Here is a 71,510-nt window from a genome sequence, read left to right as displayed (position 1 = left end):
AGGAGCGGGGTGGCTCGTGTCGGTAGCTGGAGAAGGATCGTGCGATGCTTGTCTGGAGTTACGCTGCACCAAAGATCATTTCCAATGTCTTGTTAGCATGATGACACTCAAATGTTAAGACTAGCAAGTAATGTCCATTCAATAAAACTCACCGTGGCCCCAGGAGCAATCACTGGCATCGGCGGAGCGGTCTGACCTGTCTTCTCGCACACAGACTGCACATTTGGTTTTGACGACTCAGTCATACTAGTTAGTAATGAGACAAACACTACATGAATGTTTTGGCTAATCTGCAGAAGAAACTTACCACAAGGAGCTCGTACATGGCCCTTGCCTGCATGTCATTCCGTGCCCTCTCCTCCTCCATCATCTTTGTCGTCCTCTCCTCCAACTCCCGCTGCCTCTCCGCCGCCTCCGCCAGAAGTTTCTCCATTCTATCTCTCTCACTCTGTATAGCAGCCTGCAACACCACTCACATGACCATTTGTAATCATTGATGGAAGCGCACACAATGTAATGGAGAAAGATAACTGAGTATGTATCACTAACCTTGATGGCGAGTTGCACTGGCCGTTCACGAGGCCTTATCTCAGGAGCGGAGCTCGACTGGCGCGCCTTGATCTCCGGGAGAGTGCTAGGACAACGGATAAGTCCATCTCCAATGGCTATGGAGCCATGGGACCTCCTGCCACCAGATATCATCAACAGCTCTGGATCAATGGGACCCTGGCTTGGGTTAAAGTCCTCCCCTTTCCTCGCCTTCCCCTCATCTCTATATCTCACGAGCTTGTTGTGGGAGGAGATGTTGGTGAAGTTGTTTGCATCATCGAGGTCAGACTGAGAGAAAGCCTTGACTTTCTTGAAAGAGGCAGTGTGGGCCATGGCATACAGGTCATACACCTCTGGCACCTTATCCGCCTTATTGTAGCATGCCTGAAAGAGAGAAACAATGAAAATTAGTAATTAAAGGGCTCAAGCTAGCATGATGAATGAATTGCATGAATCATGAAGCAAACCACATACCCAGTTGCGCCCGAACTGATATAAGTTGGAGCTGCCTTGATGGTGTGGCACACCTTCCATTTGGGCACGTTTGTCCTTGGCCTCGTTGTGGAGGGCTAGCCATCGTTGTGAGCACCACTCATCGACCAACACCTCCCAACAATCCATCCGATCCGCACACCATCTCGGAGGCGCCTAAGTTAGCAAATAGAAACTTGAGCGCTACGGCTAAGAATTACTAAATGAAGGAACTTAAGTAGAGAAGGCCTTAAGAATTACCTTCATGTACTGCTCCTTACTCAGGAACTTATCGCGGCACGCCGGCTTGGTCTTCTTGATACCACGCAAGGCGTAGTAGTCTCGAACAGCCTGCACCCGAGCCTCGTGCCGTAAGTTCTGGAGTAGGCGCTTGCAGACGTTCTTGATAACATGTGCCGCGTCCTCCTCGTATCCCTCCTCACACCTGTAGAATGTCTGCAATCAAATGAGACAATATTGATTAGTACAATTAATAACTAGCTAGTTGAAGATTTTTAAATGTGTAAAGGAGAAATTACCCAGAACTTTCTGATCACCATGTCTGCCCTCGTGTTGCACACGACACCGTCGATAATCTCATCCGGCGGGGCCGGGGCAGCCACGTAGTGCTCCCAGCTCAATCCAAGCTCTGGAAGCCGACCCTCACCAGGCAACGTGACAAACCTCGGGAAGTTTTGCCGGCAAAGAACTCCAAGGACGGAGTTGGGCCGGCGGACACTATGATGGTGGTCCCAACCCCTGCAGCATGACAAGGCCAACGCATTAGTTATTTGAAAAAACGTGAATGCACAAGGTACAAAAATATTAAATGCACTTGCGTACCTCTCCCCATCAGGGAAAATCAACCACCTCTGCTCGCGGGTCACCGGCACGGACGGGATCCGTGTAGCACCACGCTGGTAGACGGTGCCCCCCTCCTCCTCAAGATCAGTCGGCTCCCCGCCATCATCAGCATGGCCACTCGGCTCCTCGGGCTGATCCGGCCAGGTACCCCATCCGGACATGTGCTCCTCCGGGGTCACGTGGGCCAAACTCTCGTGGGCTAAAGGCCAGTCGACCCGAGGCTCGTGGGCCCAAGACCCGTGGACCGGAGTCCGTGTAGCCTCCTCCTCGGGCGAGTCCACCCTAGCAGTCACGTGCTTGGGTGAAACGGCTGGGGGTGGCGGCGAGGAAGGCGCCGTAGCAGTCACCCTACCTCCTCTCCCACGACTGCGTGCCCCACCTCCTCTCTTCCTACCTCGTCCCCTGCTGGGCACCGCGGTCGACGAAGAAGGGCCCGGCGGTGTGGCCATACTGTCCAGCAACGCTCGGCGGAGAGGTGCGTCTGGAATGGAAGACCTCAGACCACGCTCCCGACCAGCGCCCACCATCTTTCTTTGCATAATCTGTCCGGGGGGGATATTGAGTGGAAAGACAAATACGGGCCAACAACTGTATTGGGCTGCCGTCATACCAAACACACTGAACCCATCCGTGCTGATGCCGACTCGAGGATGCCTCGGATCTGCCGCTTTGTCAGCATGTAATTCATCAAACTTTTTCCATGCAACACCATCCGATGTGTGTACCATCATCAGATTCCCATCTGCATCTAGTTCGGTTCTTTTGCCTGTTTTGTGCCATGTCATCTGTCTGGCCGTCTCTTCGACCATGAAAAGACGTTGAAGTCTTGGTACGATTGGTATATACCGAAGAACACTAACGGGGATTTTGGTCTGTGTCTTCTCACCCATACCGTTGTCTACCACAATATACCTAGAAGACTTGCAAATGGCACAATAGTTCAAGTCCGCATAGTCAAGCCTAAATAAGGCACATCCTTTCTCACAGGCATGTATCTTCTCATAGGGCATCTTCAGTGCACGGAGGATTTTGTCCGACTGGTACAGGTTTGCAGGCATTACATGGACTTTGGGTAGAAAGCGTCCAAATACTGTCATAATTGTGTCATAACATTCTCTGCCCAAGTTGAACTGAGCCTTCAGAGCCATTACTTGTGAGATGGCATCCAACTGACAAAGCTCAGTGTGCTCGTGGAGCGGACGTTTCGAAGACTCCAACATTTCATTGAAGGCCTTTGCAGATTCCTCCATCTCCTCGTCCGAATCCCGAGCATCATCATAGCCTTGCACCATGTTTTCCATCCCGGTACCATGCTCGTCGGTGCGACGACGATCCACCTCAGCTCGGTCACGTTGGGCAGACTCACCATGAAATGTCCACACCGTATAATCGGGCGTAAAACCACTCTTCTGCAGGTGTTTGCCCATTTCAGCCTCTGTCTTCTTTTCCCAATTGCCGCACCGGAAACAGGGGCACCAGGTTTTCTTTTGGCCATTTGCAAATGCGGCTTGCACAAACCCCTTAGTTTTTGTGAACCATTCAGCGCTCCATTTGTTCTGACCAGTGTGACCGGTATACATCCAAGCACGATCACTCATCTTGACTTTCAGAGCTACTGGACACACAACAATTATATATGTAATTCACCATGTATATATTCATTAGTTGATCTACTTTGTCAATTTTATTACGTCCATGCAACCTACACTCTAATAGGTAATGATAGGTCCTAATCCCACCCGTGTATGTGTAGATTGGGTTTATTTTCCCATGCTATGCTCCGGATCCGACGCAAAATTTCGGCAGCACCTCCCCGCTGTTCTCCTGATACACGTCTCTGCAATAAACAGAGAGGATGTGTACCCGGAGAACAACAGGGGAGGAACTGACGAAATATATGCGTCGGATCCGGAGCAAAGCATATGGAAAAACGAACCCAATCTACACATACTCGGGCTGTCCATGGATAGCGTTGGACAATTCGAAAGAATCAAGGTTATAAATATGCAAATGCATGCACATGCATATTTATAACTATGACGCTTTCGAACGGGAGACACATATTGGTTACGCATACTGATGATTCAAGACACATATATAGCTAGCTATCAAGTTTCATCGGAATAGATCAAATAATTAATGGGGGAGGAGGACTTGTCATTTGTGCTCACCCACGAACGAAGGGGCAGAGCTCGTCAAACGCACGGCGAGGTCGTCGAACACCAAACCTCGCAGCGATGAAACAACTGCACATTTAAAACTACACGATCAACACAATTATATATGATGTTTTTCATAACAAAATCGAAAAATATATGACCTAACTAATAATTCACAAATATATGACCCCGCCGGCCTCTAGAAGGCCAAAGAACACCTTTTCGGGAGGTGTCGGTGGTCGGGGTGTCCTGTCGGTGTCGGGGTGCCGTGTCGGGGTCTCGGGGTCGGGGTCGGGGTGCCGGGTCGGGGTCGGGGTGCCGTGTCGGGTCGGGGTTTTTTTCCTCTTTTTTCCTTTTCTTCTTCTTCCTATTCTTCCTTTTCTTCCTTTTCTTCCTTCTTCTTCTTCTTCTTCTTCTTCTTTCCTTTTTCCTTTTCTTCTTCTCCTCCTCTCCTCTTTTTTCTTCTTCTTCTTCCTCTTCTTCTTTTTTCTTCTCCTCCTCCTCTTCTTCTTCTTCCTTTCCTTTTTCCTCTTCTTCTTCTCCTCCTCTCCTCTTTTTCTCTTCTTCTTCTTCTTTCCTCAAACTAAACTAAACCTAAAACTAAAACTAAAACTAAATCTAAACTAAACATAAACCTAAAAGTAATAAAACAGAAAAAAAAGGAAAAAACTAAATCTAAACCTAAAACTAAACTAAAACTAAACCTAAAACAAAAACTAAAACTAAATCTAAACTAGAACTAAAACTAAAAAAGAAAAAAACAGAAAAAAAACAGAAAAAAGGAGGGGGGCTCACCTGGGGCAGGGCCGGTGGAGGGAGGGGGGCGGGGCGGTGGAGGAGCTGGCCGGGGCGCCGGGGCGGCCTGGGGCGGCGGGGGGCCGGGCCCGGGGCGGTGGGGCGGGGGCGGCGGGGCGCCGGGGCGGGGCCGGGGCGGCGGGGGGGGCCGGGGCGGCGTGGGGCCGGGGCGGGGGGGCGACGCGGCGGGGGGCGGGCGCGGGGCGGCGGGGCGCCGGCGGCGGCGGCGGCGGGGGCGAGAGGCGGCGGCGGCGGCGGTGGGGTGGGAAGTGGTGGCGGGGCGAGGAGAGAACAGAGAGGGGCGGGGGGTACGGGCCGTTAGATACTGCCCTCTTTGTCGTCCGTCCCTCTTTGCCGTCCGCCCCTTTGCCTCTTTGCCGTCTGCTGGCAGACGGCAAAGAGGTGGGCCGTTAAGTTTTTCCCAAACGGGCGGGGGGTGGGGGCCACCTCTCTCTTTGTCGTCCGCCAGCAGACGGCAAAGAATCTTCTTTGCCGTCAGCCTGATCTTTGCCGTCTGCTTTTTGGTAGCTGATGGCAAAGAGCTTCTTTGCCGTCAGCTAGCAGACGGCAAAGAGCTGGCAGATGGCAAATTGGCTGATTCCAGTAGTGGAAGTAGCTCCCAGGCAGGGCCTCTCCAGGCCACGGCCGAACTATGAAGCCCTTCAGGGCTTGTTCGGCCGCCTTGTGGAGCTCGACCAGCTGCTTCAGCTGGTCGCTCAAGGGCACAGGGTGTCCGGCCTCAGCGTACTGAGACCAAAACACCTTCTCCGTCGAGCTGCCTTCCTCGGCTCGGTAGAATGCGGTGGCATCGGATACGCTGCGGGGAAGATCTGTGAATGCCCCTGGAGAGCTCCGGATTCGGGTAAGTAACAAGTAGTTTACTTTTATATGTCTGCTTTGCATAGAGAATGCCTTACCCGCCGCTATCTTTTTCACCGCATCCAATTCCTGGAGGGCCTTCTGGGCTTCGGCCTTGGCAGATTTGGCAGTTTTAAGGGCCACAGCAAGCTCGGACGCTCGCATCTTCGAGTCGAGCTCCAAACTCTCATGTTTTTTCATGAGAGCCTGAAGCTCTTGCTGCACCTCGCCGACCTGCGCCTCAAATTTCTCCCGCTCGGTGCGCTCCGTGGCCGCTTTCTTCTCGGCCTCGGAAAGCGCCTGCTTGAGGGTCGCCACCTCAGTTGTGGCCCCTACAATAAGCAGTGTACTCCTGTCATTTTTTGCAATTGCGTCTTCTTATAGGCATTTTTTCTATAAGGTATCTCTTACCTTCTTTCTCCTCGAGCTGCTGTTTGGCAAGGCCGAGCTCTTGCTCAGTCCGCTCGAGGCCCTGCTTCAGGGCACCCACCTCCGCAGTCAGTGCGGCGGTGGCCAGCAGCGAAGCCTGCATACGTATATTGACTCCTTTTTAGTTAGACTCCTGCGATATTTAATAGATCCTCTATTCGGTTTTTCTTTCCGAACGCCAAACAGAGCATCAGGGGCTACTGTCTATGCGGTAATATTTTTACATATTTTTTACTTACCTTGAAGCCTGTTAGAAGGCTAGCACAAGCTTCAGTCAGTCCGCTTTTGGCGGATCGAACCTTCTGGACTACCATACTCATGATGGTACGGTGCTCCTCGTTGATGGAGGCGCCCTTAAGCACCTCCAGCAGATTGTCCGGCGCCTCCGGTTGGACGGAGGACGCCGGCTCAATAGGCTTGCTCCTCTTGGCAGGAGTTCGCTTGCCGCGATCCGGAACCGTTGATGATTCCGGCGCGGTGTCCGGCTTAAAGCCGGACTTGGAGCCCTGGGGGGGGGGGGGTCTTGTCCCTTTTACTCCTGGAGTCCGGGAGGTCGCCTCGCGGCTCCTCCTGGACCACCTCCTCTTGCCCCGGAGCTTGTCGCGACGCCACTTCGGCGTCATCCGCAGCACAGGGGGAGGCAGCGGGCGGAACTGAATTCACGTCCGATGAATCCAGGGAGCCGCTCGACGACTCGTCGAGCCCGTCCTTGGGCGGGCTGCATGATTATATTCGACATTAAGGAAAGCTGCGCAACAAAAGTAATATCATGAGTTACTCTTGTATCCGAACACTTACGATTTCGCCGGACGCTTGGCCCTGTCCGGCCACTCCTCTTCGTCCTCGTCGGCGTCGGGGGCGTAGTCCGGCGGAGGGGTTTTCCTCTTCTTGGACCCTTCGGCCTCTCCTACTGGGACGACCTTCCTCTTCTTTCCTTCCCCCGCTGGAGGGGGAGAGGTCTCTTCTTCCTCCTCCTCGTATTCATGGGAGGAGTGCGTCTCGGACTCATCGGACGACGAGTCCGACACCACCATATGCCGGGAACTCTTTTGAGTCCCCGTGGCCTTCTTCTTCTTGGCCTTCTTCTCCGGCACCACATAAGGTGCCGGAACCAGCAGCTTCACTAGGAGAGCAGGGGCTGGGTCTTCGGGCAAGGGAGCCGGACAGTTAATCAGTCCGGACTTCGCCTGCCAATCCTGTCAAAGGTGAGGGAGTTTAGATCCCGCATAGAGTCAAACTATGAAGAAAACTTAACATCCTGTAAAAGATTAAAATATCTTACCTCGCCAGCAGGACGCTGCGAGCTGAACCCGCGGTCTTCGGAGGCGGATGTGGGAGCCTCGGCGCCTTTGGTTAGCCCCTTCTAGACATCTTCGTACGTCGTGTCGAAGAGCCTTCTCAGAGTTCGGTGCTGCGCCGGGTTAAACTCCCACAAATTGAAGTCCCGTTCTTGACACGGAAGGATCCGGCGGACGAGCATGACCTGGACTACGTTGACAAGCTTGAGCTGCTTATTCACCAGGGACTGGATGCATTTTTGCAGTCCGATCACCTCTTCTTCGTCGCCCCATGACAAGCCCGTCTCCTTCCAGGACGTGAGCCGCGTAGGGGGTCCGGATCGGAACTCAGGGGCTGCGATCCACTTCGGATCGTGTGGCTCGGTGATGTAAAACCACCCTGACTGCCACCCCTTCAAGGTCTCCACAAAGGAGCCCTCGAGCCATAGGACGTTGGCTATTTTGCCCGCCATGGCACCTCCGCACTCCGCCTGGTTGCCGCGCACCACCTTTGGCTTGAGTTGAAGGTCTTGAGCCAGAGGCCGAAATGGGGGCGGATGCAGAGGAAAGCCTCGCACACGATGATAAACGCCGAGATATTGAGGATGAAGTTCGGGGCCAGATCGTGGAAATCTAGGCCATAGTAGAACATGAGCCCGCGGACAAATGGGTGGAGAGGAAAACCCAGTCCGCGGAGGAAGTGGGGAAGAAATACTACCCTCTCATGGGGCCTTGGGGTGGGGAGAAGCTGCCCCTCCTCAGGAAGCCGGTGCGCGATGTCTTTGGACAGGTATCCGGCCTTCCTTAGCTTTTTGACATGGCCCTCTGTGACAGAGGAGACCATCCACTTGCCTCCCGCTCTGGACATTGTTGGAGAAGGTTGAGGTAGGAAGTGCGGGCTTGGGCGCTGGAGCTCGGGTGCGCAGAAGATGGATAGGCGAAGGAGGAAGAAGGCGTAGGTAAAAAGGTGGGTCCTTATCCCCTTATATGGGCGGATGCGACTATGCATCCCCACCAGCCTAGTAAAACTCGCTTGCCTCCCAAGTGCCGTGATAAATGGCGCGGTTGGGTTACCCACGTCCGTATTGATGAGAATCCCGTAAATGGGGGACACGATCTCTGCTTTGACAAGACGTGCCAAGGAAACCGCCTCGCAAAACACGCTGAGGTGGAAAAGTGAAAACGATTCGAATAAAGGCTTGGCCATAGTGTGATGTCACGCTGTGGAATACGTCAGCAGATTAGATTTGTGTTAATATTATTCTCTCTGTGGCAATACGTGGAAACTTATTTTGCAGAGCCGGACACTACTCTTGGTGTTTACAAACTTTTATGAAGAATTTGGAGGAGGAACCCGCCTTGCAATGCCGAAGACAATCTATGCGCCGGACTCGTCGTCATTGAAGCCTGGTTCAGGGGCTACTGAGGGAGTCCTGTGTTAGGGGGTGTTCGGGTAGCCGGACTATACCTTCAGCCGGACTCCAGGACTATGAAGATACAAGATTGAAGACTTCGTCCCGTGTCCGGATGGGACTTTCCTTGGCGTGGAAGGCAAGCTTGGCGATGCGGATATTCAAGATCTCCTACCATTGTAACCGACTTTGTGTAACCCTAACCCTCTCCGGTGTCTATATAAACCGGAGGGTTTTAGTCCGTAGGACGACTTCATCATACAACAATCATACCATAGGCTAGCTTCTAAGGTTTAGCCTCCTTGATCTTGTGGTAGATCTACTCTTGTACTACCCATATCATCAATATTAATCAAGCAGGACATAGAGTTTTACCTCCATCAAGAGGGCCCGAACCTGGGTAAAACATCGTGTTCCTTGCCTCCTGTTACCATCCGGCCTAGACGCACAGTTCGGGACCCCCTACCCGAGATCCGTCAGTTTTGACACCGACAACGAGTCTTTAGGATTTGCAGATCGTCAGCAAGGCAAGTAACACTTTGATCATACCCCTTTATCACCCAGTTTTTATGCATTCTTTTCAACCTTCACACATTGCATGAGTAGGATCTCTTAACATGTGGGTCTGGGAAGTAGTTAATGAGGTAGAACCTATTACCTGTTTTATTATCAAACCCTTGGGAGTTACTTCTACGTTATGCTTATATTGCCATACTATGCTCGTAGATGTGGTTTGGGTTTGAGTGTATCCATGCCCAATGTGAGTTGTTAATTAATGGTTCAACTTAAGGTGGCAACTTTAATACACATCTGGGTGGATTGCTTGTGGGCACCTGGAGAATCCAGTGTTGTCCTAGGATATCCCGGAGTACCCGTGTGATCATCCTACGGTCTGCCAGCCAGGCTCAAAGGGATCATAAGACTATTCATGCTAGAAACTTCCGTGTGCATCCACAAGCCATTATGGGCTCTGGCATAATTGAGTAAGTTGCGTGAGTTCTTGAAGAGGTGGACTAGCAGATGTAGGGGATTGTAGGTGTACCAGTCCGCCCGGAGTAAAGAGCAAATGCTTCTGAAAGATTGTGTCTCGGTCATCCGTTTCTCAAACACCCTGTAGTGCGAGAAATCCAACGGAGGAGATCGAGTCTTGTGGGAAAAAGTGCGCAAACCTCTGCAGAGTGTACATACTAATCATGGTTAGCCGTGTCCCCGGTTATGTACATCTTGAGTATCTGGTTCTTGGATTATCATATGGATCTCATCACTCCAAATTAATTTGTTGGGTTGATAATTACTTTCAATTGGGATTGAGTTGGAGGAACCTTCTCAATATTGTTCAACTACCATGATAGTTAAATAAAATATATTCCTTTGTTGTAGGTAAAAATTGGCTTTTCTCAAAACATATTAACCATACAGCCTCCACCAGCCATATATGCATATAGTGATAATTTTTATATGTTCATTACTCTCCTGTGTTACATTGCCAGCATATTCCATGTGATGACCCGTTTTCGGGCTGCAACGTATCATGTTGCAGACTTTTCAGACGAGGAGTAAGGTACGATAGGTCGTTTGTCATGCACTCAGCCATGCCGTTGGAGTTGATTGACTCACTTTATCTTCCAAGCCTTCCGCTGTTATCGTATAGATGGCCTTAAGCCATATTTATTGTAATAAGTTCTCTCTTGAGACATCCGATGTAATAAGTGTGTGACTGCCACTCTGTTATAAATCCTTCGAGTACTGTGTGTGTCAGCATTACCGATCCAGGGATGACACTGAAGCAAAGAGACTTGACAGTTTGAGGTCGGGTCGCTACAAGCGTAGTTTCCAGCAGGGCTTCGCCAAGCACTACGAAGGATGAGGATGTGGAGAGGTAGGGCTGCGCCGAGGGAGAGAGAGACTCGTGTCCTTGGCAGCCCCAAAACCCCCACTATATATAGGAGGAGGGGAGGTGGCTGTGCCCCCTCTCGGGTTCCCACCCTAGGGGGTGCGGCAGTCCTAGATGGGATTGGAGGGGGCGACCAAGAGGGGGAGAGGGGGTGCACCCTAGGGTGGGCCTTTAGGCCCATCTGCGCCTAGGGTTTCCCCCTTCTCCTCCTAGTTGTGCCTTGGGCCTTGGTGGGAGGCACACCAGCCCACTCAGGGGCTGGTCCCTTCTCACTCTTGGCCCATGCAAGCCTCCAGGGCTAGTGGACCCCCGGAACCCTTCTGGTGGTCCCGGTACATTACTGGTGACACTCGAAATACTTCCGGTGGCCAAAACCTCACTTCCTACATATTATTCTTTACCTCTGGACCATTCCGGAACTCCTCGTGACGTCCAGGATCTTATCCGGGACTCCGAATAACATTCGGTGACCACGTACAAACTTTCCCTATGACCCTAGCATTATCGAACCTTAAGTGTGTAGACCCTATGGGTTCGGGAGGCATGTAGACATGACCGAGACATCTCTCCGATCAATAACCAACAGCGGGATCTGGATACCCATGTTGGCTCCCACATGTTCCACGATGATCTCATCGGATGAACCACGATGTCGGGGATTCAATCAATCCCGTATATAATTCCCTTTGTCCATCGGTATGTTACTTGCCCGAGATTCGATCGTCGGTATCCCAATACCTCGTTCAATCTCGTTACCGGCAAGTCACTTTACTCGTTCCGTAATGCATAATCCCGTGACCAACTCCTTAGTCACATTGAGCTCATTATGATGATGCATTACCGAGTGGGCCCAGACATACCTCTCCGTCATACGGAGTGACAAATCCCAGTCTTGATTCGTGCCAACCCAACAGACACTTTCGGAGATACCTGTAGTGCACCTTTATAGCCACCCATTTACGTTGTGACAGTTGGCACACCCAAAGCATTCCTACTGTATCCGGGAGTTGCACAATCTCATGGTCTAAGGAAAAGATACTTGACATTAGAAAAGTTTTAGCAGACGAACTACACGATCTTGTGCTATGCTTAGGATTGGGTTTTGTCCATCACATCATTCTCCTAATGATGTGATCCCGTTATCAATGACATCCAATATCCATGGTCAGGAAACCACAACCATCTATTGATTAATGAGCTAGTCAACTAGAGGCTCACTAGGGACATATTGTGGTCTATGTATTCACACATGTATTATGATTTCCGCATAACAAAATTATAGCATGAACAATAGACAATTATCATGAACAAGGAAATATAATAATAACCATTTTATTATTGCCTCTAGGGCATATTTCCAACAGGACGCGCGCCCCCTCCCTCTCTAGTCCGAATTTGACTAGGGAAGGGGGGCCCTTTCCTTCTCCCTCTCCTCCTTCCTTTCCTCCTCCTAGTAGGACTAGGAAAAGGAGAGTCCTACTCCTACTAGGAGGAGGACTCCTCCTCTCCTGGCGCGCCCCAAGGGCCGGCCGGCCTCCCCCTTGCTCCTTTATGTACGGGGGCAGGGGGCACCCTAGTACACATAAGTTGATCATTGATCTTTTAGCCGTGTGCAGTGCCCCCTCCATCATAATTCACCTCTGTCATATTGTCGTAGTTCTTAGGCGAAGCCCTGCGTCGGTAGCTTCATCATCATCGTCATCACGCCGTCGTGCTGACGAAGCTCTCCCTCGACACTCAGCTGGATCGAGAGTTCGTGGGACGTCACCGAACCGAACGTGTGCAGATCGCGGAGGTGCCGTACTTTCGGTACTAGGATCGGTCAGATCGTGAAGACGTACGACTACATCAACCACGTTGTCATAACGCTTTCGCTTACGGTCTACGAGGGTACGCGGACAACACTCTTCCCCTCTCGTTGCTATGCATCACCATGATAGATCTTGCGTATGCGTAGAATTCTTTTTGAAATTATTGCGTTCCCCAACACATGCGTGAAAGAATTTTGCACCCTATGACATGCATGTCATCCATGAACGCAAGTGAAGTCGATATCACATAGACGGCCCATCATCTGCAACTCCGTCATGAAGTTTTGCAGTGGAGGCAATGTGGCCATCAGGCTAGTCAGCCATGGAGATCGTAAATTTTGCTTTATGCACATATTGGTCAATTTGTTGCTGGATTTCTATTTGAAAAAGTACACTGTTAGGTTTTTATTTGAAAGAGTTTCCCGAGGTATAATTCTTGTGACATACAGTTTATATTTTATTAGTTAAATTTATTGGTCAAACATTAGCCCAGAATGAGAGGGGGCCTAATAAATCCGGACAGAGGTAGTAGTTCGTCATGTTCGGCGTGGATTAAGGCCGATCCTAAAACAGACACGGTATCTGCTCAACCACTCCATAGAGAATGATATGGATCGAGGCACCACCAAGTTTCATTGCCAATTCCTTGGCAGACGATGTATCTGTTATTTAGTTTAATAAAGCTAGCCATGAAGGCCTTCCCGTCAAAAAAAAAGAGAATGATATGGAAGCGGGCCATCTAGTTTTTTAAATGTCCATCTCAATATTCTATATTTCATTAATCTTATGAATGATCAAAGTTTGGCTCAAAATATTAGGAGCCTTAATAAATCTGGACGGAGGTAGTAACAGTTTAACTCTGCCTTGTCTTATGTCCCGATGCATTGGAATCGCTACGGGTTCCTACGGGTCAATAGTTCAATTAATTCCATCGATATCTGTACCCATGCTGGATAAAATCGCTAGGCAATGCCATCGTCGGTGTCTCCTGCACACCGCAGCTCCTGCTCGGCGTTGACCGCTTTGGCGGCCGCGAGCTCCTTGCTTTTGCCCCACAGAAACGCATAGAGGCCGCCGACGACGAGCGCCGCTCCCATCACGCCGCCGAGGTAGACGTCGGTTCCGAGCACGACGGCGTCGACGGCGGTGGTGGCGACGAGCGACAGGGAGTTGAACATGGGAGGGTACACCGGGCCGCGGCGCTCCACCGCCCACGACACGAGCACGAACGTGACGCCCGTGTTGAACACCCCGGAGTAGACCACCGTGGCCAGCTGCAGGTCCCAGCGCAGCGTCCACGTGCGCGCCCATCCATGTCCGTCGCCGGCGGGGGCGAGGACGACCGCCACGGCCGCGGCCACGGCAGACTGCAGGCTGCCCGCGGCGCACGTGAGCGCCGTGGCCCAGTACCGGGACGGGAACACCTTGGCGACCTTGGCCTGCACGACGAACCAGAGCGCGTAGCTGACGCAGCTCCCGTACAGGAACAGCGTGCCGACGTCCATGTCGCGGCCGCCGTGGGGCGAGGCGACGTTGGGGTTGGCGTGGGAGGACTGCCGGAGGTGCGGCAGCAGGAGATGGGTGCCCACGACAGCTCCGAGGAGCTTCATCCTACTGGCCCAAGCGACGAGGGAGAGGCGCTCGGCTCGGAGCGCAACGGCGATGATGAAGGTAGCGATGGGGATGAGGTTGAGGAAGTTGACGGCGTAGGCGGCGCTGGTGGCCCGCAGGCCGCAGTAGTACAGCCCCATCGCCAGCAGCACTCTACAAGACGTATACATATATAAGCTTGCGAGAGGAATATTAATATAAATTAAAAATAATTAAGAATGAGTTTATGCACAATATGTACGCCTCTGTACATCTCAATTCCAGTTATACATACCCTCCGTCCGAAAATACTTGTCATCAAAATAGATAAAAAAGGGTGTATCTGAAACTAAAATACGTTTAGATAAATCTTCTTTTATGCATTTGAATGACAAGTATTTCCGAACGAAGGTAATGCTAATTAGCCTACAAAAATGTCTTACATTTCGAGACGGAGGTATTACTTTTCTTCTACTCAGAACAAGATTATGCTTTTTCCCTTGAAAACATGATGTATTTTTTTTCAGATTTGCTGTTTAATTATAACGAAGGTGACTTGTGTCTTTGCAGAAGTTTGCAACAAACGGACAAATCACAAATGCATTTCTAAATATAGAACTGCTGGCTGCGCAAAATACAAGCTAGCTACTACTAGTTGTAAGAATAGATTTTTTGTTAGGGGTAGTTGTAAGAATAGATTGGGAGTGGTTGTAGTGCGAACCCGAGCGTTGCGTTGAGGGAAATCCAGCCCAGCACTCGCAGGTTCACCTTCTTCCACATCTCCCTGCAACAATTTATTTAATTAATTACCATCAAAAAACAATTAGGCAGGAACTTATTAATCAGTGCAAGAAGAACAAGCTAGCTAGGCAGCTAAAGAAATGACCAGGACACATCAGAAAAATGGATGCATGGGAGATACTGTTCGTTCCATATACTGCATGCATGCATCGACGGGAAGAGACGTTATCTCAGCTACTATTAATTACCATCTCTGTTAGATTGCTTACAGTGGGGAGTAACATAGAGTAGTAACTTGTCAATGTTACTAGTCTATGTTACTACCTTCATAGTGGGTAGTAACATATTAGTGATATCATGAAAGCATTTATTTATTAGGCTATAGACTCATTATGCCTTGAAATGTGTGGTGTTACAGTAACTAGCTAAGGTGCTGCTTGGATACGTTTTAGTCTCATGACTAAAAATAGTGAGACTAAAACTTGCTAGCCTCATCCATGCTTGGATCCAAATACTAAAGAGACTAAAATCAAGTTAATGAGCATTTATTATCCTCCAAACCACCAATCCAGAACTCGTCTGTGTTAAAGGAGAGGAGTTAAATGAGGAGAGAGAGAGGACTAATTCATATTTTAGTAGGGATACCCCTGACTAAAACATTTTAGTCTCATGACTAGGTTTAGCCCCTCTTTAGTCAGGGGTGCTTGGAACTTTAGCCTCTTAAAAAAACTATTTTTAGTCAGACTAAAATAAGTCCCTTAGATCCAAGCACCCTCTAAATTACCACAAACCCCTCTCTCCTCATTAATTAGCTGCCACATAAACAATTTTGTATTGAAATGTGTGATGTTACTAGTTAAGTTACTCCCATTATGACTAGTCTTATTCGCAGCAATAAAATTTACTAGCATCGCAGTCAGTAGAAGTACGTAGTGCTACTAATTTCATGTGTTCTCACTTGAAGAGGTTAATACGTATTCACAAGAGTAGGTGTGACTTTCCAAATTGACACACAGAAAGAGTAGTACATTAATTAGTGCTGATCTCGTTCGATTAACAGTTCAGTTGGCGTGTTTAGCGCTAGCTAGCTGTCAGGACACTCACTCAACTAATCAAAACACAGACTAACTGATCCTTGTCCGAACTTTTCAATTCTGTCAAGTGTTTGTCTGGTACTCCCTCTGTAAACTAATATAAGAACGCTAAATTAGTAAAGTAGTGATCTAAACGCTCTTATAGTAGTTTACGGAGGAAGTACATTTCGCCAAAAAAAAAGGTGTTTGTCTTGTACACACACTATTAAGCAGTAGGGCAGGAGTATACATCATTTTCCAAATCGGGGAAGAGTGGTACAATTAATTAGCAATAATGATACACCTACAAAGATCTACAAAGGTTTGCATAACCTTCCAAACTTATTTTCTCTTTCTCCCCTGATTTTAAGTGGGATGAACCCCCTCATCCCCCTATTAACAATTATAATCCTTCACATAAGTTTGTACGTAAAATCTTCAAGTGAACCTTTGTACTTCCAGTGCGTGCGGCCAGCAGTTACCGGTCATGTTCCTACTACTATGTGCATGCATGCATGATCACGGCCGTCCATCCATTGATCAGCACAAATGGAGAGGGTTTCATGCGTGAGTGTAGTGTATGTCTAGCGCTGTCACGAAAACTACCTAATTTGTACATAATGGCCCCAAAGTTAACAAAAGTTGTCGAATTTGTTAGTTGTGGCCAAATGTGTATCAGTGTCAAAAGTTGTATTCTCTCCGTCTCATAATGTAAGAGCGTTGGGACAGAGGGAGTACTAGTTGTATAATACAACCTCTGTAACATTTACAGAGGGAGTACATGAACACACGCAATATTTCCGGTGCGTGCGGCTACGTGTTTGCTAATTAAATAGATTGGGTGAATAATATCTATATATGACCCAGACCGTCTTATTAACACGGCAACTAATTAATCGGCCGGCGCGGGTCAAATATATGTCGATCCGAACGTTCGTCACTCGAGCTAGCTACATGGTCGGCGTCGCATGCATAGCATAGCATAGCGAATTAATTAGCTAATAAATCACCAGTATACTGAAACAAAATACGTACAAAAGACGGTTCATGCATGAATGATTGGATGACGCATGGAAATATACAGTTTGGGGCGGACGCGGCGAACACGCATCGCACGCCGTACAGCAAAAGAATAGTGCGAATCTACGTACTTTCTCTAGAACTAATCGATGGATGTGGCACCGTACTACCTATACCATCGATCGACGGGTCAGGCGTGCGTGCGTACCTCTCGAAGACGACGGCGAGGGGGGCGACAAAGGCGGCGGCGAAGAGGTTCCGGTAGACGAGCAGGACGAGCGGGTGCATGCCGCTGTTGAGAGCCACCTTGGAGAGCAGCATGGTCACCACCGTGAGCACCTGCACCAGCACCATGCCGGCCGGCAGCGCCACCCGCTCCGCCTGCCTCCTCCTCCTCCTCCTCCTTGCCTCATCCTCCGCCACCGCCATCACGGCCACGTCGCCGTCGTGCCCCGCCATGTCCCGAGCCAATGAGGGGCTGATCGAGATCGAGGGCTTAATTTTCTGGGACAAGAGCAAGGAGCAACGCACCGCCGAGAGGCAAGACGCAGGAGATATATAGCCAGGACGAACAAGCAAGGCGCTATGATGGTGGGATGCAGCTGGCCAGTGGCTTTGCACTGCGTACCGTACGTGTCGTTAGTTGGTTACATCTACTCCATTGGATACACACAATGTTTCAATAATCGGTCCGTGGACCTCCCTCCCCGAGAAAAAACGACATCCCCCAATCAATTGTAATATTTTGTCATACAAATGCAAAAGATTTTGCAAACAAATTAATAATAGCTGGTGATTAAATTGCTTGAAGATGAATAGGTCGAAATTTTCCTTTTTTTTTCTTGACTCTGTCCTGGCTCAAACGGGTCCAAAACTCCGAATTATTGTGCTGGACCAATAAGAGACCGCCATGTGTCCTTGCTTGCCAACATCTCACATTAAATTTGTTTTTTGAAGTTTTGGCGACTTTAGGAGAGAGTCATTGAGCGCCGCTTAAAAAGAATGACAATCGTGACCAAAACTCAGTTTGGTTTCATGCCTGAGAGGTTGATCATGAAAGTCATTTTCTTGGTACGACAACTTATGAAGAGAGACAAGAAGCAAAAGAAGAACTTGCATATGGTGTTCATTGACTTGGAGAAGGCTTATAATAAGATACCGCAGAATGTCATGTGGTGGGCCTTAGAGAAACACAAAGTCCCAGCAAAGTACATTACCCTCATCAAGGATATGTACGAAAATGTTGTGACAAGTGTTCGAACAAATGATATTGACACTGGTGACTTTCCGATTAAGATAGGACTACATCAGGGGCCGGCTTTGAGCCCTTATCTTTTTGCCTTGGTGATGGATGAGGTCTCAAGTGATATAGAAGGAGATATCCTATGGTGTATGCTTTTTGCGGACGATGTGGTGCTGGTTGACGACAGTCAGACGGGGGTAAATAGAAAGTTAGAGTTATGGAGACAAACCTTGGAATCGAAAGTGTTTAGGCTTAGTAGAACTAAAACTGAATACATGATGTGCGGTTTCAGTACTACTAGGTATGAGGAGGAGGAGGTTAGCCTTGATGGGCAGGTGATGCCTCAGAAGGACACCATTTTATATTTGGGGTCAATACTGCAGCAGGATGAGGGTATTGATGAAGATGTGAACCACCGAATCAAAGCCGGATGGCTGAAGTGGCGCCAAGCTTCTGATATTCTTTGTGACAAGAGAGTGCCACAGAAGCTAAAAGGTAATTTCTACCGGACAGCGGTTCGACCCGCAATGTTGTATGACGCTGAGCGATGGCCGACTAAAAGGCGACATGTTCAACAGTTAGGTGCGGCGGAGATGCGTATGTTGAGATGGATGTGTGGCCACACGAGGAAGCAGGATCGAATCCGAAATGATGATATACGAGATAGAGTTGAGATAGTATCAATTGAAGAGAAGCTTGTCCAACATGGTCTGAGATGGTTTGAACATATTCAGCACGGGCTTCTAGAAGCTCCAGTGCATAGCGGGCGGCTAAAGCGTGTAGAGAATGTCAAGAGAGGTCAGGGTAGACGGAATTTGACATAGGAGGAGTCTGTTAAGAGAGACCTGAAGGATTGAAGTATTACCAAAAAACTAGTTATGGAGAGAAGTGCGTGGAAGTTTGCTATCCATGTGCCAGAGCCATGAATTGGTCGCAAAATTTTATGGGTTTTACCTCTAGCCTACCTTAATTTGTTTAAAACTAAAGGCTTTGTTGTTGTTGTTATTGTTGTCTGATGACTTTATTCTAATAACAATCAAATCGTTTACATGAGTTGGGACTAGAAAGTTAGGAGGCCGATCCTGCCACGAAAATCCGGTCCTCTCATGAGCAGCAAGGTTAGCCTCTCGAATTCCTCCATCAGCTTTTGGCAATCATTTATAACAACTGGTTCCGAAGCATGCTACTCTGATGGATTTAATATGGCTTGTACGATCTTGTTGCGATCTTACTGCCTCGGTTCTTCCTCAGCTGGTCTACCGAAAGGAATACCAAATAGCTTCTCCACACCATATCTACATAAAAAGAAACACAATAATTGTTGCTAGCATGGACGGTTTCTTAGTACGGTCGGCAGCCGCTGGGTCGTCTACCACCAGTCGAGAATGGCGTGGATGCCGGTGGCAACTGAGAAGAGGAGAAGGAGCAATGATGCCGTCAAGACTCAAGAGCATGTCGCTGCAGTTTTTCCATTTGTTGGCTTCGAAGTAATAGGAGTCTCAATCTAGAGTGGCGAGGTGCGAGACGTGCATCGATGAACTCGGGTATATGTGAACCCATTTAAAAAACACATTTCTAAATTCTAAAAAATCTAAAGAAAAGTTGCATGGCTACTTTTTCATGTTTTACGTGCGTGCATAAAGTTTCACGAAAAAATAACTATTTTCGTGGCCTGTGCAAAAAGACAAAAAATTGTGTCGTAAAACGCTATTTAGAAACATTAAAATTTGTCTTTTTTACGGAGACAGAATGAAAAGACATTTTTTCTCATAAAACTTTGTGCCACGCATGCACATTTACAAACATGTATGTGTGGATTTTTCTTTTAAATTTTTCATCATGTTAAAAATGTTTAAAATGCATTTTTTTAAAAGTGGGTGCATATGTCCATGAATTCAGGACGTGCCGACTCAGCGAGGTGCGTGTCTATATAGAGTGACTTCAGGATGTTATGGAACCCCAAGAGGACGGCAGAATCTCACCAGAGCCAGAGATCAACACGGCGGCGCTCCTCCATATATACTCGAATAATACGGCGTCCAATCTCCACATTTAGAGTACTTCGACACAATTCCTTTGGCAGGAGGGTTAATTGATCTGGCAACCTGACATGAAGGTCTTGAGGTGAGACGAGGTGGCTGGGCACGACAGTGTAGAAAATATATGTGGTCGTGCTATGAAAAAGGGGCAGACATAAGCGAGATGTGCTCCGTAGCAACAATGAAGCGGAGTGGGAGCAGGGACTAGAATAGGAGATGTTAGAAGCGACAGGCGCTTCGTATTGCCGAGGAGAAGAAAAACACGTAGAAAAGCCCAACAAGATGAATAGGGCAGTAACAAAATATATCTAACTTAAGGCTAGTCATAGTAGGAGTAACTTAGTAGTAACATAGCGCACTTCAAGAATTTTTTGCTTATGTGGCATATATTTAATGAGGAGAGAGATGTTTAGGGTAACATAATATGTTACTGTAACATAGCATTTTTCGAGAAAGAATGAGTCTATAAGCTAATAAATGAAGTCATCTATGACACTACTACTATATTACTTTGCACTACAAAGATAGTAACTTACACTAGTGTCATATGCATGACATTAGTATAAGTTACTCCCCACTATGACCAGCCTAATTAGACATGTTGCCCCCTCCCAGGGACATGTGGCGTTCTCCTATTGGTGTAGAGCATAATTCCCGCTGGGAGCCCAGCAGGTGAGCGGGACACAGCTCAAATAAGTAGGAAAATATTTGGAATATCTTGAGACAATTCATTTAGTTTGTATCCCTGAGAAAGGATATTACACAATTAATACCAGTGGCACGGTTACAATCACATCCATCCACTAGTTGTTGGGGACGGTCAAGTCGACATTACTTTGCTTGCCATATCTCTCTCTTTTTGTATAGAGTGAGTTCCGAAGTGATTGTCACATTTGGGAATAGACCTTCTCGTGACGACTACCTTCCTTTAAAACTAATTTGATTGTCTCATTTGAGAATAGATCTTCATCGTGACGACTACCTTCCTTTAAAACTAATTACAGGTACTATTTTGGCTTTTCTTTAGCCAGATTTGTATGGTTGATGGAACTTGGTGTTTTTTTCTTGCTCGGCTAACCTAATAGAAATAATGACATGGCTTTGTATTGCATCTGTGTGGTTTACTGGTTAGTGGTACCCTGTGTTTGATGCATGCATACATAATAATTCAAAATTCGATCCATGCACCTCCTGCCCCACAAAAACATCAACATCCCAGTGAATTATAACATACTGTAATATAAATACAAAATATTTTGCAAAACATAATAGCTAATGATTAATGGGTCGGTCCTGGTTCAAACAAGCAAGAAATATTTGGAATATCTTGAGAGATTAATTTTTTTTTGTCCCCAAGGGACGATATTGTACAATTAATACAGATGATTAATATTGATAAAATTACTACCGGCCATTCTATGGTTGTTCGAGGCGCTCCACTTACCATCTTGGTCGCCTCTATCTTACTTTGCTCGTTCTATCTCCCTCTTTTGTATAAAGTGAGTTCCAAATTAATCGCCTCATTAGGGACTAGTCGAGTAGACCTTTGTCGTCCTGACTTTCTATTCTCAGAAAATCAAACATATGTGCTAGATTTTGGCTCTTCTTTAGCCAAATTTGTAAGGTTGATGATATTTGGTGCTTTTAGTCTTGCTCGGCCAACCTTATAGGGCTAGTAACATGTTTGCCAGCTGGGTATATATCTTTTTTTTCATCGGATCCACATGAGACGGTGCTCTGTATTGGACAATTTTAAAAGGGAAACATTTATATTCATCTGACTGATTTTTGGGGACGAGTAAGCCGCCCGCTAGGCCGTCCGATTATCAGATCAGCTCGTTCACGATGTGCGTCTTTGCATGTGGTTGGTCCCCACAACTGGCTATCGTGATTCCTTGGGCTTTCTTTCTTTTTCCACACGATTTGCTATGATTTCTTAGGCTTTCTTTCTTTTTCCACACGATTTGCTAGTGTTTTTGCTAGCTTGCTACTCTCTCCGTCTCATAATATAAGAGCGTTTTTAACACTACGCTAGTGTCAAAAATGTTCTTATATTATAGGACGGAGGGAGTACTTAAACTGCTGCTCACATAAGGCGCAATCGGCTCGGGCAAAGATGGTTAATGCTGCGACCTGCTACTCGTTCCATCGTCCGTGCGGCACTGGAGTGTTGGGAGCTGGCCGCCGGGTGCTGTGAGACCAGACGCCGCCACGAGCCGGTGCTCCGAGGTGACCGGCGATGCTGGGACAACGGGGCGTCAGTTGGCTGCAAGTCACGACTTCTAATGCATGCGTCGTTGGCTGCTGAAATGGAGCATCGTCGATGCTGTAATGGAGCTCACATGTCGCGAGCTTGGTCAGTGCTGCAAAGGAGCTAGCTGGTTCGTCGGAATATTTTCTATGCTGTAACGGAGCATCGTCGGGCCATCAGAACCTCGAGGGTGCTGCAATGGAGCATCGTCGGGCGACAGAGCATCACCGAGCCGCCGGAGCATCGTCGGTGCTGTAACAGAGCTCGCCGTGTCGCGCAGAGCATTGTCGGTGCTGCAAGGGAGCTTGCCGGTCCGTCGGAATATTGTCTATGTTGTAACGGAGCATCGTCGTGCCATCAGAACCTCAATGGAGCGCCGTCGGGCGACGGGGCATCGCAAGGGAGCGTCACCGGCGTTACAATGGGGCATTGTTGGGTCGTCGAAGCATCGTCGGTGCTGCATCGGAGCATCGTTGGGCCACGAAGCATCGCCGATGCTGCAACGGGGTATCACCGGTGTTGCAATGGGGCATTATCGGGCCGTCGGAGCATCGTCCATGCTGCAACGAAGCATTGTTGGGCCGCCGGAGCATCACCAGTGTTGAAATGGGTCATTGTCGAGCCGTTGGAGCATCGTCGGTGCTGCAACGGAGCATCGTCGGTGCTGCAACGGAGCATCATTGGGCCACCGGAGCGGAGCATCACCGGTGTTGAAATGGGTCATTGTCAGGCCGTCGAAGCATCCTCGATGCTGCAACGGAGCTTCGTCGGGCCACCGGAGCATCACCGGTGTTGAAATGGGTCATTGTCAGGCCATCAGAGCATCGTCGGTGCTGAAGTGGAGCTCGCCGGGCCGTCAGAGCATTCTCAGTGTGTCAACGGAGCATCGTCGATGCAGCACTAGAGCTCGCCGGGCCGTCGGGGCATTCTCAGTGTGTCAACGGAGCATCATCGGGCTGCTGAATCATTGTCGTTGTTGCAACGGAGCTTAGCGGGCTGTCGAAGCATCATTGGTGCTGCAACGAAGCTCGCTTGGCCGCCGGAGCATCATCGGGCCGCCGAAACCTCATGGGTGCTACAATGGAGCGTCACCGGGCAGCTGGAGGATCATCGGTGCTACAACGGAGCACCACCAGTATTGCAGTGGGGCCATTGTCGAGCAACCGGAGCATCACTGATGCTTGAAGGGATGGTCGTAGGAGTCTTGTTGCTGGTGCTGCAATCCCGGAGCTTGCCGGTGTTGTAGTTGTGGCTGGTGCATGACAAGATCGCCGACGTTGCCGTGAGACAACTGGCGACATGGCTCTGCAACCTGAGCATTGCTGGTGGTGCAAGCAAAAGTTGGTGCTGCAAGTCACGGCCAGCTGTGATTTTTCGTCGGAGGTATGCATGCCACACAGGAAGGAAGAATTTGGGTTGCACGTACAAGTGGTTAGAGTGGGGTGTATTGTGCTGACGTGGTTGAGGGAATCAAGCACGTGGGTGTTTTGTGGAGGACATAGGCGGGATCACGCGGCCAAAATCAACGGCTGGCCAGCCGGCTAATCTTTTTCTAAGATAAGTCGGCTGACGCCTAGCAGCCACCATTTTTAAAAACAAAAGATGTACTTTCTTTGTAAACATATTATGCTTGCTTCCAGGGGTTATGTTGATGGGTGATGCAATGTTTTGAGCTTTTTTATCCTTATGTTCTTTTCGCCAATGATTGATGTACATACTAGTGGTTGGGGCCGCCATTGCGAGCCGCTTAAGAGGAAGTTGTGCGCATCTTATCTTTGTCCCAAAATTAAAAAAAACATTCTCGCATCACGTGGACATCATATCATCTCAAAAAGAAAAAAAATCCTAAAAAACTTTTCTTGAAAAGAAAAAAAATCTCACTACCATTTAAAAAACTCTAATAAATAAAAAAACTTTCTCACGGTGACCAACCAACGTGCGCCATGTGGCGTAGCTGGTTGGCCACCATTCTACCGCACCTTAATGGGGTTAATTATACTACTTCCGGGAGTAATGTAGAAGTACACTCATCGTGAGAGCTCTGATTTTCCTTTTTATGGAACTCTTTCTGAAGTCATCTGTTTTTTTTTGCGGGAAAAACTTCCGATCTATTCATCAACTCGGCACAACTTTTTGCAAGCTCCTAGAAAATTCCATCATCTTTAGTGTAAAAAAAATTCAGATTAAGATTCAGTAAAGTAGATAAGCTACACCCAAAAATTCAAAAGATTTGGTATGTGCACTTCATGGTTTCCCCTCTTTGGTATATGGGACCTGGAAGGATGATCAATCCATTCGAAAAAATTAGCACACATATCGCAACTTTGTCCTGACGCAAGAGGAGCCCAATCTCTTGAACATACCGGAGTACATTGCAACCTGGGAAAAGGAAGTTGCATCCTCAGAATGCCGTCAAAAGAAGTTGCACCCTCAGAATTATGTAAAACTCAAGGAATTCAGGAACTGCTTCGTGCCACCTGGGCCTGGCCACCTCGGGTTTATATACACTCCCCCACAAATGGAGGTGAAAAGCACCTACAACCCTATCAAGGCTGCTGCCGAGGGCGGGACCCAGGGATCGCAGTGAAACTTCCGGTGTCAGACATGTAATAGTGGTTGTAGTTGATCCTCGTGACCAAATCCGCAAGATGAGGAAAGTGGCCCACGTTGAGCTTGAAAGATAGGATCTGCAAAGGGATCTCAACAGTAAATCATCTACTGAAACACACGTTCCAGACCACATAGGAGATCATCAAATTTTGATAAAGTAGGTAGAAACGTACCCTCAAGAGGAACACAACGCACTCGTCGAATTGCTTCTCGATCCGATCCAACTCCATCTCGCATCTTGCCCTAACAGATGCGGCGGTCCCTCCGGTGCCAAGAGTTTGCTCCACATTGTGGAAGTCTAGCGCCAATCCTAGTATAGTCTTGACTCGACTGGCGATCAGAGCCCACTGAAAACACATGGGAAATGAACACTCTTAGCAATAGTTCAGAACTTCGAGACTGACTTTGGTTTTTGTAAGAATAACATGTTCTCACCAACTTATCCGAGGCCACAAAGCATTGTCTCTGAATAGAAGAAAGATATGCCTCATGAACTTCCATGACCTCGTCCAATGTAGTAGCAGATGCCATGCCATCACAAAGCTCAGTCCACGCACTATGATACACCTGCTCAAAAAGAAACGAGTTCAAGTCGAGACAGTCATAGTTTCTTATAATGAAGTGAGTCAAACCCGTCTCAACTCACTCTGTCCATGACATATTGATGAAATGCATCGACGAAATGCAGGAGCTTCTGCCCTACTATTAAGTGCTGTTTAAAATTATGTGCTGTGCTGCCTCTGCCCTGCCAAAGGAAAAGGGTTGATACATCAGAGTGAAGCTTGGAAGATAGAGCAGATCCAACTATCCAACACTAAACACTATAAGAGTTACAAAAAATAAGTAGCACAAGATGATTTGATGCCACCGTACCTTCCACATCCACTTTCGGGTTTCGTCCAAAACAAACTTTGCACGCTTGACTTTCAGTAAGAATCCCATGACCTGGTCCAGCAAAATGACCAAAGCCATCATATACACGCCGCCCTGTTATATACTTCAGTGTTAAAGCAATTACCTTATTATACTTCTTCAGAGCCTCTGTATTGGCAATTAGATCAAGAGGCCAAGACACCTGCCACCACCAAAATACATGAAAACTATCACACACAGCAAATAACACAGATCATCCTTGTGGTTACTTGGAAAATACCTTATACGTGAAGTTAAGGGCATCAAGTGCATCGATGCCGAAACCCTGTGCACGGCCTTTTCTGGAACTTGGTGCACTTTCCTCATCATATCGTGTGTCATGCTTTGCTAATGAAACAACCAACGAATCTGGAGCAGTTAGGAGCATTTTATCAGCTGAATATCTTATGGATTCCTGCAAGTCAAGGATTAACGTAAGAGTAATGATGGACATAGATATAAATCACAAAGTAGATTTGAAAAGTACTCACCTGCAACAAAGTATTCAACTCAAAATCATCATCCCAGGAATTTCCTTTATCAAGCTTATCAAAAATTGTTATCAGAAACTGCTGCAGCATGTCACCTGAAAACTCAAGTTGGATTATTAACATATTTATATCTTTACTCATTGTCAAAAGAATATTTATTTCTCAAGTGAAAGCTACTCTTCTGTGCAATGGAAATTTTGCGTCGGGGAAAACACAGAAGGTTAAATCCACTGGATGGCACACCTGATCCTAGCAAATAGATAGCTCGTAATACAAGCAGTTCATCCATTAATCTCCATTCACCCATTAGCTTGCACAGGATTCGTTTGCCAATGTGATCCACCTAACGAAGAGGAAGAAAGCACAAAATAATTATACAGATGGACTAACAAGAAATGGCATGTGAGTATAACTATTGATCAGACCTGTTTCTTTATACATTTAGAAAGGCATTCTTGGATAATACCCACTGGATGCAGAGGGTCTTTCAAACTCATGCTCTGAATAAACTTCAGAACTCTTGATGCAAGTGTACTATCTTTCTGCAAAGGTAAAATCTCCGACAATGGGGCATTTTCCTGAAGGGCAATGAGGTTATAGGCTTATAGCTAATGAGAAAACATGAAGAACACAAAGAATACTTCAGAAGCAACTCTTACATTTGCACAAGGAAGAAGAGTAGGAAATGCATAAAGTTCCTCGAGGGTCCTTCTATCATCCTCTTGACGAACATATTCCAAATCATCAAACCGAAATCCAAATTTAAAATCAGTTCCATCTAGTCTGGGAAAAGATGATGTAGGTTGTATATCGCCACAGGTGCTAGTTCCAGCAGATTGGAGATCGCCAAATATAGCTCTCCGCATGTTATCATCATTCAACGGAGGAAGGTCAAAACTTGTAGAGATATTCAAATCACTCCAAGAATTTGGACTCCTCGACAGTACATCTCCGCAAGCAGTGATGGATGGATTTTCATAGCAACATGGACTGAAAGGCATTTCTACTGCATTGGAAGATACATCTTGCAGGTATCCATGAGCAAATATTGGATCCCTCGTAACAGCATCTTTGGACAAGGTTTTCTCCATATCATCATATTTTCTTCCTGAGATAGCATCTCTTAGGAGCTTTAACCAAGTCTTTTCGGAGCTATTTTCTGCACATGCCTCCTTACTCTTACATTCCGAAAAAGCTTGGATATCTGGAGCACTACCAGCACGCAGCTTTCTTAAGTATTCATAAACATGGTCACCATTTTCCAACAGACCAGATAAGCATATCAAGAAAATCTCAGACAAAGTTAACACCCCCATTTCGCGAGCATCATGTCCAAACTGACCTGTAGAATTTGTAAGAGCACCTTCACATCTTAGATGCCCATTTTGGATTTCAGAACTTAATATGTCTGGCCAATTCTGTCGAGTAATGTGATTGGAACGCTGATCAATGTCAAAACCACTTGTGACACTAGTTCGAGTATGGTGTGTGCTTTGGGCATGCTGAACAAGCTGAAATGATTTTCCAGCAGATACAATGGCCCTTGCGATATCCTTCAAGAACACCGGGCACAGAATATCCACGTAACCTTGATTGGTGGCTTTCAAGCAAGCTCCTGTGTTACTTGGTTCCTGTTTGCTTGATTCCTTTGTCCTGATAGACTCACTATCAGTTAGAGTTGATGAATTGTCAGATCGTGATCCTCTTACTCTTAGCATATAGCTCATTTCCCAGAAGGCCGGTTGATCTATCGTAACTGCATTATTTGCATAAAAGAACATCTACATCACAAATGAAAACAGAAAATGCTTAAAGTTCAACCAGCAACGCAGAAATGGAAAATCCTTTTATCAAATTCCTACAGCATTATAATAAGCTGGTACAATCAATGTAATGTTTAACTTTGTAATATCACAAAGTAAGTTAGCAACCTTCCAGCGGTCATTTTAAAAAGCACTACAAGACTTACAGAACTTAAGTATCGGACCAAGAAAAAGTAACATTTAAGACAACAAAGACTAATAACCTCATATTATACTAGAGACATTGGCTTAGAATGTGCGTAAGTAAGCGTGTTAAAAAATGGTTTGAGTTGAAACTGTGAAAACTGTACTAGCTCAGTTTACAATCAAACAAGGAAACTGAGCTAGGCTAATTCCTACCAGTTTAGACAGTTTCACCTAAAACCATTTTTGAACAGGCTTATATGCTTAAGGATATATAAAGGTAAACCCTACAGTATGGGGTCAGGAACCTAGACAGTCGACCAAAATATATGAGGAAACAAATAATTACGTATGTCTTTGCAGAAGTCTACAAGGTTCACACAATATAACAAATTAAGAATGATACTCTCCAGTTTAAGCTCTAGATTTAGGAATGCAAGTACCTTATGGTAGTGTTTCAGTGTTTGGCAAATAGACATATTTGAGAAATTTTTACTGTTATAAATCATCTATCAAAATCAGTTACAAAAGATGTCCCTTCAATACCTCTTCATAAGGGTCATCAAGAATACCATCATAAAGCCAGGAATCAAGGCACTGAAGATAAGGTAACAAGCTTCCAGCAAATATCACTAGCAGCATATGATATGGCTCACCCTGCAATTTAGATTTGAAATGAAGGTTAGTGGACATTGTGAGACAAGAAGCATAAACAGATAGATTTCGCACAGTTAGGCCCTGTTGTAACCTCGCCATCTTCCACAAGACAAACTTCGTTTAACTTTTTATAAAGATGGTTCACAACATGGACTGCCACTTCACTAGATGCCATGTTTGCTCCAGAATCCCAAAAGCCATCTGGCACAGCTCCATGCACAACTTGATGCAGATGTTCTGCTCCCGAACATAAACTGCAAGTTTACAGCGTTGGTGAATAATGTGCTTAGAATGTAAAATGCTAAACTAACATGAAAACATGAGCGCAGCTACCCAAAATAAGAGTTGTCATTTATATTCCTTTTTGCCCTTGAAGTTGAAGAATTAACCAAAAAGGAAATAAAGAAAAGGTAGGAAGCTCCTTGCCATCACATTTTAGACACGGTCGCTATTTTCCCTAAAATATATTAACCTTCAGTACCAATGCTGTAGGAATTTTACAGCATTGGTGAGTAATGGCTACATATTTAGTTTAAAATGTAAAATGCTAAATTAACATGAAAACACGAGCACTGCTACTCAAAATATGAGTTGTCATTTCTGCTCATTTTTGCCCTTGAAGAACTAACCAAATAAGAAACAGAGAAAAGGTAGGAAGCTCCTTGCCATCACATTTTAGACACGGTCGCTAATTTCCCTAAAATATACCACCTCTGTAACTACCAAAGGTGAAGATATACATTAGTAGAACACAAAGCATCGAGGTCCTTGACAAGACATAATAAGCACAAGCCTGCAGCGCACATATACAAATGAACTGCAAATTGGAGGAAGAAAACATCATTGTATCATACTGAAGTAGACCTTGACATAGAATCAGTTAAAGCCAGAAGAGTCACAGTCCGATCAACTGAAACAAACGACATCTCTTCCTCCTTCAGAGCTGCTTCCCGGAGCCTCTGGCGTCAAAATAACGACAGACATTAGAATATGAAAACCGGCAAAAAAAAAAATCATCTGCTCACACTAGATGAGAAATACACACAAGGCCTGAACTGCAATCTCACCATAAGCCATGAATCGACCGCACTAGCAAACGCACTCAATGTGGGAGTCCGGTGATCGCACGACCTGACCTTCCCAACAAAGAGCTCCACTCGCTTCAAGCATGTCGCGGCGAACAGAAACGGCTTGAGCACGGAGCCGAGGCTCGCCCGCGACAGATGCGACACATACGTCCCCGGTTTCTCACAGAACGCCGGCACATTCTTGTCCCAGTAGAGCAAGGGCGTGTCGAAACCCTGGAGCACTTGGAACACACTTTTGACCTGCGAAATGATAGACGGCAGTACAGTCATCAGATTCCAGTACAGTACACGAGCGTGAATCTGAAGAAACAGGGCACCAACCCGCACGAGGGAACCCTTACCAGCTCATGCTCGTCCGTCCTCGAGGCCGGAGCCGGCGCCGCGTGAGGAAGGCCCTTGGAGACGCTAAGCTGAAGCTTGTGTATGAAGCTTTCGGCGACGGGGGTCTCCAGGTACCCTGCGGGTTGATGAGGAAGAACCATGGATGCAGGGGGCATGGGGGTTCAGTCCAACCCAGTTAAGCCCCCCAATTCTTTTGGAGAAAAAGAACTGCTTTGGGCCACAAACCGGCGGGCGCGGCCTCGGTGCCGGATGCCCGTGGGCGTATGAGGCGGCTCCAGCGGAAGGTTGGCGAGGCCGGCGGGGCAAGGCGATGGCCGGAGCGGATCTGCCCCGGGGCGGCGTGGCTGGTGGGTACTGAGACCTAGGTCTTTGGGCGGGGTTGTGAAGTGGGAGCCCGGCAGCCGATGTTTTCCGGCTCGAATGACCCCACCGGCGGGGAGGAGAGCGCGTGGCGGGAGGAGCACGGGCGCGTGGTTGGCGGGAGAACCTCGCTCGCTGGCTTGCTCGGCGGCGGGACGAGCAGGTTTCAGACCTCAACCCTATCTGACCAAGTGTCTAAATGTTCAGTTAGCGTTTGGCTTCAGTTAGATCCTACAGCCCGTCTCGTTCATGGCTACAATTAACACTTTAGAAGAGTTCCCAGCTACAGTTTGGCTTCAGTTCGAGCATCTCTAGCAGATCCTGTATAAGCTCGCTCGCCCCGTTAAATTTCGACAAATTGAAAAACCGACTCGATTAGATGCCCTACAAACAGCCCGGCCCGTAAAAAATTACGGGCGGCCCGTAAACCACCCGCGATTCCGATATATACTAGAGCAGCTGCACTTTAGGGTTCGCATCCTTCATTTTCCCTTTCCCTCTCTGCAGCAAATCGTTCCCTCCGGCGAGAAATCATCCTTCCTCCGGCCGTAGTTTGTCGCGCGCGCAGGCACCCAAAGCTCGTGGGAGGGGTGGTCGAAGGGGCCACGGCGGCTCGCCGTCGCGCAAGCACCGCAATGACGACGAGGCTAGGAGCTCCTCCCTCCGCCCACCGGTGAAGGAGTAACGAAAGGTGGAGGCGCGAGAGCGCGGCGGCCGGCGGGCATGGCACAACTTCGACTGGCTCGACAAGATCTTCTGGCCCATGCTCAAGCGCCTTCGGGAGGCGGAGCGTGTGTGGTACAAGGCGAAGGAGGCGCCTACCGCCGAAGAAGAAGGCGTCATGGCGCCGGTGGAGGCGGCGAAGGAGTACGACCTCTCCAACTCCTTGATGGAGTACCATCTCCACATCAAGAAGGACAGTGATGATGATGAGTAGATTTAGGTTCTTAAGCTAGTATGTTTTAAGTTTGTCATATGAACTCTGTTGAATTCTAGCAATGTATGTGCCGTGAACTAATAGTTTAAATTATGCAGTAATATGTTTACCGGATCTGATCTTTTGTGCTGTCCGCGGTACCGCAAATTCTGTTTACAATATCCGTAAACGAAATATACGGTACCGCGGTTTGCGGCATCTGCTAGAGATGCTCTTAACGTTTCAGAAGAAATCTCTGAGAATAACATACAGCGGTGACCCGCAAAGGGAAAAAGCATACAGGGGCATCAGCTTTCGACAAAATTTCTACATACATAGTACATATTCTACATTCTGCAGGCTACAGCACACGAATCCCTTGCGAGAAAACAATCTGCTCATCATTTACAATGCTACAGCAATGATCAGTGCAGGATCAGGCAAAGACAGTTCATATGCTCGGTGCCAGCTGAGGTTCAGCTACCTGTGGCTTCTGGGGGTCCAAACCTGGGAACTGCCCGATGTCATGACCTTCTACTCGGTTTAGGCTGTCATCCAGACCAATCGCAAACTCCTCAGGCCGTTCCCCACCGCTCGCAAAGTAGTCAGCGACCTGCATTAACAATTTGGTGTTAAACCAACCGGACTCGTATAGCTTAGAGCTAGTTTGTTAAATGCGAAAAATATGAGATATGATGTGGAGTGAAGATAGAGCTAAGGATGGCAGAACTTACATGATCTCCAAGAGACATTCCGCTCAATACTGCTGCTTCTATACTTGAACCCGTGAGCCAGTCACCACAAATGCCTGCTCGGCCCTGGGGATCAAATATGCATGGTACTCCTGGAGTGTTCATCGGTAAAGCTGCACCCCTGTGTTTGCCGGAATGAATATCACCATCATGTATTAATGAAATAGTAACAGGTATGAAAGTCCAATGTGTGCATTCTCATACCACAACTGTACTCTCGTGTAAAATGGCCGCTGAAGAGATCCAGTCGAGAGCCCCAAAGCAACTTCAACTCCCCCAAGCATGTCTCGTTTCACTTTTTCTGCAGTGGCATTCGGGATATTTTCCTATAATTCCATGGTTAAATACATTAGAGAATTCCACTAAAAATGATGGATTTTTTTGGAAATTCCACCTTGGCTTAATTCATCATAACAGGGAGTAGTGCAACCAAATAATATACAACCAAAAAGTATCAAATTTCATTAAGAAAAAGCCACCTGTGGAACTTTGTTTTTCTTTCCATAAGAAGCAGTGCTGAAAAATGTCCAGCACTCGGGTCTGTTTGTCTCCAAAGGGAAAAGTTTCTGAGTATTGTTGGCCATCCAAGAGAGAGAATCAATATCTCTCACAAATGCTCCTTCAAATGTGCCATAAGAGTTATCTTGTGGGATTGGAAGAGGATCATCAAATGCCGCAAGTAGTGCCCAGACAGAACTCAACTCTAGTCTCTGAATATAGAAGGCATAAAATTTAGTAAGCACTTGGAAGAGAGGATAGATCTCATCGTCTCATGACTTCAAATTTTGGTTCAATTTAAACCTTCATTTGCCTTGTCAGTTGGGGTAGACCTGACGTAGAAAGCAGACGGTTCGCACATTTGCCTGATCAATGAGTTAAAAAGGATCAACCAGGGGACACATATACATGGTTGTCTTGGAGAAAAGCCAGAACATGATGTGCTTCTTGTACGAAGAAACTAAATGAGATCCATGAACTGTAATGAGGGTATTGCATAAAAGAATCTGTCTATGGTCTATGGTTCATAACCATGGCCTACTTCCACAAATTATGTCATCCATTCAGTGCTCATGGTAATTTATCTTATCGCATGTTTATATTTCTGTTTTGGTTCATACACCAATGGAACGCCAAAATTTGCCAAAACCATCCAGCTCGATACCAGAAGGAAATCTGTAAATTAATTTCTCAACGGAATTCCATTGAACCACAATTTGGTTTCAGAATTGCCATTTCCAATGTAAAAAATGGTACCTCAAGTTATCTAGGCAGTAATTTTTGGACTTTCGTGTAACTTTACTTCATAATGTGGGACATTTGGGAAATTAGTAGGGTGCACCGAGGTACATGTGCCCCTGGCTGAGTTTTCTCATTTTCAGGTTTGAAAAATTCTGAAATGATTTGTCAATGTGAATTATCCAATGACTTGTGAACCAGCAAAATTTCGAACAATAATATTTTTAATTGTGTGCTCCATGAAAAAAAAATGGTACACTTACGCAGTCTGTTTTAGAAAATCTTCCATTCTTTTATTCTTACAGTACACAAACATATATATTTTTGCCTCAAATTTTGCATGCTCGCACTGCATCCAACAATATGTATCCACAATTTTTTGCAGCAATTTTAAGAACTTACGCATGTATGGTTTGATTATTCCAAGAAACAGGGTGCATGTGTAACCAGGTGGACAAAATCCTCTCTTGGGACACTTGGGTTTAATTTATTTATTTTAGAGCTGGCAGCCTGTCACATATGGAGCAGATTGGAAAACAATGAAGTTTGAACTCCTAAAGTTATAAACTTAAAGAAACTGGCAATAAAGAGAAAACAATATTGAAACGAAATTTGCACTGACCATTGTGTGCTATCACAACGGCATCATATTGACCCTGGGGCTTCTCATTCTCAAACAAGCGCCACAGGCCGTTGAATGGTTCAAGCTTGCTTATCCAGGAAGGCCTTACAACTTTAATCAGGTCATTCTGCACGGGTTGATATGCAACTCAGCAATGAAATGGACAGGCATGAAAGTGGTAGAAATCAGAAGTTCAGTAAGTGACTGATGGACTAAACTCTAACAACCAAATCACAGTAAAATTCAGTCACTGCACTCTACAGTAGGATATGATACTGTGATGCTGTAGTGAAGGAAGCTGTAGCTACTTGGTACTACGCGGAGCATGCATCCACAAAATGTCGACCTGATATACCTCCGGCAGCATTGCATCGGCAAGCGGGCGCATTCCTCTCACGCCGATGTACCTCGGCGTTGAGGAAGGTATGGCTGTGAAATGGCCACCAGCCTCGAGCTCACCGATCGAACCCCTCCACTCGCGAGCCAGCCCTTTCTCGACCCACTCATCGACCAGCTTCTGGAACCTCTGGTCGCTCGCGGTGAAGAACTGCGCCGCGTGGTCGAACACCAGCCGCCGCCCGTCGTCGACCATCCTGGTCGCCATCCTGCCACCTAAGCCGTGCATACCCTGCACCGACGGCGGCGAAAAGGGTAGTGAGTCAGCCTCGCGCGCGTGGTATACGGGCGCGGAGCGAGGGAGGGGGTGAGCGTGAGGGTGAAGGGGCGAACCGTGTCGAATACGACGGCGCGGACGCCACGGGCGGCAAGGGCGGACGCGCAGGAGAGGCCGGAGGCTCCGCCTCCGATGATGGCGACGGTGGGGTCAGCGGGCACCGGGGTGGAGAAGACCACCTGCTCCTGCTGGAAGCTCTTCTTGATGGCCGACTGCCGCGAGAACCGGGGCTTACCGCGCGGGCGCCGCGGGGGCGCCTTCGGAGGACGCGCTCCTCCGGCGCCGCTGGCTGCGACCACCGCCCCGGAAAAGCGGGACGCGGCGCGCGCGGCGGCGGGGCGAGCACATGGGGCGGGGTGGAAGAGCGGCATCGCGGCCTTGCAGGTGCTCGACAAAATGCGGGAGCGGGGGAAGCAGACCGTTATCTGTTTTACGAGTGTTTTATCTTTGCATTGGAGAGAGAAGAGAGAGAGAAAACTGACGTTCTCACGGTTGCTCGGTGGTATTGTATTTTTCAGGGAAATTGTTTGTTCTGTATTAGCTGCAAACTTAGATGTGGGAGTATATTTGTGCTTCTACTCTCTCATATTGTTTTACGGAGGGAGTACTTAAGGCATATACAACGCAGGCGCTAGAAATTGAATCCCGACTGTTATGGCGGTTTCCAATTTATTCCTGCTTTTTCTGGTATCGATGCTCACCTAAAAGTCGAGCGCTAAGACTAGCCACAGTGAGAGTAACTTCAGCAGTAACATCGAATCCAACTCAGCAAATTTGCTTATGTGGCAATGAGTTAATGAGGAGAGAGGTAGTAGTAGTAACTTAGCTAGTTACTGTAACATCACATGTCCCAATGCAATATGAGTCTATAACCTAATAAATGAAGCTATGCATGTTACCACACTTATGTTACTACCGTTGGGTTTCGTAGTAATTTCAAAAAAATTCCTACGCACACGCAAGATCATGGTGATGCATAGCAACGAGAGGGGGAGAGTGTGATCTACGTACCCTTGTAGATCGACAACGGAAGCATTTGGTTGATGTAGTCGTACGTCTCCACGGCCTGACCAATCAAGCACCGAAACTACGGCACCTCCGAGTTCTAGCACACGTTCAGCTCGATGACGATCCCCGGACTCCGATCCAGCAAAGTGTCGGGGAAGAGTTCCGTCAGCACGACGGCGTGGTGACGATCTTGATGTTCTACTGTCGCAGGGCTTCGCCTAAGCACCGCTACAATATTATCGAAGACTTAGGTGGAAGGAGGCACCGCACACGGCTAAGAATATGATCACGTGGATCAACTTGTGTCCATGGGGTGCCTCTTGCCTCCGTATATAAAGGATCCAAGGGGGGTGCGGCCGGCCCCAGTAGGAGGCGCGCAGGAGGAGTCCTCCTCCTACCGGGAGTAGGACTCCCCTCCCTTTCCTTGTCTAATCAGGAGAGGGGAAGGAAGGGAGAGAGGAGAGGGGGGCGCCGCCCCTCCCTCCTTGTCCAATTCGGACTAGGGGGAGAGGGGGCGCGCGGCCTGCCCTGGCAGCCCCTCCTCTTCTCCACTTTAGGCCCATGAGGCCCATTAACCCCCCGGGGGGTTCCGGTAACCCCACGGTGCTCCGGTTTTATCCGAAACTTCCCCGAAACACTTCCGGTGTCCGAATATAGCCGTCCAATATATCAATCTTTATGTCACGACCATTTCGAGACTCCTCGTCATGTCCGTGATCACATCCGGGACTCCGAACTAACTTCGGTACATCAAAACTCATAAACTCATAATATAACTGTCATAGAAACCTTAAGCGTGCGGACCCTACGGGTTCGAGAATAATGTAGACATGACCGAGACACGTCTCCGGTCAATAACCAATAGCGGAACCTGGATGCTCATATTGGCTCCTACATATTCTACGAAGATCTTTATCGGTCAGACCGCATAACAACATACGTTGTTCCCTTTGTCATCGGTATGTTACTTGCCCGAGATTCGATCGTCGGTATCTCAATACCTAGTTCAATCTCGTTACCGGCAAGTCTCTTTACTCGTTCTGTAATACATCATCTTGCAACTAACTCATTAGTTGCAATGCTTGCAAGGCTTATGTGATGTGCATTACCGAGAGGGCCCAGAGATACCTCTCCGACAATCGGAGTGACAAATCCTAATCTCGAAATACGCCAACCCAACATGTACCTTTGGAGACACCTGTAGAGTACCTTTATAATCACCCATTTACGTTGTGACGTTTGGTAGCACACAAAGTGTTCCTCCGACAAACGGGAGTTGCATAATCTCATAGTCATAGGAACATGTATAAGTCATGAAGAAAGCAATAGCAACATACTAAACGATCGGGTGCTAAGCTAATGGAATGGGTCATGTTAATCAGATCATTCAATTAATGATGTGATCCCGTTAATCAAATGACAACTCTTTGTCCATGGTTAGGAAACATAACCATCTTTGATTAATGAGCTAGTCAAGTAGAGGCATACTAGTGACACTCTGTTTGTCTATGTATTCACACATGTATTATGTTTCCGGTTAATACAATTCTAGCATGAATAATAAACATTTATCATGATATAAGGAAATAAATAATAACTTTATTATTGCCTCTAGGGCATATTTCCTTCAGTCTCCCACTTGCACTAGAGTCAATAATCTAGATTACACAGTAATGATTCTAACACCCATGGAGCCTTGGTGCTGATCATGTTTTGCTTGTGGAAGAGGCTTAGTCAACGGGTCTGCAACATTCAGATCCGTATGTATCTTGCAAATCTCTATGTCTCCCACCTGGACTAGACCCCGGATGGAATTGAAGCGTCTCTTGATGTGCTTGGTTCTCTTGTGAAATCTGGATTCCTTTGCCAAGGCAATTGCATCAGTATTGTCACAAAAGATTTTCATTGGACCCGATGCACTAGGTATGACACCTAGATTGGATATGAACTCCTTCATCCAGACTCCTTCATTTGCTGCTTCTGAAGCAGCTATGTACTCCGCTTCACATGTAGATCCCGCCACAACGCTTTGTTTAGAACTGCACCAACTGACAGCTCCACCATTTAATGTAAACACGTATCCGGTTTGCGATTTAGAATCGTCCGGATCAGTGTCAAAGCTTGCATCAACGTAACCTTTTACGATGAGCTCTTTGTCACCTCCATATATGAGAAACATATCCTTAGTCCTTTTCAGGTATTTCAGGATGTTCTTGACCGCTGTCCAGTGATCCACTCCTGGATCACTTTGGTACCTCCCTGCTAGACTTATAGCAAGGCACACATCAGGTCTGGTACACAACATTGCATACATGATAGAGCCTATGGCTGAAGCATAGGGAACATCTTTCATTTTCTCTCTATCTTCTGTAGTGGTCGGGCATTGAGTCTTACTCAACTTCACACCTTGTAACACAGGCAAGAACCCTTTCTTTGCTTGATCCATTTTGAACTTCTTCAAAACTTTGTCAAGGTATGTGCTTTGTGAAAGTCCAATTAAGCGTCTTGATCTATCTCTATAGATCTTAATGCCTAATATGTAAGCAGCTTCACCGAGATCTTTCATCAAAAAACTCTTATTCAAGTATCCCTTTATGCTATCCAGAAATTCTATATCATTTCCAATTAGTAATATGTCATCCACATATAATATCAGAAATGCTACAGAGCTCCCACTCACTTTCTTGTAAATACAGGCTTCTTCAAAAGTCTGTATAAAACCAAGTGCTTTGATCACACTATCAAAGCGTTTATTCCAACTCCGAGAGGCTTGCACCAGTCCATAAATGAATCGCTGGAGCTTGCACACTTTGTTAGCTCCCTTTGGATCGACAAAACCTTCTGGTTGCATCATATACGACTCTTCTTCCAGAAATCCATTCAGGAATGCAGTTTTGACATCCATCTGCCAAATTTCATAATCATAAAATGCGGCAATTGCTAACATGATTCGGACAGACTTAAGCATCGCTACGGGTGAGAAGGTCTCATCGTAGTCAATCCCTTGAACTTGCCGAAAACCTTTTGCGACAAGTCAAGCTTTGTAGACAGTAATATTACCGTCAGCGTCAGTCTTCTTCTTGAAGATCCATTTATTCTCAATTGCTTGCTGATCATCGGGCAAGTCAACCAAAGTCCATACTTTGTTCTCATACATGGATCCCATCTCAGATTTCATGGCTTCAAGCCATTTTGCGGAATCTGGGCTCACCATCGCTTCTTCATAGTTCGTAGGTTCATCATGATCTAGTAGCATGACTTCCAGAACAGGATTACCGTACCACTCTGGCGCGGATCTCACTCTGGTTGATCTACGAGGTTCAGTAGTATCTTGTTCTGAAGTTTCATGATCATCATCATTAGCTTCCTCACTAACTGGTGTAGGTGTCACAGAAACAGTTTTCTGTGATGCACTACTTTCCAATAAGGGAGCAGGTACAATTACCTCATCAAGTTCTACTTTCCTCCCACTCACTTCTTTCGAGAGAAACTCCTTCTCCAGAAAGTTTTCGAACTTAGCAACAAAAGTCTTGCCTTCGGATCTGTGATAGAAGGTGTATCCAATAGTCTCCTTTGGATATCCTATGAAGACACATTTCTCCGATTTGGGTTCGAGCTTATCAGGTTGAAGCTTTTTCACATGAGCATCGCAGCCCCAAACTTTCAGAAACAACAACTTTGATTTCTTGCCAAACCATAGTTTATAAGGAGTCGTCTCAACGGATTTTGATGGTGCCCTATTTAACGTGAATGCAGCCGTCTCCAAAGCATAACCCCAAAACGATAGCGGTAAATCAGTAAGAGACATCATAGATCGCACCATATCTAGTAAAGTACGATTACGACGTTCGGACACACCATTACGCTGTGGTGTTCCGGGTGGCGTGAGTTGCGAAACTATTCCGTATTGTTTCAAATGTACACCAAACTCGTAACTCAAATATTCTCCTCCACGATCAGATCGTAGAAACTTTATTTTCTTGTTACGATGATTTTCAACTTCACTCTGAAATTATTTGAACTTTTCAAACGTTTCAGACTTATGTTTCATTAAGTAGATATACCCATATCTGCTTAAGTCATCTGTGAAGGTGAGAAAATAATGATATCCGCCACGAGTCTCAATATTCATCGGACCACATACATCTGTATGTATGATTTCCAATAAATCTGTTGCTCTCTCCATAGTACCGGAGAACGGTGTTTTAGTCATCTTGCCCATGAGGCACGGTTCACAAGTACCAAGTGATTCATAATCAAGTGGTTCCAAAAGTCCATCAGTATGGAGTTTCTTCATGCGCTTTACACCGATATGACCTAAACGGCAGTGCCACAAATAAGTTGCACTATCATTATCAACTCTGCATCTTTTGGCTTCAACACTATGAATATGTGTGTCACTACTATCGAGATTTAATAAAAATAGACCACTCTTTAAGGATGCATGACCATAAAAGATATTACTCATATAAATAGAACAACCATTATTCTCAGATTTAAATGAATAACCGTCTCGCATCAAACAAGATCCAGATATAATGTTCATGCTTAACGCTGGCACCAAATAACAATTATTTAGGTCTAATATTAATCCCGAAGGTAGATGTAGAGGTAGCGTGCCGACTGCGATCACATCGACTTTGGAACCGTTTCCCACGCGCATCGTCACCTCGTCCTTAGCCAATTTTCGCTTAATCCGTAGTCCCTGTTTCGAGTTGCAAATATTAGCAACAGAACCAGTATCAAATACCCAGGTGCTACTGCGAGCATTAGTAAGGTACACATCAATAACATGTATATCACATATACCTTTGTTCACCTTGCCATCCTTCTTATCCGCCAAATACTTGGGGCAGTTCCGCTTCCAGTGACCAGTCTGCTTGCAGTAGAAGCACTCAGTTTCAGGCTTAGGTCCAGGTTTGGATTTCTTCTCTTGAGTAGAAACTTGCTTGCTGTTCTTTTTGAAGTTCCCCTTCTTCTTCCCTTTGCCCTTTTTCTTGAAACTAGTGGTCTTGTTGACCATCAACACTTGATGCTCCTTCTTGATTTCTACCTCCGCAGCTTTCAGCATTGCGAAGAGCTCGAGAATAGTCTTATTCATCCCTTGCATATTATAGTTCATCACGAAGCTCTTGTAGCTTGGTGGCAGTGATTGGAGAATTATGTCAATGACGCAATCATCTGGAAGATTAACTCCCAATTGAATCAAATGATTATTATACCCAGACATTTTGAGTATATGCTCACTGACAGAACTGTTCTCCTCCATCTTGCAGCTATAGAACTTATTGGAGACTTCATATCTCTCAATCCGGGCATTTGCTTGAAATATTAATTTCAACTCCTGGAACATCTCATATGCTCCATGACGTTCAAAACGTCGTTGAAGTCCCGATTCTAAGCCGTACAGCATGGCACACTGAACTATTGAGTAGTCATCAGCTTTGCTCTGCCAGACGTTCATAACATCTGGTGTTGCTCCAGCAGCAGGCCTGGCACCCAGCGGTGCTTCCAGGACGTAATTCTTCTGTGCAGCAATGAGGATAATCCTCAAGTTACGGACCCAGTCCGTGTAATTGCTACCATCATCTTTCAACTTTGCTTTCTCAAGGAACGCATTAAAATTCAATGGAACAACAGCACGGGCCATCTATCTACAATCAAGCATAAACAAGCAAGATACTATCAGGTACTAAGTTTCATGATAAATTTAGGTTCAAATAATTTACTTAAAGAACTCCCACTTAGATAGACATCCCTCTAATCCTCTAAGTGATTACGTGATCCAAATCAACTAAACCATGTCCGATCATCACGTGAGATGGAGTAGTTTCATTGGTGAACATCACTATGTTGATCATATCTACTATATGATTCACGCTCGACCTTTCGGTCTCCGTGTTCCAAGGCCATATCTGTATATGCTTGGCTCGTCAAGTATAACCTGAGTATTTCGCGTGTGCAACTGTTTTGCACCCGTTGTATTTGAACATAGAGCCTATCACACCCGATCATCACGTGGTGTCTCAGCACGAAGAACTTTTGCAACGGTGCATACTCAGGGAGAACACTTCTTGATAATTAGTGAGAGATTATCTTATAATGCTACCGTCAATCAAAACAAGATAAGATGCATAAAAGATAAACATCGCATGCAATCAATATAAGTGATATGATATGGCCATCATCATCTTGTGCTTGTGATCTCCATCTTCGAAGCACCGTCGTGATCACCATCGTCACCGGCGCGACACCTTGATCTCCATCGTAGCATCGTTGTTGTCTCGCCAATCTTATGCTTCCACGACTATCGCTACCGCTTAGTGATAAAGTAAAGCATTACAGCGCGATTGCATTGTATACAATAAAGCGACAACCATATGGCTCCTGCCAGTTGCCGATAACTCGGTTACAAAACATGATCATCTCATACAATAAAATTTAGCATCATGTCTTGACCATATCACATCACAACATGCCCTGCAAAAACAAGTTAGACGTCCTCTACTTTGTTGTTGCAAGTTTTACGTGGCTGCTACGGGCTTAAGCAAGAACCAATCTTACCTACGCATCAAAACCACAACGATAGTTTGTCAAGTTGGTGCTGTTTTAACCTTCGCAAGGACCGGGCGTAGCCACACTCGGTTCAACTAAAGTTGGAGAAACTGTCACCCGCAAGCCACCTATGTGCAAAGCACGTCGAGATAACCGGTCTCGCGTAAGCGTACGCGTAATGTCGGTCTGGGCCGCTTCGTCCAACAATACCGCCGAACCAAAGTATGACATGCTGGTAAGTAGTATGACTTATATCGCCCACAACTCATTTGTGTTCTACTCGTGCATATAACATCAACATATAAAACCTAGGCTCTGATACCACTGTTGGGGAACGTAGTAATTTCAAAAAAATTCCTACGCACACGCAAGATCATGGTGATGCATAGCAACGAGAGGGGGAGAGTGTGATCTACGTACCCTTGTAGATCGACAACGGAAGCGTTTGGTTGATGTAGTCGTACGTCTCCACGGCCCGACCGATCAAGCACCGAAACTACGACACCTCCGAGTTCTAGCACACGTTCAGCTCGATGACGATCCCCGGACTCCGATCCAGCAAAGTGCCGGGGAAGAGTTCCGTCAGCACGACGGCGTGGTGACGATCTTGATGTTCTACTGTCGCAGGGCTTCGCCTAAGCACCGCTACAATATTATCGAGGACTTAGGTGGAAGGGGGCACTGCACATGACTAAGAATATGATCACGTGGATCAACTTGTGTCCATGGGGTGCCTCTTGCCTCCGTATATAAAGGATCCAAGGGGGGAGGGGTGCGGCCGGCCCTAGTAGGAGGCGCGCAGGAGGAGTCCTACTCCTACCGGGAGTAGGACTCCCCTCCCTTTCCTTGTCTAATTAGGAGAGGGGGGAGGAAGGGAGAGAGGAGAGGGGGGCGCCGCCCCTCCCTCCTTGTCCAATTCGGACTAGGGGGAGAGGGGGCGCGCGGCCTGCCCTGGCAGCCCCTCCTCTTCTCCACTTTAGGCCCATGAGGCCCATTAACCCCCCGGGGGGTTCCGGTAACCCCCCGGTGCTCTGGTTTTATCCGAAACTTCCCCGGAACACTTCCGGTGTCCGAATATAGCTGTCCAATATATCAATCTTTATGTCTCGACCATTTCGAGACTCCTCGTCATGTCCGTGATCACATCCGGGACTCCAAACTAACTTCGGTACATCAAAACTCATAAACTCATAATATAACTGTCATAGAAACCTTAAGCGTGCGGACCCTACGGGTTCGAGAATAATGTAGACATGACTGAGACACGTCTCCGGTCAATAACCAATAGCGGAACCTGGATGCTCATATTGGCTCCTACATATTCTACGAAGATCTTTATCGGTCAGACCACATAACAACATACGTTGTTACCTTTGTCATCGGTATGTTACTTGCTCGAGATTCGATCGTCGGTATCTCAATACATAGTTCAATCTCGTTACCGGCAAGTCTCTTTACTCGTTCCGTAATACATCATCTTGCAACTAACTCATTAGTTGCAATGCTTGCAAGGCTTATGTGATGTGCATTACCGAGAGGGCCCAGAGATACCTCTCCGATAATCGGAGTGACAAATCCTAATCTCGAAATACGCCAACCCAACATGTATCTTTGGAGACACCTGTAGAGTACCTTTATAATCACCCATTTACGTTGTGATGTTTGGTAGCACACAAAGTGTTCCTCCGGCAAACGGGAGTTGCATAATTTCATAGTCATAGGAACATGTATAAGTCATGAAGAAAGCAATAGCAACATACTAAACGATCGGGTGCTAAGCTAATGGAATGGGTCATGTCAATCAGATCATTCAATTAATGATGTGATCCCGTTAATCAAATGACAACTCTGTGTCCATGGTTAGGAAACATAACCATCTTTGATTAATGAGCTAGTCAAGTAGAGGCATACTAGTGACACTCTGTTTGTCTATGTATTCACATATGTATTATGTTTCCGGTTAATACAATTCTAGCATGAATAATAAACATTTATCATGATATAAGGAAATAAATAATAACTTTATTATTGCCTCTAGGGTATATTTCCTTCAACTACCCACTATGAAGGTAGTAACATAGTCTAGGAATACGCGTATGTTACTAGTGTATGTTACTCTCCATTATGGCTAGTCTAAGTAATCATGCACAAAATCCAGTTTCTAGCGCCTGCCCCAAGTGCCTATGCTTGTGATTTTTTTTTCAGGATCCTAAGCGCCTAAATAAGTGCCGCCGCATTGAAGATGCCCTTAGAGCATCTCTAGCAGACCCCTTATAAGACGACTCCTTATAAGGAGTTTACATTTCGCGTTTTTCCTTTTATAAGGGACGAATTTGGCTGTGGCAGAACAGAAACCGCAATTGAAATTGTAAATTTTTAAAAAAGAAAGTTTGGCGCGAAAGATGAACAATAAAACATTAGTACATAGAAGTTCATCATCGATACATATACGAGGTCATCGATTTACATAGTATAGATTCCGTGCCGCGTCGGCCTAACCTAACCTACGACCCAAAATGGGGCTCGCCAGAGCCCTCCGGGTGCGGCGGCGACATTGTGGCGTGGCGGCGATCACTCATTGTTGGAGGAGGTGAGGTCGATGTACATGGAGTCTTGCGTCTCGGCTTCGCGCACCCCGCCTCCATCTTCTCGTCGGACTCCCGCGCCTTGGCGAGGCCCTGCTCGTATAGGAGCTGGTTGATCTTCTCGTCCTAGCGGCGGCGTTGCACCATGTCCTTCTCCTCACGCGCACTGCGCTCGAGAATCGCCGCCTCGGAGCTAGGGGGTAGTCCTCCGGCCCTACGACGTCGGCGCATGGCCCCTCCGCCTCGGGGTCCATCTTGATCGTGCGAAGCGGCAAGAGCTCCTCCGCCTCCCTCTTGACTGCGTGGATCCGCGGGAGCTCCTCCGCCTCCCTCTTGACCGGCGGCAGCGTCGGAGAGCCGAGCCTGTCGTCGGCCGTACTCCTCTGTCCCGCGGCGGAGGAGGGACGCCGGCGGCTCAAGGTCGCGGTTGGTGTATCGGCGGTCGAAGTGCTTCCACGCCACGTCAGCATCGATGCACTGCTTGCGCTCCTCGTCGTCGTGACTGTCGGCGGAGTGGCCGACGCTCCACATCCCGCGCCACATGAGGCGGATCTGTCGGTGGGGCGGCGGATTTAGGTCACCGACGGTGAGAAATCAAAAGGGGAAATGGGGAATCGTGGCGGCGGGGGGATAGGCCGGGTTTCGACCCGTATCGTGGCTGCGGACCCGAATATATACTGCAGCGGGGTGTTCCCGGCCACTGTAAACTTTTTACGAGCTGGGGCGGCTATATGGGGTCTGGTCTGGCCCAAACAAGGGGCAAAACCCGTATAGTCGCCGAAATTAAGGGTCGAGCGCTTATAAGGGGTCTGCTAGATATGCTCTTATCCAATACATCGATGATACATTGTTTACACCAATAATGCTAAACATACAAAGAGTTACACGCAATTACACGTTAACTAAGATTTTTTCCATCTACTAACCAATCATAAACTTGCCACCCCCTGATTTTCAGAGAGGGTGGGCCGCTTCCCCACCTATTGACCAATCAAATTAACCTTTTTTGTAAAAGCTTGTAACTTGTTTGTACATGTATCATTACTCTTGTTTACACCGATGATACATTGTTTATCTTAGAGCATATGTCCAACGCGGGCGCTAGGCTAAGGCGCTGGGATTGATTTCCCTGTTGACGGGCGGTTGGAGCAACAAATCCTGATGTCAGGGATAAAAAATAGGTAGCGACCGTGGCCTTTTCTTTCCCTCTGAACGAGCTGAAATCTCAAGTACCGAATGGATGGTTTAACGTCTGTAGTTACCGCTCCGCGTTGGAATAACAGAGGCTTTGATTCTTTTTGTTTTTATTATATTTATTTTTTGGTCTGCAAGCGTCCGTATAAGCGCCCAACAATGGAGGTACCCTTGTTGGATATGGATTCTTAGCTTTTGGACCTCGAGTAAATGCCAGAGGTTATTCCCGGTCATTTTTTTACTGTGGCTTCTTGGTGAATCGCATATTCTACGATTTTCGTTTGGGCCTCCTTTGGTTCATAGGATAGCAAAATTATAGGAATAGAGAAGTCATAGGAAATGAGATATATGCATCTCAAATCCTATGAGTAGGAATAGGAAAGGAGATGTCCTTTGATTCACTTCATAGGATTTTTCCATTGAGTCTAGGCTAATGTTTATTTTTCTATGAATGTGGAGGATAGAAAGAATTTCTCCATAGGAATAGGATTCCATTCCTCCAAACCAAAGGGCTCTAAAGGAATTTTTTCTATAAAAATCCAATCCTATGAAATTCCTACAAAAATCCTCCAAACCAAAGGAGACCTTGATGTTGTTGATGATGAAGCGGTCTGGTTCGCTCGATTTTTTTATTGTCAAATGTCAATTGGAGATATTGTTGTTCCTTTTTGCCCCCAACGAGGTATAGTTCATGATCTCGTGCATTTGGTGTCTCGAAAGGAGAGAAGGCTAAGGGCATGTACAATGGTGCTATCTTAGGAGTGCCACGTAGGATAAATGATGAGGTGGAGGAGAGAAAACTCATAAGAGAAGGCTTGTCTTCTCTTATTTAAGATAAGACAAGAGATGATCTCTTAGCACAATATGTCTCACCACATTTTTAGGAATTGCTAGTTATTGAAGATAAGGCTAAGAGATGATCCATTGTAGACATTTCTTTGTCATCTCTAAATTACATGCAAAACTTAAGATAAGACTATCTTATCAACCATTGTACATGCCCTAACCATAAGCTCTTCTTTGACTCAAGGAGGTCGTTTGTGGATGTTCAATTTTGTATTATCATCAGTGTTGATCTATTTCTCATGTGGTGTTAAGATCCCTCCTACCATCTTCAAGTAGAAAGAAAGAACTGAAAAATTATGATCCTCTCATGGTAATTTAGATATCCCAAAATAGTCTTGGGCAATGTGCAACAGGATGCGAAAACCTAAATGTCGAGGTGGGATAGGCATACTGAACTTGCGCATTCAAAATGAGGCGCTCATGTCAAAACATGTGCACACATTTCATAATAAAAGGGATATTCCATGGGTGAACTTGATTTGGAACTCTTATTATCACCAGATGGTCCCCATGCAACTATCTTGTGTGGTTCATTTTGATGGAAGGATGTGATCATTTTCAATGGCAGATATAGTGCTCATGCTAAGGTTGGAGTTAGAATTGGTGATTCAGTCTTATTTTGGGCAGATGAATGGACTTTTGGGGATTCTTCTAAGGCTATCCAATTTCTCAACCCACGCCTTTTTCATATCTCACTTCTGACAAAGGTGTTGGCAAGGAGATTCTTCAAATACATGATTGGTCAGTATCTCCATCTACCACTCTCGGTCCAAACCCACCAGGACTTTGTTGCACTTGAGAATATGTTGACAAATTTCAGTTTGGATCCCTTGGGTTTGATGTCTAAAAAAGGCACAATAAGTCTAGGGATTATAGTTCTACCAACTTCTACTCCATTATGCATCATCATATCATGGCGAGTCTTTGCTTACAAGGTGATTTGGAGGAGGTCTACAATGAAAATTATAGTCTTTACTTGGCTCCTCGTAGGTGATCACCTAAACACTACGTGATATGATGCTTCGTCGCCATTGGAATGTTGTTGAGGTGGTCATCATTATGTGCTTTGTTCAACTCGGGTGTTGTGACGCCCCCGATTTAATCGTACACTAATCATACACGCAAACGTGTACGATCAAGATCAGGGACTCACGGGAAGATATCACAACACAACTCTACAAATAAAATAAGTCATACAAGCATCATATTACAAGCCAGGGGCCTCGAGGGCTCGAATACAAGAGCTCGATCATAGACGAGTCAGCGGAAGCAACAATATCTGAGTACAGACATAAGTTAAACAAGTTTGCCTTAAGAAGGCTAGCACAAACTGGGATACAGATCAAAAGAGGCGCAGGCCTCCTGCCTGGGATCCTCCTAACTACTCCTGGTCGTCGTCAGCGGGCACCACGTAGTAGTAGGCGCCTCCGGTGTAGTAGGAGTCGTCGTCGACGGTGGCGTCTGGCTCCTGGACTCCAGCATCTGGTTGCGACAACCAGAATGAAAGGAAAGGGGGAAAAGGGGGAGAAAGCAACCGTGAGTACTCATCCAAAGTACTCGCAAGCAAGGAGCTACACTACATATGCATGGGTATCAAATGGAGTAAGGGTATCATATGTGGACTGAACTGCAGAATGCCGGAATAAGAGGGGGGTAGCTAGTCCTATCGAAGACTACGCTTCTGGCCACCTCCATCTTGCAGCATGCAGAAGAGAGCAAAAGGTAAGTTCACCAAGTAACCTCGCATAGCATAATCCTAACCGATGATCCTCCCCTCGTCGCCCTGTGAGAGAGCGACCACCGGTTGTATCTGGCACTTGGAAGGGTGTGTTTTATTAAGTATCCGGTTCTAGTTGTCATAAGGTCAAGGTACAACTCCAAGTCGTCCTGTTACCGAAGATCACGGCTATTCGAATAGATTAACTTCCCTGCAGGGGTGCACCACATACCCCAACACGCTCGATCCCATTTGGCCGGACACACTTTCTTGGGTCATGCCCGGCCTCGGAAGATCAACACGTCGCAGCCCCACCTAGACCAACAGAGAGGTCAGCACGCCGGTCTAAACCTAAGCGCCCAGGGGTCTGGGCCCATCGCCCTTAGCACACCTGCACGTTGCGTGGGCGGCCGGAAGCAGACCTAGCCTAGTGGCGTTCCAGTCCAATCCAGCGCGCGCCGCTCCGTCGCTGACGTCAAGAAGGCTTCGGCTGATACCACGACGCCGGGATACCCATAACTACTCCCGCGTAGATGGTTAGTGCGTATAGACCAAATGGCCAGACTCAGATCAAATACCCAGATCTCGTTAAGCGTGTTAAGTATCCGCGAACGCCGACCAGGGCCAGGCCCACCTCTCTCCTAGGTGGTCGGAACCTGCCCTGTCGCTCCGCCTCAAAGATCCACACAGAGGGCCGTTGGGACAAAGGTCCTTTCAGCCCCCAATCCGTGAATCACTCGCGGGTGCTCCACAAGCCGACCCGTCTTTAGTCACCACATGTATCATGTATAAAGTATATAGTATATACCCGTGATCAACTCCCGAGTGATCACGGCCCGATAGTATAGCATGGCAGACGGACAAGGATGTAGAGCCACTGATGATAAACTAGCATCCTATAATAAGCAGTAGGATAGCAGGTAATGATAACAACAGTAGTAGCAAGGACAGGCTATGCATCAGGATAGGAATAACGGAAAGCAGTAACATGCTACACTACTCTAATGCAAGCAGTATAGAGGAGAGTAGGCAATATCTGGTGATCAAGGGGGGGGGAGCTTGCCTGGTTGCTCTGGCAAGAGAGAGGGGTCGTCAACTCCGTAGTCGTACTGGGTAGCAGCGGCGTCGGTCTCGGTGTCTAGCGGAAGAAGAGGGGGGGGGAAGAAACAATAAATATAATGCAAACAGATGCATAACGATGCATGACAAGGCAAGTAACGGTGCTAGGGGTGCCCTAACGCGGTATTAGGTGATACCGGTGAAGGGGGATAACATCCGGGAAAGTATCCCCGGTGTTTCGCGTTTTCGGACAGATGAACCGGAGGTGAAATGTTGCAGGTTCACTATGCTAGGGACACGTGGCGGACGAACGGGCTGCGTATCCGAATTCGTCTCATCGTTCTGAGCAACTTTCATGTACAAAGTATTTTCATCCGAGTTACGGATTAAAAGATATGATTTTCTAAAGATTTAAATCATTTTCTGATTTTAATTATATATTTAATTCCAACATTATCCAAAACAGTGAATGATGACGCAAGCATGACATCAGAGTGATGTCAGCAGGTCAACTGGTCAGTTGACCAGTCAAACAGACAGGTGGGTCCAGCGGGACCCACATGTCATTGTCTGTTATCTAATTAACCAGGTTAATTAGTTTAGTTAAACAGATTAGTTATGTTAATTAATGAAAGTTAATTAAGTGAAACTAGTTAATTAGGCTAATCTAATTAGGATTAATTAAGTTAATTAATTAATTGATTAATTAATATTTTTATTTAGTTTTTTTTAATCCTTTTTTTTAATTAAACATTTTCAGGGCGTGGGGCCCGTTCGTCAGTGGCACTAGGCCAACCCCGCGGGGCGGGTTAACGGGCGGAACCCCGGAGTCGGGAGCGGGGCGGGCGCCCGTGGAGGCCGCAGCCTGCCTGGGGCGGGGCGAGGCCGGCGGGGCGCCGGCAGCTGCCAGCAGCGGCGAGGGACGAAGGCGCGAGCGGCAGGCGGGTAGCGAAGCGCGGTGCGCAACGACAGTGAGCGGCACAACAGCGGCGGGGTTCGCGTGGGGCCGCAGATGGCGGGAGGCGCGGCGCGAGCTGGCGGCCTCCGACGAGTAGTGAAGCACGGCCAGCCGTCGGGGATGCGACGGGCGCGCAGGCGCGTCGCGCGCACAGCGCGGCCACGGAGGGGGAGGTCAGGGGCGGAGCTGCTTGTGCTAGCGCACGGGGACGAACGGGAGGCGATGCCGGACAGAGAGGGAAGGGAGGAGAGGCGGGCCTCACGTTCGAGTAGAGACCAGGGGGGCGGCGAGGCTCGAGGAAGCCGTTGCGGAGGAGGCCAGGGACGACCGACTGAGACGGGGAGGAGGTCCGGCGAGGGAGCGCTCCGACGAGGCCCAGGCGGGGCGGCGAGGCAGTAGCGGATGACGGAGGGCGGGCGCAGGGCGTCGGGGTGGCACCGGGGACGGGCTCCGGCGAGGAGGATGCAGGCCGGTGGGGAAGGGCGCCGGCGAGGTCCAGGAGGGGGAAGGGGGGGGGGGGGGGGGGGGGGGGGGGGGGGGCGGGGGGGGAGGGGGGCGGGGGGGGCCGGGGGGGGGAGGGGGGGGGGGGCGACGGCGTTCGGTGGCGATGAGGGCGAGGCGGCGGCGTCGAGCCCGATCCGATCTGGATCGGGGGGGAATGGGGCGCGCCGTGGGGGGGGGAGGGGATCGTGGGGAGAGTGGGGGGATGGGGTTAGGGTTTCTGGCAGTGGGGGGGGGGTTATAACCCGGGGTGGGCCGGCTGGGCTAGGTGGGTTGGCCCAGTTGGGCCACGGCCCAGGGAGGGGGGGGCTTTTCTCTTTTTTTTTGTTGCTTTGACCTTTTCGTATTTTCTTTCTTTTATTTATTTTCTTTTGTGTTTCAATTCAGTTTAAAATATTTATGCATTTTATAAAACTGGGTCTCCTACACCACAATTATCTATGTAATATTTAGTACAAACCGAACATTTTTATTTCAATGTTTGAAAACTTTTATTATTTACCAAAGTTTGAATTTGAATCTTGGTCCGGTTTTGATCTAACGACCGATTAGCAACAGTAACGTAGGTAACGTGGCTCCATTAGCGTGGGATTACTGTAGCTTAATTACCCGGGCGTTACAGGTGTATGAAGATATGACTCACCTATTCTTCTTACTTAGTTCAACCAAAGGGCATGAGCTTATTTGCAGATTGATTAGACCATGGAATTATTTTATTTTGGATTGCTTCGGAGTAAGGCAAGCGTTTGGGCGATTGTTCTTCTCTAAAGTGGTTTTACTAGCTTCATGGCACATGACTCTTCTTGCACATAGTATTAAATCTTGTTTCAAGGATAGGATTATAGCTTGGATTTCTCTTCTCCTTGGGTAGGTTTGTTTTCTTACTTATCATATCTTTGTAGAGTTGTAAATTGTTTTCATCCTTGATAAATAAAGGTCTATGGGGTTGCTTCCTCAAAGCTTGTCAAACCATTCTTTCGCTTTATCTTTTAAAGACCACCTGATTTTTTTAACAAGACACTTTTTTGATAGATCCTTCAATTTGAAGCACCACAAAGATCACCATAGGTTATAAGATGTGTGTAGGGGTCTTCATTGTCGTGTCCTGAAAAAGCTTTATCCTACACTTTGAGGACAATATGAGTATCAACAACAAACACTTTAGCATCTTTGGTGGGTAAAACAATAGGAGATTTAATAACAATTCATGATGAAGCACCATACTCCCTTAGAGTATTTTTTCACCATTGTGATTATAGAAATTTCTCCAAACAAAATTTTGATGTCAACAACATCAGACTTTTTGAGTTTTTTTATAAGTTCCAATACATACTTCGGTTGTCAATATATTAATGTAGTCAGCTAAACATTGCCTTCTGGAGCGCATAGAACTCTTGTCTTCAACTATAAGCATCTAATAAAATAATAATACTTGCGAATTAGTCAAAAAAACAAAACATGGGTCTTAGCTTCCCAACATGGCGCTACAAAATGTTTGACGTCATGCAAGTGCACCTGCTGGTTGAAGCACTCTCATGGAAGTATAATCCTAGTTTATAATGTTCCCAACAAAGAGTAGAATGCGAGTGTTAATTCGAGTATTCGGCCGCGCTTGCAATGCCACAAGTCTCATGTGAATTGACTATATTTTTGTATCTGCAAGAATTATGGTGAGGGCGAAAGACAGGTAATTGAGGGGTGAAATAATTGGTCTCGAACTAAGGTTGCAAATAAAGGCATAAAAATTAAAGAACGGAAAACAAATGTTGCTTTGCCTACAATGGAGAAATTAGGGCATGGAGGTTCCTCATGGCGAATAAGGAATGTGCCGATGCAATGCATGGTAACGTGGAGTTGCCTATTCATGTGATTTTACCTCTTGTATTATATATTCGGTAGATAAGTCATCCTGAAATAGCCAAACTCATCATGTCAGGTTGTTTGGCTCTATTGTCCTCCCTTCTGTTACCATATGCGTTGGTCGGCTCAAAATTGAGGTCGTTAGACCGGACCATTGCTTTAAGCATTGTGGCTTTCTGTTAACCTCATATTGCCTTCACTCCTCGTTGATACCAACACACTTGGAGGTCATGGATTCACTTAAACAATACGTGGTTGCCTGTGTAAGTCTTCAGATCATCGTTACTGGGCCCTTAAATTAGACAACAAGTATTAGCTCACCACAGATAAACAACCTAATAATTAATCATGGGAGCAATCTCCCAAATATCAATGTACCGGTTAGGCACAAATAAATATCACCAATCCTCTACATCTCCCACACCTTGAATAATTACTTGCGCACGAGAGGAGGATAATAACCACACCGAGAGATCATGCAAAGAAAAACAATCCCAATAACATTGTAGATCACCACAATAAGATGAATTATTAAACCGATTTCTATCTCTACATGAAAGTAGGAATAGAATTTACAAAACCTAGCCCACACATTGGAATCTCTCTCTACGACAATGTTGTCGGCGATGGAACGGAGGATCGTGTTGCAAAGGGAGCCAAAAGAAAAAAATAAAGCAATTCTCCTTCTCTCCTCTCTACTATGGTCACGGTTCGTGGTTGTCATGTCGTTCTTATTTGTGTCATCAACATGAAAGTTGCTTGTATAGATGAGGGGGAGGTGGCACAACTAGAGATGAGGAGCGGTATGATATGTCTCCGTCGTATCTACTTTTCCAAACACTTTTGCTCTTATTTTGGACTCTAATTTGCATTATTTGAATGAGACTAACCCAGTCTGATGCTATTTTTGGCAGAACTATCATGGTGTTGTTTTTGTGCGGAAATAAAAGTTCTCAGAATTGGACGAAACTTTTTGGAGATTTTGTATGGAATATATAAAAATACTAGAGCGAAGATCCATAGGAGGGGACCCACCAGTGGCCCACAAGGCACTTGGGCGCAACCACCCCTGGGCACGCCCAAGTACCTTGTGGGGCCCACGTGGCTCCGCTGACCCTAATCTTGAAGGAAATATGCCCTAAAGGCAATAATAAAGTTGTTATTTATATTTACTTATATCATGATAAATGTTTATTATTCATGCTAGAATTGTATTAACCGGAAACTTAGTACATGTGTGAATACATAGACAAACAGTATGTCCCTAGTGTGCCTCTACTAGGCTAGCTCGTTAATCAAAGATGGTTAAGTTTTGATACGTCTCCAACGTATCTACTTTTCCAAACACTTTTGCCCTTGTTTTGGACTCTAACTTGCATTATTTGAATGGAACTAACCTGGACTGACGCAGTTTTTAGCAGAATTGCCATGGTGTTATTTTTGTGCAGAAATAAAAGTTCTCGAAATGACCTGAAAATCCACGGAGACACGTTTTGAAAATAATAAAAAAATACTGACGAAAGAATCAGTATCAGGGGGCCCACACTCTGTCCACGAGGGTGCAGGGCGCGCCCCTGCCTCGTGGGCCCCCTGAGACTCCACCGACCTCAACTCCAACTCCATATATTCACGTTCGGGGAGAAAAAATTAGAGAGAAGGATTCATCGCGTTTTATGATACAGAGCCGCTGCCAAGCCCTAATCTCTCTCGGGAGGGCTGATCTGGAGTCCGTTCGGGGCTCCAGAGAGGGGAATCTGTCGCCATCGTCATCATCAACCTTCCTCCATCACCAATTTCATGATGCTCACCACCGTGCGTGAGTAATTCCATCGTAGGCTTGCTGGACGGTGATGGGTTGGATGAGATCTATCATGTAATCGAGTTAGTTTTGTTAGGGTTTGATCCCTAGTATCCATTATGTTCTAAGATTGATGTTGCTATGACTTTGCTATGCTTAATGCTTGTCACTAGGGCCCGAGTGCCATGATTTCAGATCTGAACCTATTATGTTTTCATGAATAAGGTTCTCTGCATTTATGTTTTGCGGTCTCAGAAAGGGCTAGCGAGATACCACCTTGCTATATCATATTATGATTGTTTTGAGAAAGTGTTGTCATCTGAGATTTATTATTATTGCTCGCTAGTTGATTATGCCATTGATATGAGTAAACTTGAGACCTAAGCGCTATTGCGAATGTGGTTAGTTATAATCTTTGCTGAAAACTTGAATGCTGGCTTTACATATTTACAACAACAAGAGCAAACAAAGTTTGTAAAAGTTTTTCGTTATCACTTTCAGTTTGTCAACTGAATTGCTTGAGGACAAGCAAAGGTTTAAGCTTGGGGGAGTTGATACGTCTCCAACATATCTACTTTTCCAAACACTTTTGCCCTTGTTTTGGACTCTAACTTGCATGATTTGAATGGAACTAACCCGGACTGATGCTGTTTTCAGCAGAATTACCATGGTGTTATTTATGTGCAGAAACAAACGTTCTCGGAATGACCTGAAACTTCACGGAGCAACTTTTTGGAAAATATAAAAAATACCTGCAAAAGATGAAGGCCGGGGGGCCCACCACCTCTCCACGAGGGTGGGGGGCGCGTCCCTACCTCGTGGCCCCCCTGGTGCCTCTCCGACTCCAACTCCAACTCTATATATTGTGTTTCGGGGAGAAAAAAATCAGAGAGAAGAATTCATCACGTTTTACGATACAGAGCCGCTGCCAAGCCCTAAAACCTCTCGGGAGGGCTGATCTGGAGTCCGTTCGGGGCTCCAGAGAGGGGAATCCATTGCCATCGTCATCATCAACCATCCCCCATCACCAATTTCATGATGCTCACCGCTGTGCGTGAGTAATTCCATTGTAGGCTTGCTGGACGGTGATGGGTTGGATGAGATCTATCATGTAATCGAGTTAGTTTTGTTAGGGTTTGATCCCTAGTATCCACTATGTTCTGAGATTGATGTTGCTATGACTTTGCTATGCTTAATGCTTGTCACTAGGGCCCAAGTGCCATGATTTCAGATCTGAACCTATTATGTTTTCATCAATATATGAGTGTTCTTGATCCTATCTTGCAAGTCTATAGTCACCTATTATGTGTTATGATCCGTTAACCCCGAAGTGACAATAATCGGGATACTTACCGGTGATGACCGTAGTTTGAGGAGTTCATGTATTCACTATGTGTTAATGCTTTGTTCCTGTACTCTATTAAAAGGAGGCCTTAATATCCCTTAGTTTCCGTAAGGACTCCGCTGCCACGGGAGGGTAGGACAAAAAATGTCATGCAAGTTCTTTTCCATAAGCACGTATGACTATATTCGGAATACATGCCTACATTATATCAATGAACTGGAGCTAGTTCTGTGTCACCCTAGGTTATGGCTGTTACATGCGTATCCGGCATAATTCTCTATCACCGATCCATTGCCTACGAGCTTTTCCTCTATTGTTCTTCGCTTATTTACTTTCCCGTTGCTATTGCTATCATCACTACAAAATATCAAAAACATTACTTTTACTACCGTTACCTTTTGCTACCGTTACCACTACTATCATATTACATTGCTACTAAATACTTTGCTGCAGATACTAAGTTTCCAGGTGTGGTTGAATTGACAACTCAGCTGCTAATACTTGAGAGTATTCTTTGGCTCCCCTTGTGTCGAATCAATAAATTTGGGTTGAATACTTTACCCTCGAAAACTGTTGCGATCCCCTATACTTGTGGGTTATCAAGACTATTTTCTGGCGCCGTTGCCGGGGAGCATAGCTCTATTCTTTGAGTCACTTGGGATTTATATCTGCTTATCATTATGAAGAACTTGAAAGATCCAAGAACCAAGATTTATCCCTCAACTACGAGGGGAGGTAAGGAACTGCCATCTAGCTCTGCACTTGATTCACCTTCTGTTTTGAGTAAGCTTGCGACACCTAAACCTGCTTCTGCTATTCGTTCTGATATGTCGCATGTTATTGATGATGCTACTTCTGCTATACATGATACTTATGATGAAACTACTTCTATGCTTGATACTACCATGCCACTTGGTGAATTTCTGGATGAACAACTTGCTAGGGCTAGAGAGATTGAAAATATTGAATCTGGTAATACTGATGAAAGTGATGATGAAGAATCACTTGTTATTCCCGAGGGTTATGTTTTTGATCAAGAAGCCTCTCTAGCTATTTTAGCTTGCAAAGATAGATACGAACTTAAGAGGTTATTAGCTAAATGGAATAAGAAATCTCTAAATGCTAGAATGAAACCTGACCCTGCTTTTGCTACTTCACCTATCTGTGTTACCGATAAGGATTATGAATTCTCTATTGATCCTGATATAATTACCTTGGTTGAATCTGATCCTTTTCATGGCTATGAATCCGAAACTGTTGTGGCACATTTTACTAAATTAAATGATATAGCTACCCTATTTACTAAATATGAGAGAACTCGCTACTTTTATATCCTTAAAATATTTCCGTTCTGGGTGATGCCAAGATATGGTTTAATTCTCTTGATCCTGGTTGTGTGCGTAGTCCCCAGGATATGATTTATTACTTCTCTGCTAAATATTTCCCTACTCATAAGAAACAAGCTGCTTTAAGGGATGTATATAATTTTGTGCAAATTAAAGAAGAGAGTCTCCCACAAGCTTGGGGGAGGCTTCTCCAATTACTTAATGTTTTGCCTGATCATCCTCTTAATAAAAATGAAATACTTGATATCTTTTATAATGGACTAACCGATGCCTCTAGAGATTACCTGGATAGTTGTGCTGGTTCTGTTTTCAGGGAAAGAACACCGGATGAAGGTGAAATTCTATTGAATAATATGTTGACAAATGAAAATAATTGGACACCTCCGGAGCCAATTCCTGAGCCTATTCCTAAACCAACTCCGAAGAAGAGGGGTATTCTATTTCTCAATCCTGAAGATATGCAAGAGGCAAAGAAATCTATGAAAGAAAAGGTATTAAAGCTGGAGATGTTAAGAAATTACCTCCTATTGAAGAAATACATGATCTTAATTTACCGCCTGTTGAAGAAACATATGATCTTAATCCTTTACCCATTGAAGAAATTCATGGTCTTGATAACCCGACACAGGTAGTAAAGGTAAATTCTCTCTATAGATATGATAAAGTTGAAATCCCATTTACTAAGTTTGCTAGCCCATGCTTAGATGAGTTTGATAAATTTATGGCTAAGCAAGAAGACTTTAATGCTTATTTTGGTAGACAATTGAAATACAATTCAAATATGCTTGAACACTTGGGTGATTATATGGCTAATGTCAAAGGTGAACTTAAACTCATTAGTAAACATGCTTCTATGGTTACCACTCAAGTAGAACAAGTACTTAAAGCTCAAAATGATTTGCTCAATGAATTGAATAGTAAGGATAATGATAATGCTGTTAGAGTTATGACTAGAGGTGGTAAAATGACTCAGGAACCTTTGTATCCTGAAGGCCATCCTAAGAGAATTGAGCAAGATTCTCAAAGAAATAATATAGATGCACCTAGTCCTTCTAAAAGGAAGAAAAAGAAAAATGATAGGACTTTGCATGCTTCTAGTGATCCTATTGTTGAAACACCTGAGAATCCAAATGATATTTCTATTTCTGATGCTGAAACACAATCTGGTAATGAACCTGAAACTAGTGATAATGTTAATGATAATGTTCATGATGATGCCCAACCTAGTAATGATAATGATATAGAAATCGAACCTGCCGTTGATCTTGATAACCCACAATCAAAGAATCAACGTTATGATAAGAAAGACTTTGTTGCTAGGAAACACGGTAAAGAAAGAGAACCTTGGGTTCAGAAACCCATGCTTTTTCCTCCCAAACCATCCAAGAAAAAGGATGATGAGGATTTTGAGCGCTTTGCTGAAATGATTAAACCTATCTTTTTGCGTATGCGATTAACTGATATGCTCAAAATGAATCCTTATGCTAAGTATATGAAAGATATTGTTACAAATAAAAGAAAGATACCGGAAGCTGAAATTTCCACCATGCTTGCTAATTATAATTTTAAGGGTGGAATACCTAAGAAACTTGGAGATCCAGGAGTACCCACTATACCATGCTCTATTAAAAGAAACTATGTTAAAACTGCTTTATGTTATCTTGGAGCCGGTGTTAGTGTCATGCCTCTCTCTTTATATCGTAGACTTGATTTGAATAAGTTGACACCTACTGAAATATCTTTGCAAATGGCTGATAAATTAACTGCTATACCTGTCGGTATTTGTGAGGATGTGCCTGTCGTAGTTGCAAACGTTACTATTTTAACGAACTTTATTATTCTTGATATTCCCGAGGACGATAGTATGTCTATTATTCTTGGAAGACCCTTTTTGAATACTGCAGGGGCTGTTATTGATTGCACTAAAGGCAATGTCACTTTTCATGTTAATGGTAATGAGCATATGGTACACTTTCCGAGGAAACAACCTCAAGTTCATAGTATCGACTCTATTGGAAAAATTCCATCGATTATATTTGGAGGTTTTGAATTTCCTCTTCCTACTGTCAAGAAGAAATATGATATTCTTATTATTGGGGATGTGCATATCCCCGTTGAGGTAACATAGTGTTATTCAAAATTTCTCCGGTTCCATGTTATTCGGAATGAGTTCGTTAACAAGACTTGATCAACCATGTTAGTGGATTCCTTTTGATGATCATGAGATGGATGAAACTAGAAGGCACAACCTTCTGTACCCCACTTTTACTTTCTGTTATTTATATTAAATAAAATAAAAATAAATATTTTTCTGTCTGTTATCTGATTATCCATGCAATATAAAAATACCCCGACAATAAAAGTTCTCCAAATGCCCTGAAATTTAAATATGATTTTTTCTAGAATATTTGAGAATATTTGGCACTGAGAACACAGCAGGGGGGTCACCCACCTGCCCACGAGGGTGGAGGGCGCGCCCTACCCCCTGGGCGCGCCCCCCTGCCTTGTGGGCCCATGGTGGCCCTCCTCCACTTATCCTTTCACCCACACACTCCTTCTTCCTCCCCCAAACACGAATATCCAGCTCAAACCCGAGTCCAAGCTCGTTCTGCTGTCATTTTCGATCTCCTTGCTCAAAGCACCTCTCACAAAACTGCTTGGGGAGATTGTTCCTTGGTATGTGACTCCTCCATTGTTCCAATTAGTTTTTGTTCTAGTTCTTTATTCATTGCAAATTTATGCTGCCTAGGTGACCATGTTCTTGAGCTTGCATGTCAAATTTATATGGTTCCAAGTAGTTTTGATGCATGATACAAGTCCTAGGCACTTGTAGGAGTAGTTGCTATTAATATTATTGAGTTTGGTTTACTTTTATTTTGAAGTTACTAAAAATTTCAGAATTTTTCAGAAAATGATGAAGAGATTTTGAGGGGCTCATCGAGCCAAAGCTCGAAGGAAAAGGCACCAAAGCCTAAGCTTGGGGGAGTACGTATTTCCCACCGACATTACATTTATGTTCACACACTCATTGCTAGATGTCGGTGCTCATACTTTTTCATTTGTATCATCCATGCTAGTTTATTTCCTTTTTATGCTTTCTTCTTGTGTGTTTAATAAACCTTAAGAAAAAAACAAAAAAATAGTTATAGCTTTTAATTAGTTTACTTTCCTTGCTTGTAGTAGTAATTAAAAAAGAAAACCCCCAAAGACTTCCTGTTCTTCTTTTGCTTGTTGGGAGCTTTCCCGTGTAAATAGTTTCATTTCTTTTCTTTTCTTTGGGGGTCAATAGGAGAAGACCATGATTAAATTGTTGAAGCGGCTCTTATATGCATCATTGTTGATCTGACAAAAGAGCCCATATTGCCTTGTCTTCTCCTGTTTATTGAATGCTTGCAGATTCCAGCTTAGTCCAATGCACGTGCACTATTATTATTATTATTCACACCGTTCGGCCGTGCAAGTGAAAGGCAATTATGACGATATATGATGGACCGACTGAGATGAGAAAAGCTGGTATGAACTCGACCTCTTTTGTTTTTGTAAATACGATTAGTTCATCGTTCCTGATTCAGCCTATCACTGCTAGGGAAAACCTTATACACAGAATATTACCAGCAGCGCTCTTCAAAATACGACGCTACTGCTATTTAGCAACAACGCGTGCCGGAAAAACGCGCTGTTGAAAGAAAAATAGCAGTAGCGCGTCATCTCTAAACCGTGCTACTGCTCTAATTGCCATGACCTCGCCGTCCAGCTAGTTATAGCAGTAGCGCCTTACACCATACCACGCTACATCTATTCTCCTTACCTGTAGCGCTTTTTCATACCCACGCTACTACTAACCCTACCTTATCACCACGCAGCCGACCCTTTCTCTCACTCACTCTCCCTCTCAGTCACTCTCGCCCGCGCCGATAACCATTGTCGTCCGTCACTACCGCCGCCGTCGTCCGTCCGCCACCAAGGTACTCCCTCCTTCCGTACCTCCTCCTCCCACCGTGCCCTCCTCCCTCCGCCTGCGGCCGCCCCTCCTCCCTCCTCTACCGGCAGCCCTCCTCCCCCCGCCCCTCCCTCCTCCTCCTCCGGCCGGCCCCTCCCCCTCCTCCTCCGGCCGTCCCTCCCCCTCCTCTCTCCTCCCTCCCTCCCTTGTATCTGTTTTTGCAAATCGTAGGTAACTAGTTTATTTAGCAAGTGATTAATATAACTAGCTTATTTATATTAAGTGCTTAATGGACCTAGTTTATTTAGTAAGTGCTTAATAGAACTAGTTTATTTAGTAAGTAGTTAATAAAACTATTTTATTTAGTAAGTAGTTAATAAAACTAGTTTAATTAGTGTTAGGATTATATATAAGATATTTTCGAATATGTTTTGTTTCATATTTTGAACCATTGAAATGCAATGACCATCGATAAGTGGCCTATGTTTTGCCGGAGTGTTGATTAATTTCCGTTTCGGCAAATTTCAGGCACTCGATGTGTCCTTTTTTAGCAAAGGTCATGCCGGATTTTTTGGGTTTTGCTGTCGAGTTATAATCTCTGAATTTTGAACACAGGAGATGTCTGATGATGATGGGATCCTGGAGTGCGGGTACTGCTATGATGACCGGGGTGTGTGCGACAGGTTTCCTCACCTGCAAAATGATAGATTTTTCACCGTGAAGCTGGAAGAGACCTTCGATGTTTGTACGGTATGCAACGACAATCATTTCATCGTAATTAATATCATCACTTGTGCTTCTTTTGTTCAACCTGTAATTTATGGATTTTTTTCAATTTGATTAGTACATCCCGTGCCATGCTAGACCATATGTATTGGAGAAGCTTGGTTTAGGTTTAGATGACTTTGAGAATGTGGAGACGAGGAGGGCTCACTTAAGAACTAAACATGGTTACGAGTTTCTGGTTAAGTTCTACAATGCGGTCGATCGCTCCCATTTCGGTTGCTCTAATTGGGAAGCTCTCTGCAAGGCATATGGATTTGAGGAGGGAATGCGAATAAGATTTGATATTCGTCCCGAAGATTATGATGATGATGATAATATCGACATCTGGGTGGATGTGGATATGCCTCCAGTTTTGCCTACATGTGAGTTTGTCAAACTATTTTGTTAAGTTCAGTAATTTATGTTGTTAATTTAAAAATATTTGGTGTTCGTCCATACTAAACTTATTTATTTATAATTTTCAGCTTATTTCTTATCTTCAAGAAATACTCGGAAGGTAGTAGACAACACATACTACAGCTATGACTCCAAGCTTAATTGTGAGGAGAAAGGTTATCTTGTCTTATTCATAGAAGATGTTGAGGCCTTCAAAATCAGTCACTCTATCGGCCAAAATTATACTAGATACGTGCCACTAGTCCATACATTGCTTGATGATAACTTCATTGCTAAAAACTTGGTAAGATTTTGTTAATGATGGTAACTTCATTGCATACATTATTCTTAAGTAAACCATTGCTAACTATATATGTTACTATTTCGTTTTTGAACAGAGGCTCCTGAAGCAGGTTGTGCCTGACATGCTATTTACCGAAGGTGATATGCATATGGTTAGCTTACGACCAACTCCTTCGGAGGCTTACCATACTGCATACTCAATTTCTTCAAACGATGGAAGGCTCAAAATCAAAGAATGGAGCAAAGTGATGAATGCGCACACGCAAATAATTGGAGACAAAATGAATGTGTGCAAGCCACAAGTTGGAGATAGGTTTATGTCCATTATTCATTATGGTGAAGGACCGGTTTATCTGTTTTATGGTATTTTAGCTAGGAGAGAGGAGTAGGTCCTAAGTATTAAGAACAATTAGTTAGTGTTGATTATATATGACTACAATGTCTTAGACTTGATGGTGATGCTGAGTAGGAGTAGTGACTATGAGTACTATGATGATGATGAGGACGAGTTGTTATTATAACTAGTGACGAAGTTGTTATATGATGTCCCATCATGGACGAAAATGATGATTATGAGGAGTTATATGACAATGATATATTATGATGATAAGTTGTTAATGATATTATGATGATGATGAGAAGTTATTATGTCATTGGGTGAAAGAACCGCCGATTAGTTTCAAATGGATGGATCCAAAGTGACCATTGGTTACTTTGGATCCATGCACTTGAAACTAATCCAAGGTTCTTTCACCTAGTGATTTACTAACTCATTACGATGTAAAAACAATCTCTAAATTGCTACTGTATGAAAAATTGTATACAGGTATATGAATACGACCTAAAATTCAAAAGAAATGGAATAGGGAATAATAGTAGTAGCGGTTGTTTTCGAAAGCGCTACTAATAATTAGCAGTAGCGATTGACTTGGAAAGTGCTACTACTAAGTAGATATAGCAGTAGCGAGAGCCAGTAGGCGCTACTGCTAAGCATTAGTTGTAGCGCCTTATCAGTAGCGCGCTTACCCGCGCTACTGATAGGCCAAAAACCAGCGCTACTGCTAGGCTTTTCCCTAGTAGTGTATTATGAATAAACATGTTTGCAATGACAACTAGAGATCATAGTTCTTGTGCCATGCTTGATTAGCTATGAGTTATAATGGTTTACCTTGCGTGCCAACATGCTATTGAAATGGTTGTGATGTGGTATGATAGGGTGGTATCCTCCTCTGAATGATTTAAGTGACTTGACTTGGCGCATGTTCACGCATGTAGTTGAAAAAAATCAACATGGCCTTCATGATATTTATGTTCATGGTGGATTATATCCTACTCATGCTTGCATTCGGTGTTGATTAATTTTAATGCATGTTCATGACTGTTGTCGCTCTCTAGCTGGTCGCTTCCCAGTCTTTTGCTAGCCTTGACCTGTACTAAGCGGGAATACTTCTTGTGCATCCAATCCCTTAAACCCCAAAGTTATTCCACATGAGTCCACTATACCTACCTATATACGGTATCTACCTGCCGTTTCAAGTAAATTTGTATGTGACAAACTCTAAACCTTCAAATAAATATCCTGTTTTGTATGCTCGAATAGCTCATGTATCAACTAGGGCTGTCCGTATCTTCCATGTTAGGCGGGTTATTCTCAATAGGAGTGGACTCCGCTCCTCACTCATGAGATAAATGGCTGGTCACCGGGATGCCCAGTCCCATGCTTTATGCAAACTAAATCAAAATAATTGCAAACAAAACTCCCCCTGGGACTCTTGTTAGTTGGAGGCACTCGTTGTTTCGAGCAAGCCATGGATTGATGCTTGTTGGTGGAAGGGGGAGTATAAACTTTACCATTCTGTTTGGGAACCGCCTATAATGTGTGTAGAATGGAAGATATCGCCATCTCTTGGTTGTTATGTTGACAATGAAAGTATACCGCTCAAAATATTATTCACCTCTATTTCAAAACTGAGCTCTGGCACCTCTACAAATCCCTGCTTCCCTCTATGAAGGGCCTATCTATTTACTTGTATGCTGAGTCATCGTCCTCTTATTAAAAAGCACCAGTTGGAGAGCACCGCTGTCATTTGCATTCATTATTGTTAGTTTACATTGAGTATGACTTGAATGGATCTCTTTTACCATGAATTACAATGTCTAGTCAGTCCTTGGTCTTTAAAGGTGCTCTGCATTTATGTTTTGCGGTCTCAGAAAGGGCTAGCGAGATACCACCTCGCTATATCATATTATGATTGTTTTGAGAAAGTGTTGTCATCCGAGATTTATTATTATTGTTCGCTAGTTGATTATGCCATTGATATGAGTAAACTTGAGACCTAAGCATTATTGCGAATGTGGTTAGTTATAATCTTTGCTGAAAACTTGAATGCTGGCTTTACATATTTACAACAGCAAGAGCAAACAGAGTTTGTAAAAGTTTTTCTTTATCACTTTCAGTTTGTCAACTGAATTGCTTGAGGACAAGCAAAGGTTTAAGCTTGGGGGAGTTGATACGTCTCCAACGTATCTACTTTTCCAAACACTTTTGCCCTTGTTTTGGACTCTAACTTGCATGATTTGAATGGAACTAACCCGGACTGACGCTGTTTTCAGCAGAATTACCATGGTGTTATTTATGTGCAGAAACAAACGTTCTCGGAATGACCTGAAACTTCACGGAGCAACTTTATGGAAAATATAAAAAATACCTGCAAAAGATGAAGGCCAAGGGCCCACCACCTCTCCACGAGGGTGGGGGCGCGCCTGCCCCCCTAGGGCGCCCCCCTACCTCGTGGGCCCCCTGGTGCCTCTCCGACTCCAACTCCAACTCTATATATTGTGTTTCGGGGAGAAAAAATCAGAGAGAAGAATTCATCACGTTTTACGATATAGAGCCGCCGCCAATCCCTAAAACCTCTCGGGAGGGCTGATCTGGAGTCCGTTCGGGGCTCCAGAGAGGGGAATCCGTTGCCATCGTCATCATCAACCATCCCCCATCACCAATTTCATGATGCTCACCGCCGTGCGTGAGTAATTCCATTGTAGGCTTGCTGGACGGTGATGGGTTGGATGAGATCTATTATGTAATCGAGTTAGTTTTGTTAGGGTTTGATCCCTAGTATCCACTATGTTTTGAGATTGATGTTGCTATGACTTTGCTATGCTTAATGCTTGTCACTAGGGCCCGAGTGCCATGATTTCAGATCTGAACCTATTATGTTTTCATCAATATATGAGTGTTCTTGATCCTATCTTGCAAGTCTATAGTCACCTATTATGTGTTATAATCCGTTAACCCCGAAGTGACAATAATCGGGATACTTACCGGTGATGACCGTAGTTTGAGGAGTTCATGTATTCACTATGTGTTAATGCTTTGTTCCGGTACTCTATTAAAAGGAGGCCTTAATATCCCTTAGTTTCCGTAAGGACCCCGCTGCCACGGGAGGGTAGGACAAAATATGTCATGCAAGTTCTTTTCCATAAGCACGTATGACTATATTCGGAATACATGCCTACATTATATCAATGAACTGGAGCTAGTTCTGTGTCACCCTAGGTTATGACTGTTACATGATGAACCGCATCTGGCATAATTTCTCTATCACCGATCCATTGCCTACGAGCTTTTCTGTAACACCCACGATGCGGCTATATCTCCCACATGTCGGAGCACGACTTAGAGGCATAACCGCATTGTAGGCAATGTCACAAGAGGGGTAATCTTTACACAACCCATGTATTGAATAAGAAAGAGGTACATAGTTGGCTTACAATTGCCACTTCACACAAAACATGAATATAACATTACATCAACCATCATACAATCAAGGTCCGACTACGGAACCAAAATAATGGTGAAGTGTCATGTAGTCGATGTTCACATAACACCACTAGAGGAGAGACAACATACATCTCATCAAAATATCGAACAAATAGCAAATTCACATGACTACTAATAGCAAGACTTCTCCCATGTCCTCAGGAACAAACATAACTACTCACAAAGCATAAACATGTTCATAATCAGAGGGGTATTAATATGCATATAGGATCTGAACATATGATCTTCCACCAAATAAACCAACTAGCATCAACTACAAGGAGTAATTAACACTATTAGCAACCTACTAGCACCAATCTCGGACTTGGAGACAAGAATTGGATACAAGAGATGAACTAGGGTTTTGAGAGGAGATGGTGCTGATGAAGATGTTGATGCAGATTGCCCTCTCCCGATGAGAGGAGCATTGGTGATGACGATGGCAATGATTTCCCCCTTCGGGAGGGAAGTTTCCCCGGCAGAACAGCTCCGCCAGAGCCCTAGATTGGTTCCGCCAAGGTTCCGCCTCATGGTGGCGGAGTTTCGTCCGAGAAGATGGCTTGTTATTTTTTCCCATCGAAAGGCTTCATATAGCAGAAGATGGCCACCGGAGATCCACCAAGGGGCCCATGAGGTAGGGGGCGCGCCCAGGGGGGTAGGGCGCGCCCCCACCCTCATGGGCAGGGTGTGCCCCCCCTGGTGAATCTCTTCCGCTGAGTATTTTTTATATATTCTGAAAACGTCTTCCGTGAAGTTTCAGGACTTTTGGAGCTGTGCAGAATATTTCTCTAATATTTGCTCCTTTTCCAGCCCAGAATCCCAGCTGCTGGCATTCTCCCTCTTTATGTAAACCTTGTAAAATAAGAGAGAATAGGCATAAGTATTGTGACGTAATGTGTAATAATAACCCATAATGCAATACATATCAATATAAAAGCATGATGCAAAATGGACGTATCAAAGCCCTGCGCCGGTAACTTCATCATCAACGTCGCCACACCATCGTGCTGACAGAACTCTCCCTCATCCTCAACTGGATCAAGAGCTCGAGGGACGTCATCGTGCTGAATGTGTGCTGAACACGGAGGTGCATGCCGTATGTTCGGTGCTAGGATCGGTTGGTCATGAAGACGTTCGACTACATCAACCGCGTTAGTAAACGCTTCCGCTTTCGGTCTATGAGGGTACGTGGACACACTCTCCCCGTCTCGTTGCTATGCATCTCCTAGATAGATCTTGCGTGTTCATAGGAATTTTTTTGAAATACTGCGTTCCCCAACAGTGGCATCCGAGCCAGGTCTATGCGTAGATGATATATGCACAAGTAGAACACAAAGAGTTGTGGGCGATAATAGTCATACTGCTTACCACCAACGTCTTACTTTGATTCGGTGGTATTGTTGGATGAAGTGGCCTGGGCCGACATTACATGATTGCGTTCATGAGACTGGTTCTACCGACGTGCTTCGCACACAGGTGGCTGGCGGCTGTCTGTTTATCCAACTTTAGTTGAATCGAGTTTAACTACGGCCGGTCCTTGTTGAAGGTTAAAACAACACACTTGACAAAAAATCGTTGTGGTTTTGATGTGTAGGTAAGAACGGTTATTGCTAGAAGCCCGTAGCAGCCACGTAAAACTTGCAACAACAAAGTAGAGGACGTCTAACTTGTTTTTGCAGGGCATGTTGTGATGTGATATGGTCAAGACGTGATGAGATATAAATTGTTGTATGAGATGATCATGTTTTGGAAAAGTTATTGGCAACTGGCAGGAGCCTTATGGTTGTCGCTTTATTGTATGAAATGCAATCACCATGTAATTGCTTTACTTTATCACTAAGCGGTAGCGATAGTCGTCGAAGCAATAGTTGGCGAGACGAAAAAGATGCTACAATGGAGATCAAGGTGTCAAGCCGGTGACGATAGAGATCATGACAGTGCTTTGGAGATGGAGATCAAAGGTACAAGATGATGATGACCATATCATGTCACATATTTTGATTGCATGTGATGTTTATCCTTTATGCATCTTAGTTTGCTTAGTACGGCGGTAGCATTATAAGATGATCCCTCACTAAATTTCAAGGTACAAGTGTTCTCCATGAGTATGCACCGTTGCTACAGTTCGTCGTGCCGCAACACCACGTGATTAGCGGGTGTGATAAGCTCTATGTTCACATACAATGGGTGCAAGCCAGTTTTGCACGTGCAGAATACTCGGATTAAACTTGACGAGCCTAGCATATGCAGATATGGCCCCGGAACACTGAGACCGAAAGGTCGAACATGAATCATATAGTAGATATGACCAACATAGTGATGTTCACAATTGAAAACTACTCCATCTCACGTGATGATTGGACATGGTTTAGTTGATATGGATGACGTGATCATTTAGATGAGTAGAGGGATGTCTATCTAAGTGGGAGTTCTTAAGTAATTTGATTAATTGAACTTTAATTTATCATGAACTTAGTACCTTATAGTATTTGCATGTCTATGTTGTTGTAGATCAATGGCCCATGCTACCGTTTCCTTGAATTTTAATGCATTCCTAGAGAAAGCTAAGTTGAAAGATGATGGTAGCAACTACACGGTCTGGGTTCGTAACTTGAGGATTATCCTCATTGTTGCACAGAAGAATTACGTCCAGGAACCACCGCTAGGTGCAAGACCCGCTGCAGGAGCAACGCTGGACATTGTGAATGTCTGGCAGAGCAAAGCTGATGACTACTCGATAGTTCAGTGTGCCATGCTTTACGGCTTAGAATCGGGACTTCAAAGAAGTTTTGAACGTCATGGAGCATATGAGATGTTCTAGGAGTTGAAGTTAATATTTCAAGCAAATGTCCGAATTTAGAGATATGAAGTCTCCGATAAGTTCTATAGCTACAAGATGGAGGAGAATAGTTCTGTCAGTGAACATATACTCAGAATGTCTGGGTACCACAACCACTTGACTAAACTGGGAGTTAATCTTCCGGATGATAGTGTCATTGACAGAGTTCTTCAATCACCGCCACCAAGCTACAAAAGCTTCATGATGAACTATAATATGCAAGCGATGGATAAGACAATTCCCGAGCTCTTCGCAATGCTAAAGGCTGCGGAGGTAGAAATCAAGAAGGAGCATCAAGTGTTGATGGTTAACAAGACCACTAGTTTCAATAAAAGGGGCAAAGGGAAGAAGGGGAACTTCAAGAAGAACGTCAAGCAAGTTGCTGCTCAAGTGAAGAAGCCCAAGTCTAGAACTAACTCTGAGACTGAGTGCTTCTACTGCAAAGGGACTGGTCACTGGAAGCGGAACTGCCCCAAGTATTTGGCGGATAAGAAGGATGGCCAAGTGAAAGGTATATTTGATATACATGTTATTGATGTGTACCTTACTAATACTCATAGTAGCGCCTGGGTATTTGATACTGGTTTTGTTGCTCATATTTGCAACTCGAAACAAGGGCTACGGATTAAACAAAGATTGGCTAAGGACGAGGTGACGATGCATGTGGGAAATGGTTCCAAAGTCGATGTGATCATCGTCGGCACGCTACCTCTACATCTACCCTCAGGATTAGTTTTAGACCTAAATAATTGTTATTTGGTGCCAGCGTTGAGCATGAACATTATATCTGGACCTTGTTTGATGCGAGACGGTTATTCATTTAAATCAGAGAATAATGGTTGTTCTATTTATATGAGTAATATCTTTTATGGTCATGCACCCTTGATGAGTGGTCTATTTTTGTTGAATCTCGATTGTAGTGATACACATATTCATAATATTGAAGCCAAAAGATGCAAGGTTAATAATGATAGTGCAACTTATTTGTGGCACTGCCGTTTAGGTCATATTGGTGTAAAGCACATGAAGAAACTCCATGCTGATGGGCTTTTGAATCACTTGATGCTTGCGAATCATGCCTCATGGGCAAGATGACTAAGACTCTGTTCTCCGGAACAATGGAGCGAGTGATACGTCTCCATCGTATCTATAATTTTTGATTGTTCCATGCCAATATTATTCAACTTTCATATACTTTTGGCAACTTTTTATACTATTTTTGGGACTAACATATTGATCCAGTGCCCAGTGCTAGTTCCTGTTTGTTGCATGTTTTTTGTTTCACAGAATATCCATATCAAATGGAGTCCAAACGGAATAAAATATGATGGAGATTTTTTTGGAATATATATGATTTTTGGGAAGAAAAATCCACGCGAGACGATGCTCGAGGGGCCCACGAGGTAGGGGGGCGCGCCCCAGGGGGGCAGGCGCGCCCCTGACCCTCGTGACCCACCTGTAAGGCGGCTGACGCCCTTCTTCGGCCGCAAGAAAGCTAATTTTCGGAAAAAATCACGGCGAAGGTTTCGTTCCAATCGGAGTTATGGATCTCCGGATATAAAAGAAACGGTGAAAGGGCAGCAGAACAGAA

At 45.4% G+C, this 71,510-nt stretch overlaps 3 protein-coding genes and 1 pseudogene across 5 annotated transcripts; 1 reads left to right on the top strand and 3 right to left on the bottom strand.

Annotated features, from left to right (window-relative positions):
- Positions 1-13,278: 13,278 nt before the first annotated feature.
- On the bottom strand, positions 13,279-17,511 carry LOC125555656 (WAT1-related protein At1g43650-like). Its single transcript, XM_048718537.1, has 3 exons — positions 17,152-17,511; positions 14,831-14,893; positions 13,279-14,283 (listed from the first exon to the last, which is right to left on the bottom strand). The coding sequence occupies exons 1-3, from the start codon at positions 17,400-17,402 to the stop codon at positions 13,482-13,484; spliced, it is 1,116 nt and encodes a 371-aa protein (XP_048574494.1). The 5' UTR covers positions 17,403-17,511; the 3' UTR covers positions 13,279-13,481.
- Positions 17,512-24,735: 7,224 nt separating this feature from the next.
- LOC125507924 (gamma-tubulin complex component 5-like) lies at positions 24,736-31,126 on the bottom strand. Of its 2 annotated transcripts, XM_048672450.1 has the most exons (16): positions 30,522-31,122; positions 30,160-30,420; positions 29,957-30,051; positions 29,184-29,346; positions 28,982-29,092; positions 27,149-28,270; positions 26,915-27,067; positions 26,733-26,832; positions 26,490-26,584; positions 26,240-26,413; positions 26,105-26,161; positions 25,960-26,031; positions 25,733-25,831; positions 25,522-25,653; positions 25,260-25,433; positions 24,736-25,163 (listed from the first exon to the last, which is right to left on the bottom strand). In XM_048672450.1, exons 1-16 carry the CDS (start codon positions 30,675-30,677, stop codon positions 25,023-25,025), a joined length of 3,105 nt encoding a protein of 1,034 aa, XP_048528407.1. In that variant the 5' UTR covers positions 30,678-31,122; the 3' UTR covers positions 24,736-25,022. The 2 variants fall into 2 exon arrangements, 1 of the variants encoding a protein (XP_048528407.1); XR_007283141.1 differs by lacking the exons at positions 24,736-25,163; positions 25,260-25,433 and having other exon boundaries at positions 25,733-25,826; positions 30,522-31,126.
- Positions 31,127-32,087: 961 nt separating this feature from the next.
- Positions 32,088-35,540, bottom strand: LOC125507925 (renalase-like). Of its 2 annotated transcripts, none has more exons than XM_048672451.1 (8): positions 35,138-35,540; positions 34,755-35,036; positions 34,409-34,535; positions 33,352-33,413; positions 33,030-33,260; positions 32,755-32,876; positions 32,533-32,671; positions 32,088-32,411 (listed from the first exon to the last, which is right to left on the bottom strand). In XM_048672451.1, exons 1-8 carry the CDS (start codon positions 35,450-35,452, stop codon positions 32,250-32,252), a joined length of 1,440 nt encoding a protein of 479 aa, XP_048528408.1. In that variant the 5' UTR covers positions 35,453-35,540; the 3' UTR covers positions 32,088-32,249. The 2 variants fall into 2 exon arrangements, with proteins under 2 accessions (XP_048528408.1, XP_048528409.1); XM_048672452.1 differs by having other exon boundaries at positions 34,764-35,036; positions 35,138-35,539.
- Positions 35,541-62,411: 26,871 nt separating this feature from the next.
- The window catches only part of LOC125506782, a 59,930-nt pseudogene continuing 50,831 nt past the window's right edge, over positions 62,412-71,510 (top strand).

This window comes from Triticum urartu, chromosome 5, assembly GCF_003073215.2.
Source record: "Triticum urartu cultivar G1812 chromosome 5, Tu2.1, whole genome shotgun sequence".
Taxonomy (NCBI): domain Eukaryota; kingdom Viridiplantae; phylum Streptophyta; class Magnoliopsida; order Poales; family Poaceae; genus Triticum; species Triticum urartu.
Note: the sequence above shows the minus strand (reverse complement) of the source record. Positions and strands in the feature narration are given on the sequence as shown.

Excerpts from the sequence above, each read along its gene's own strand:
- LOC125555656 (XM_048718537.1), bottom strand. The coding sequence starts at position 17,402 with ATGGCGGGGCACGACGGCGACGTGGCCGTGATGGCGGTGGCGGAGGAT. Across the intron at positions 14,894-17,151 it reads CTCGCCGTCGTCTTCGAGAG|GGAGATGTGGAAGAAGGTGA; the intron begins GTACGCACGCAC and ends AAATTGTTGCAG. Across the intron at positions 14,284-14,830 it reads TCCCTCAACGCAACGCTCGG|AGTGCTGCTGGCGATGGGGC; the intron begins GTTCGCACTACA and ends TACGTCTTGTAG.
- LOC125507924 (XM_048672450.1), bottom strand. The coding sequence starts at position 30,677 with ATGCCCCCTGCATCCATGGTTCTTCCTCATCAACCCGCAGGGTACCTG. Across the intron at positions 26,585-26,732 it reads TATCTATTTGCTAGGATCAG|GTGACATGCTGCAGCAGTTT; the intron begins GTGTGCCATCCA and ends TTGAGTTTTCAG. Across the intron at positions 25,164-25,259 it reads GCGTTGTGTTCCTCTTGAGG|ATCCTATCTTTCAAGCTCAA; the intron begins GTACGTTTCTAC and ends ATCCCTTTGCAG.
- LOC125507925 (XM_048672451.1), bottom strand. The coding sequence starts at position 35,452 with ATGCCGCTCTTCCACCCCGCCCCATGTGCTCGCCCCGCCGCCGCGCGC. Across the intron at positions 33,414-34,408 it reads CGTTGTGATAGCACACAATG|GCAAATGTGCGAACCGTCTG; the intron begins GTCAGTGCAAAT and ends CTCATTGATCAG. Across the intron at positions 33,261-33,351 it reads AACTGACAAGGCAAATGAAG|AGACTAGAGTTGAGTTCTGT; the intron begins GTTTAAATTGAA and ends TTCTATATTCAG.